The following is a 72,089-nucleotide window of genomic DNA, read 5'->3' as shown; positions in this document are numbered from 1 at the left end:
TGATTGTGGTGTGTCATGGTGTGTGTGGAATAATGTGTGGAGTGGTGAAGGGGGAAGTAGGGACAGATGCATTAGCCTGTGTGGTGGGTGTCAGTGAACCCGAGCAAGTGTTCTGCTTTTGACAGGCCTGATGGAGATACAATGGCCATATTGGGGTTTGGGATATACGAGTCAGAATAAAGAACGTTTGACAAGATAGATAGCAGTTAACAACACCCAGCCATCAACAACAACACGGTACACCAGATTTGCATTATGCCGTTGCCCTCGTCCGTGTTTGTTTTCTAGTGTTTACATATGTACAGTACAGCTGGGAGGAGTATTTCATCATATATATTTTTTCGCTTGTATTTGTCAATTATTGGTGGCTTATATGCCTAAGCTGAGAGTGGCTTGGTATTTTTCTCAGCTCATAGATCATTCTTTTTAGTGCCAGTGGTTGGAAGGAAATGATGGACATACCTTAAGTGTGAATCACGCACGGTGAAATAGTATGAAATATTTTGTGCTTGAATATACTTTAAAATACTGTCTCTTCTTTTTGGGAGCTAGGTTAAGTCACGTCCACAGACGTATCGTTAACCCATCACAGTCAATGCATACGTCAATAGAAAGTTCTTGGGTATATTTTACCCTGCTTTGCTTTTGTTGCAAATGGTGATAAACTTCCCTCTAACACAATGCTTTTTTAGTGAGTAATGCCATCAAGTACGTCCATTCCAATAACATACAAGCTGAAAAAGGAAAATAAAAGAATTGGAAATCCTTTCTAGAATAAGGGTGAAATTTAATGGTCACACTATCTAATCTGTAACGCATGTCTTCAAGTTGGTGGCAGCCCACCTAAACGAAGATGATCAGATCTGAGTAACTAGCCACTGAAATTGTCACACGAACCAGTTCTTTGATTCTAAGCCTGAGCAGACTTTTCTCTATTGTTAGGTGGAATTTATGAGGGGGAGTTGTATCGTCTGACTGGCTGATTTGATACCATCTGAATATACTTCAAACCTTAGCTCAGCGACTCGGCAGTGTGGACGCAGACAGCATTTGTAGAGGTAATTGGGATATGTCTCTGTTACCCAGGTCGAGGGTTAGTGTCGGTATTTCGCTATCCCCCCGGAGTGCTGCTCCAGTAGTCAAGACTGCTGGAATGTGTGTTTGGAAATATTTTGCCTCCTTGTAAACGAAGTGTTAAGACTGTCTCTAGTCGGTGGATCCTGGGCAATGGGATAAACTTGGGGTTGGTGACTGTCAGGGGGCGAAGCAGTGACCTCAACTTTCTGCAAGTATAGTTTGTCATTAAGTTGGCTATTTAAAAAGAATGTAATTATTCATGGTTAGGTTAGTTAGTCTTCACTTGTTAATGTTCAGACATTCCTTTGTGTACATCCGTAAACGTCAATTATTAAACTAAGGTATAGATTTCTGTTCTTACTTCCTACAGTTCATTTGGGTATAATGATAGTATTAATGGCTTTCGTATAAGGAGTTTTATTACCTCACCAGGAAAAGGTGCTAGAGAACCTCCGTGACTGACGGGAATAAGAACCTAAAGCTGTGACTTACTATAGGTAAAAACTACACACACACACACGCACACACACACACACACACACACACACACACACACACACACACACACACACACACACACACACACACACACACACACACATATATCCATATGCTCTCCTACCCTTCCCCCTTCTCATTTATCACAACTCCGATATTTTCTGTGTTATCTTGTGTGTGTGTGTGACATAAAATATAAATCATCAACCACAAAGACAGCACAGATGCTCAAAAGCACACGCATATCCTTCCACCTGTGTTTATATTCTAGGGTTAACGTACCAAACCTCTCCCTCATCCCGCCCTCTACACGCACCCACACACACACGCACACACACACACACACACACACACACACACACACACAATAAAATAAAGGAAAAATCCCAGTAATGAGATCAAATGCACAACTTTTTGCCAAGAGTGTGCAGTGCAAATTCAAGTATGCTGATGGTCTTAAGGATGCGAAACCCACCCTTTCTTCCTTCCCTTGTTACAGTCCTTGTTTTACCAATGATTCCTGCTCTTCAGAGGCATGCAGTGAGAGTACATTCGTTGCTGCTGTAGAAGTGGTTTGCCAAGTGCACAGCAGAGTCACGTGCAAAGTATTTTAATTGGTATTTACTATATCTCTTGCATCTGATGACGTATTTATATTTTTGCTCCCACTGGACAAGTCTGCTCTGCTTATGAGGTAAAAATATCTGGAACAAACTTAGACATTCTTGATGACTGATGAAAACGATTATATTATGATGATGATGATGATGATGATGATGATGATGATTACAGACGAAAATCGGTGTTTAATTTTCCATCCGCGTGATTATCAGGCCCAATTAACTTGCTTGATTAAGAATGCAGTCAGGTCTTTTGAGGCATGAGAAATTGACGACAGCTTTTCTCTGAAGTGAAAAAAACTGCATAATTAATAAACACGGAATATTTCGTCCTCCTGAGCGCTGTAAAGAAATATATGAAGGAGGGAAACTTTCCGGTCACAAGCAAGCACCAATTTATTTACCTAAGAAATACTGATTATATGAAGAGAAGTTTTTTTGGTTCTGACGCAGGCACCAGTTTACCTAAAAAATACTGAAGTCTTATTAATTTTGGTCAGCTATTACTTTTGCTGTATGGCGGCAGTGACCACCCCTTCTGATCGATGACTCCCTCTCAAGCTGAATGTAATCGTCTGGAGTTATATCTGGTTGTTCCACTCCTTGTCCATCTTACTCTTTCAAACTGTTCCAATCCTTGTTCAGCTTGTTTTTTTCCACTCCTTGTCCACCTTCCTTTTTCAATTGTTCCATTCCTTATCCACCTTGCTTTCTTTTTCTGTTCCACTTCATACCCACCTTGCTTTTTTCGGTTGTTCCACTCCTTGTTCATTTTTTTTTTTACTGTTCCACTCCTTGACCATTTGTTTCTTCGACTACCCCACTCCTTGTCCACCATTTTTTCAACTGTTCCACCGCCTTTTTTATTGTTCCACTGCCTTTTCCACCGTTCCATTGCTTTTTCAAATGTTCCACTGCTTTTTCGACTGTTCCACTCCTTTTTCGATTGTTCCACTGCTTTCTTGACTGTTCTTCCGCTTTATCGACTGTTCCACCGCCTTTTCGAGTGTTCCACCCCCTATTTGATTGTTCCACTGCTTTTTTTTTATTGCTCCACTGCTTTTTCAACTGCTCCACTCCCTGTCTTCTCTCTTTTTTAGGCACTGTGCCCAACTTGTCCAGAATCAACTCAGTCTCTTTGCCTTTCCTCCTGCCAGCCCGGCCTGTTTCTTATCTGTCCCTCCATATATATTCACCCGCCCCAGCTCCTGACAACCCATTCCTTATCCCACACTGCTCTTTGTGTGTGTGTGTGTGTGTGTGTGTGTGTGTAGAAACATGCAATGACTGAAGAGACTGATGCAGGAGATAAAGCTGAAAAGGCGATGAATTTCTATGTAAAATATTTTTTAATGTAAGAAATCGTAAAATCAAACAGAAAAGTATGACAGAGAGAGAGAGAGAGAGAGAGAGAGAGAGAGAGAGAGAAAGAGAGAGAGAGAAAGAGAGAGAGAGAGAATAGCTATAGAAAGATCTGAATAGGAAGAGATTGGCGAACGATGCAGGAGAAGAGAAGTGAAAATTAAAGTTGAACTAGTTTGGTTTCTCAGGAGTTTCTGTATGACTGAAAGAGGACGGAAGTGAAAGGGAAAATAAAGGAAGATTCTGGAAAGCAAAGAGAGGGAGGAATGTTGTTGAAGAAGGAAAGTTAAATAAAGTTGCAATAGTCGAGCAAAGAGAGTGAAATAGCGAAGAAGGTAAGTGAAAAAGTTGTATTAAAGAAAAGGTGGAATATTGTTGAAGAGGGAGATTAGAGGCAAAGTTGCAGTAAGTATGTTTTTTAAAGACTGCCAAAATTGAGCCATAAGGGATCTAAGGGAATGGAAGATATAAATGGAGAGAAGAACATGCAGATTATTGGGAGTGTCGAGAATATGTAAACTGATGCAGCAGAAAAGAATGATTCAGAGGGGAAGTGAGGCAGCAGCTGGCAAGGGTGGTGATAGCGACGGAGACAAACGATGAAATGTATCCAACCATTACTCGTGCGTTGGCCTCTGTTAACTCTGGCTGTTACGTTGGACGACAGCAGATTTACTCTTTGACTGTGAGAGGTCTTTCCTGGGCTAAGAAAAATCGCGTGGCTAAAACAGGAACGCATTAATAAATCATACTTGAAGATGCTAATGACTTCAACCGACCGACGTCTTTTTCCAACTTTATTCTTGCTGCATCGAAACAGTTTTATTCAAGTATGGAGAGATTTTTCTAATTAGGTGGATTAGAGAGAGCTTTTACTGACCCATTCACAGCTTGTGGAACTCCTGGTTGGGGTAAAATAATCTGACGTTGGCCAGAATAAAATGAAATATGCGTTCTCGGCCTGAAGGAATTTATAGGACTGCCGGGAATCTCCCAAAGAAATATAAATTTCAGATTATACCATGAACAGAAGGGAAGGCGCTGAATTAAATAGGATAAAAATCAATTTGTTCCACTTTCAGCTGGATAAAAGGAAGTTTGGTGTTAACATTAAACAGCTGCTCCTGGGTGTAGAGCGCAATAATTGTTGGTCCCTCTTTTGTACACGATGCTTATTTCTCTGAGGTTACAAGCTTTTTACTTATTTATGAGTTAAATAATTTGGATTCTCATATTAAAGTTTATAGTCAACTCTGTGACACATGCATCCTAAAGAAACTGATGCAAGTTGAAGGCATAGCGAAACAGTTTCTTTACTTAAGCACTTTATATTATATGGTTAATAGCAATATTATGATCTAAAATCTACAAGTAATTAGCTAAGCAAGTTTCCATTTGACGGAAGCTGTTAAACCAATATCTTCAGAGATGAGCGGCAAATATATTACAGCATTTCCTAGAAGGTGGAAGAGATGAAGCACAGGCATCTGCACCATCAAATGCAGTGGTGTCATTAACCAAACACAAGAGGGTTGGGAGTATTTTGCCATCGGTCACCGATTTTAGAAGGTTGTCCATATTTTCATAATACATAAGAGCAATACACCTCTTCTAAAAGGAAGAAAAAAAAAAAAAGCTTCTCACACTATTGTTTTAAATCTTTGGTGGTGGCTGTTCCGTAGTGCTTTGCAGTGGTTTGACTTGGATTGTTTCGTATTGCTTCAGCCTTGCTTTTTGTTCGAGTGTAGGAGTCGTTTTAGTATCATGAACGAGAGTAAAGCCCAGTTGCTGTCCCGCCAACCTACTGTTTACATATCCCCTCTCTCTCACCACATGCAATATATATATAATGTACTTATAATGTGACAGGCTCATTACTCCTTCTGCTGCTTACAAATCACTCTCTCACCGTGGGCAGTATATATATATAAGACCCAAATAATCTGACCGCTTCATTACTTATATTGCTTATTATAAGAGTATCTCTCTCACCAAATGCAGTATACGTGAAGCCATTAAAATGTGACCCCCTTTGTTATTCCTTCAGAAAGGAGCGCTCACACCTAACTTAAGCCATCCATCTCACGCCTGCCATGAAATATTGCTTGACATACTTCGTAACATCATCCATTTCTTCCCAGGGTGAATCACCACATCCATCCTCTTTTACTCTTCGGTAGTAACCTCATTCTGCCACGAGATGCAAATGACACATACTCTTAACCTAGATATTGATTTGATTAGTTATGTGAAGAACTATAGTTTACACTATTATAATTACAACATAATTTGTTGTGTATCACAGCTGGAGTTTAGGAGTGATGTATTTGGAAACTACAATACAAATATGATAAGGATGCGCAAGTTTCGTCCTTGTGAGGTCATGTTTTTAAGTGCTTTTGAAACTATATTTTACCTGTTGCTCGTACACTAAATTATCTCCAATTATATTTAAGGAATGTACAAGGAAAGTAGGGTTTGTCTTAGGTCATATTTCACACAATGAAAATAATCCTACCTAACTTTCCTTGAATTTTTGTGGTGGGGTATTTTAACAAAGCAGTTTGTTCTCGGTCACAAAGAAATTGCGGGTAAGAATTTTAAGGTTAAGGTACTGGAGTAAGGAAACATCTGCATGTCTAAGCATTTCTGTGAATGATTTTTTTTTTTTTTTTTTTTTTTACCAGCGAACGGTTTTTACATTTTCTTCTCCATTTTCCAGTTTAGTTCCATATCTTTGTTCAAATTATTTTTTCCTTCATACCCTTTAATAATGTTCGTCTACTCTTTAGTAAGTAGTAAAAAAAAAAAAGTTTTGTTCCAGTATACAAGTGTCACATCCCCGCTCTGCCATCGATCTCTTAAATCATAATGAAAAAAAATCCCAGATATATTAGACAGGGGTGTGCGTGGGAGGGAGGACAGCCAAAGGAGGACAGGGCGATATGGGGGCGATTTGTATGCAGCCACCTCTCTCGGGATTAAGGCGTCTGGATATAGACAGATAGGGCCGGATGCATCACATGTGAAAAGGGGGACATGATTCATAGTGGAATTATTACAAGTTTGAATTTATGTTGAATTATTACCGAATTTCTTAAGGTATTACCAAGTCCCTGTTTTCACTTACATGACTCTTTGATATATTTTTAAATGATATATAGTTCTTGTATATGCCACAGTAAATTACAGTTCTTTTATCGTAAGTAATCATTGGTATGCAGATTATAGGAGGAGGAAGGGCGAACGCTCCCTCCAACGCCCCCCCCCCCCATTCGTGAAATATGGACAAAACCACTTACATTAATTAAAACGAGTGTCGTACAGTATTCTTACATATCACCACTGGGTTCAGGTATGTTAACTTCTCCGTGGAATTGGACGTTAATCCTAAGAAAATAAAAAACGATATTTATGCCCAGCACTCCAGCAGTTCAATTAAAGTTTGCTCAACTAGTTATAAGAGAGAGTCCAGCGGGGGTGAAAGTTTCCACCAGCCTGACGATGACGATACACTCTCGACTGAATAATTAAAAACTTCTCAGGTATTCTCTATCAAGGTAAAGACAACACTTCCACGCTAAAATTCGTTCCTTAAGTAAGAGAGGCCCTTACAAAAGTAAGTGTATCGTTTAGTGTAGCCAAACAATGGCGGGTGTTAGGAAGGAGCCCTAATGATAGTAAAATTAGCTGAGTTGACCAGTTGCAAATTAACCCTGCTTTGGAAAACAAGGAAGTCTCTGGCCTGGCTAAATTTTATAGTTTCCCATACTTCTAGCTTCCTGGAATTACTGTTTTTCTCCATCCATTCCTGATTTTTTTTTTTTCTACCCCTGCAGGGTGTGGCGTGTTTTTTTCCCTGCTCTTGCTGTTTCTACATCATGGACACTAGGCAATACGATAAATGTACAAGCGATTTTATCTTACATTTATGAAGAATGGGTGTTGCTTTACTCCCTGATTATTAGTGCATACTCTTATATGTTCTGGTCAGGGTAATGTATCACCATATATTTAGCCTATCGTAGTAAGTGAATGGCACCGTTGATGTGGACCTGAACAGTAAAATATAGATATCTATATTAACAGATAGGTAGACAGACATGTATAGATTACAAGGTAAATAAAACAACAATACAAAACTAACTGTATAAACAAATAAATAAATAAATAAATAGATAAACAAAATAAAGGGAGCAAGACAACAGTTAACAGCACTACATCCAACTAAGTTTAATGAATGATCAGAACAGGGTATGGAACCTACTGAAAAAGTGAACTGACTGACTGAATTACGTTTTGGTCCACTGTAAAGGCCAGACATGTTTTGCTGTTTTATCATATGTTTTACCTTGGCTGTTTCATTTATGAAAGTTATTTTCCAAAATCTCTGGAAATAAAGACACCATGTTAAAAAAAAGTATAGTATTTTCTACTCAGTTAATAGGAAATCATTTCCGTAAATTATGACTGCAGTAGAAAGAGCGAATGAAAATATTTATGTTGTGTAACAAGAAATTTAAGTAATAAATATCACAGTAACCAAAGCGCTAGTGTATAAATCGCCAGGTTTCTTGGTGTCGATGTCAGTCCCTGAACCAATAAGATTAATCAGACACAGCCTGGCCACACCTGAACGCACCCAACATATCGGACTTGATATCTGCCATAGAAAAGGGAAAGTATATTCCTACCAAGCCAAAGGTGTACACACACACACACACACACACACACACACACACACACTAACATACATACAGGGTCACTTTTTTTAGATGTTTACGGCACACAAAGTTCCTGAGCACAGCGCTGCATAAAAACCCACATGATCACAAAACTTGCTTGGTCAAGTGAGTCTCCAGCCTTGCGGAGGTGTAATGTACAGCTGGGGACATTTGCACCAGGTACAGATGCTGATGTGCAGGGCTGTATATTCCGATGGCCTGGGGATTTCGCTGGCTAATTATAAAATACAGTACCTTGGATGTGGGTGTGGATAAGTTTTCTTTTATAAATTCCCACTACGTCTGAGAAGACATTTTCTTCTTGTTTTTATTGGAAACAGCCTTATAATTTTGATCTCATGAAAGACATCAGGCATGTTATGTGACTGTATTTGTAAGTGACGCAGAAGAGAAAGTGCCCTGACGAACGAGTGTAAGTTGAAATTAAAAATAGTGAAGGACTGTTATGCAAGATGTTCAGCTTCTGTATGAAACAGATGCTTGTCCTCACAGTCCTCTGACCAAAAAGGCTGTTGCAGAACTAAGCTTTGGCAAACACAAATAGGTGTTTAATTGGTTCATCAGTTGTTAGGTAGGAGGTGCAGCCATTACAGCGACACCACCTGGCTACGAACACCATCCTTTCGACAATCGGGAAGGAAGGGGACCATTACTGTTCTTTGAGTTGCATTGTTAGATGATTTTTGTAAGTACAAAATAATGTAATGTCATAAAACTCAGTCAAAACATTGTATTGGTAATTTATAAAGCAGCTAACAGTGAAGTATAACACAGCTTCACACTACGAATCAAAGGAGGATTATAACTATTATTGCATTAGTCACCCCGTTATTAATGTACTATGCTGACAATAGGATGCACTGGAGAGAAGTGAAGTTCATATTCTGTACACTGCTGTCTCTGTGATATGACACCAAGACAGACGGAGACATATGTAATCTTCCCCCAACCACTGTCCCCATTCCATCGCATGTCGAGGTAACAAAGCACGCTACATTCAGGCACACGTAACAGCAGACACGGGTAATACTGACCTCATCATTCCTGCTTTATATTCAGTCTTCTCCAGTGGGGTTTCTTAAAGCTAAAGTTTGGCTTCTGCCGTGAGTGACTTGAAACATATTTTATTTTGACTTTATTATCTTTGTAATAATAATCATCATTATTATTATTATTATAACTATTATGTTGTTGTTGTTGATGATGATGATGATGATGATGATGTTGCATTTGCAGATGTGATTGACATATAACTTTAGACTGGTTCAGGAACCAAAATCTACCTGAGAAAGTACGTTGCAGTAAAAAGGAATGAAACCAAATACTCGGGAATGTAAATTGCAAGGGCTGCGCTTTTTCTTTTTTTAACACGACATCGCTGGATTAAAAAAAAAAATCCTTCCTCCTCTCTCTCTGCTACATTGATAACTGCTCTTTTCATATCTCTGACAGTATTACGTCCCCATTACCCGGGCACGCGAACACCGGTTTAGCTGAAACTTTTTTTTGCTACATACTCTTTACCTCAGTCCTTTTCTTTAGTAGGTCAGTTAACCAGTGGTCTCATTTCTCCTTCACATATTTAATCAACAATGGAACCGTCTTTTTAACCCGTATTCTCTGGGCAGGATCATCTCTCTTCTGAATGCAATGTGTCCAAACATTTCGAAGAGAATAAATCTTGATTCTGGCTTTTTGTTGATATTTTGCTGGAAGGGGTAACGTTTTGCAAGCTCCTAGCCTCTCTCTTCCCCTTTTGTTCTTCCTTTCCCTTTGATAACACATTTCCTTTCATCCCCGCAGCCCTATGGGATTCCCCCTTCTCGTGCCGTGTCTCCTGCCCCACCATACCAACTCCCCATTCTTTTCTCTCGGTCATCCTTCCTTTTGTCTCAACCCACCTTGCCCCCTCTGTATCCCACACTGTCCGTCTCCCCCACTCCCTGTCTCTCTCACCACTGACTCCCGTACCACCTCCCTCCCTCACCCTCTGTCTCCCTCATCACCTGTCTCCCTCACCTCCTGCCTCCCCCACTATAATTCATTAACCTTAACTTGACCCGGATTCTCGTCCAGATCCAGCTCAGTTCACGTAGCTCAGTGGAAGAAAAGGACAATGTTAAGGTTTTACATCATGTTATAGCACTTCCTTGTGACTAGCATCATATTCTAGTGTTAGACTGTTGCTAAAATGATAGAGATGATAATTTTAAGCCAAGTTAATGTAAAAAGAGTATATCTGTCTCCCCTGCTACAGAGTCATATCACTACCTTCATATGCACTGTCATCGCTCATAGATTCTTATTTTTCATACTGGTCAGCAATTCTGATAATGCATTCCTGGTAGCTACGTTCTCTCTCTCTCTCTCTCTCTCTCTCTCTCTCTCTTGCTCGCTCGCTCGCTCGCTCTCTCCCCTAAAGGTTCGTAATAGAGTGTCCTTGCAGCGGCTTAGCGCCATTGAATACACCAGTCTCTAAGCCTGAATTAAACCCATGGCAGAAGGGAATTTACTCTCGTCACGCTTAATGAGGACAGGGGGAGCATGGCGGAAACCTGTCTTTACCTGTGCAACATTTCCACCTGTATTTTTAAGAGGTCAAACACAGGTTAATCAGCGTAGGGGAATCTGTTCAAATTGAGTGGATAGACTTGGCCTTCAACCTCCTCTGTGCTAAAGTTCTCTTCCAGTTCCGTAAAATCTCTTAGAAGTAGTAAAAATAAGCTTCAATTAGACGCCGTGGTCTTAGAGAGCTTAAGTAAAATTTGATGTCTGTTACGTATTGACATGTGGCGTAAAGAAAAAATATGTGAGAACTTATGGCAAGGATTTATTCGGTTTGCGACTCTCTCTCTTTCTCTCTCTCTCTCTCTCTCTCTGTCTCTGTCTCTCTGTCTCTGTCTGTCTCTCTCTCTCTCTCTCTCTCTCTCTCTCTCTCTCACACACACACACACACACACACACACACACACACACACACACAGCTCGCTGGTGCAGTGGTAACGCTCTCGCTTGCCAACTGGTGGACGGGAGTTCGCGCCTCGCTCAGGTTGCGAAAAGTTTCACTGACGAAGTGGGTGGTTACTGTCCCCCTTGAGCAAGGGGACGGGTGTGTGCGTGTGTGAAGGTCACAGCCTTGCCCTTAGATCGGACTATATGAGCTCTCAGCTCCCTTCCGGGAGGGTAAAAGCTGACGATCACAACCATCAAGTGATCCTGACCGACCCGGTGAATTACACACACACACACACACACACACACACACACACACACACACAAATATGCAGAAATATATGATCAACCAGGGACAAGCAATGAGACATTCACACCTATCTCATTTCTGTGCATGCACCGTTAAATGAGAATTAGATAGGCAAGGACACACACACACACACACTTCCCTTGCACGGTGGCAGGAGACCAACTCTGAGGTAGTGGAGACGAGTGAGATCAATAGAGTGTTAGTGAGAGAGAGCCGGGGCTTTACCTGGCTTAGCGTTCACACCAGCCACACATGTACAATCACCAGCAGAAGTTATCCTACAATCCCTGGCGAGTATTGTGTCCTGCCTTCCATGCTTCCCTCTCAGTAATAGTTCGGCCGACAACCTCCTGCCAGCATTGTGCTCTATCTTTCATATTTCCCCGCTGTATTATCACCAGAAAAAGTTGGCTGAGAATCCTTAGCAGAACTGAGTCCTAATTTTGTCATTCTTCCCCGCGCGTCAGGGAGTGTGATTCCTTTTCTTATTTTGTTGGCTTGCTTAAGGTCACCTGTGAATATTTCTTTGCTTTTACCTCCATGTGGAAAGTTTTGAGCGTCAGAGAGTAGCCCGTTTTCCCATTCCTTTTCTTATTTTGTGGCTTTCTTATGGTCACCAGTGAATATTTTGTGTCTTTACTATGATGTGGAAAAGTTTTGAGCATCAGAGAGAATCCCGTATTCCAATATTCTTTGGCTCTGTGCTCCATGTTACTGTCACCATAGATATTTCATGCTACAACTTACAGAACCACAGCCAGAAAGAAGTGTAGAAGAACTTTCGATCATGACAGTAAAGAACAGAACAGAAAAGTCGAGGGAAAGATGGCGGAAGGAAGTTGGGGATAGGTGAGGAAATAGTGGGAGTAAATTTTACCGAGAGAACAAAGTACCATGGCCTTACAAGACGGCGAGAGGGGTAGAATAGAGAATAGTTGTGTTTAAACGTGGGCGAGAGTGTTGTGGTGAAGAGATTGTATAGATAACGTATAATCACAGTTCATAATTTGTATTCAGGCATTCTTGAAGACAGGCACTCAAAAAGGGCCAGAGCACTGAACACCGTCCCTTCATTATAAGTGGTAGTGCTCCGTCTGACGATTCGAGGAGCAATTCATGTTCTTCATTTTGAGCAAGTTTTTCTCTCAGGGTTTGTCGTCATGTGAATTATATCGTGCATGTCTGAGAATGAGAGCAACTTGTCTCTCATGCTTGAATAAACGGCCTAACAAGTGAGCTTGCAAATGAAGGCAAATGCGGCTCTGGTTGTTCACTCAGCTGGTTCACACACACACACACACACACACACACACACACACACACACACACACACACACACGTGTTAGTCATGATTCATTCCACTACGATTAATATCAATGCATTACTAGCTGGTGAAATATCCAGCTTCGTGGAAAACTGTCAGTGTCTTGAACTAAAAGTAATAAAACGAAGTTAACTCGCTTAAATACTAAAACAAGTTAATTAATTCCGTTTAACAAAAATCTTTAAAGTATTAAAAACCAAGAAAGTGTTCTAATTTTTTTTCTTGATACGGCCAAACAACTTTATTCAACTTAAATGAGACTGCTTCCGACTGAAAGAACCAGAAACAACCCCAGCTAACCCTATCAACTCTGGGAAGGTTTTTATTTTTTATTTTTTTTTATCATATTTGTGGAGCCGCTACGGTTTCTTCCATCTTAAGGGAGATCATTTTAGGATGAAGGATTTAACTGCAAAAGAAATTAACCATAATTACAATAAATCCTTCTAGACACTTGCGTCACCATCCAGTCCTCAGCCCTTTAACATTCGTATTAAATATGACATACTTACCACATAAACTCTCATTTCAATACCTGTCAGTAACCTCGCCTCGCCTGGCTGAATCCTGAATCCTCCCCCTGCCTTGGGAGGGGGAGGACATGTTTCCTCACCTGGACCTTCTCAAATATGGCTTCACACTGTCCGATCTAACCTGTCATGGGAGGGCAAGGCACGCGTGGGGGGAGTGGGGGAATGGTATCAGGTGGGGGTTAGTGGCAGAGAGTTGTCACCATTTCCCCCACCCCGCACAGTAGCTCGTCAGCCAGAAGTGACCCAGTTCTTGTGCACTCGGGCTAAAGAAGTGCGTCTGTTCTTTTGTCCCCACTTGTACGTGTTTGCTTCCGTGAACCTTCCCTCTCATGGATCCACATCGTCTAACTTAGCCCAACCTAACAGTCTATTGGAGGGCGAAGGGAGGTGTTGGCGCACTGGACCTTCTCTCTCTCTCACGGCTCCACTGCTCCTAGTCTAACGTGACCTAACTAAATCTAAATTATCCTTGCCTCGCTTAGCCCAGCCCTGAACTACCACCAAAGCTACCAGCCAGTCTCTCTCCCGATTCCACTTTAGTTAACCTGATCTTACCTAACCTAACTGAACCAAATCTAATCTAATCTTACCCTGTATGGCCAGGCCCTAAATCGCTACCTCAGCTGGCATGGGAGAGAGGAGGCGCATGTTCACTTACTCTCCTTTTATTACTCCCACCTCCCCACACCCTTAGGTATAAATGTTTGATTGTGACTGCACCACTCCTGTCACTGCCTCCCTTGCTTTGTGTGAGAGAACAGAGAAGAGGATTCAGAAGATAATTAACTTTGTGTGTGTGTGTGTGTGTGTGTGTGTGTGTGTGTGTGTGTGTGTGTGTGTGTGTGTGTGTGTGTGTGTGTGTGTGTGAGATCATTGAAGAGAAAGGAGATAAAGTGAGGTGAAGGAGTAAATGACAGTAATTGATATTTCAGAGGTGTTTTTGTGTATATAGCCTATATGTGCATACGTAAGTCTGAAAGTGGGAGGAAGTATGGTAAGCCAAGAGGATGATGAGTATGGTAAATGGAAGTGTGAGAAAGGGAGGTGTGAAGCTGATGAGGCTAAGGCACTAACTGGGGATCAAGCTGACTGGATGAAGTATGTACAGACGAACATACGACACGCGTCAGGCTCCGTTTTAACTGAGTAGTCAACGGATTAACTCTGCTTAACATGCCCATGTGAAGCTTATCTACAGAACGAGAAATATGTGAAGCCTTTACTTTGTTCTTTACTTGACGCGTGATAAATTCCTAATGATGTTGGAAACTATTTTCTCATGTATTATTTCAGAACATCCTAGTTAACTGTAGCACACTGTAACAAAAATAACTAACGTAATAAATAATAATCCAAATCCTCCCTCCAGTGTTTGCCTGCAGAAACTTCCTTTTCCCAGAACCAAATCCCTGATGACTATTGCTATACGGCACCATCGGAAATTTCAGCCAATCAGCACGGAAGCTGCCTGGGAGGGCCAGCAAATAGAAAACGAATTTTTTCATAGACAGATTTAAAAAAAATCATATCAATTGGCACTCGTTCGGCTGACAGACTCGAAATTCTCACATTTTCACACAAACAATAAATTAGCGATGGACTGTTGCTGGAGAGGGATGTCTTCATGTGGCAGCATTGATGTGTGCGTTAATCAGCTCGCTCTACTCGTATTCGTCAAAAAGAGAAGATAGACTGCAGGACAAGGCAGTTTCAGTCTGCAGTTCACCGAGTTTGCTTTCAGGTGGGCCTATATCCACTAGCATAACAACAACAATGCATTAGCTTTTGACATGCCATACTCTAAACTACAGTATTTTTTTAATGTAATCCGTTCATTAATCAGTCGACCTTTTGTTCTTAATTTGTGAATAATATATATATATATATATATATATATATATATATATATATATATATATATATATATATATATATACTGATGACATAGAACATAGGGCTGGACAGTTGCTTTCATGACAATAATATTTGGATTTCATAATTCTTGGAAACTTAAATCTTCTAGATATTATCTGGAATTATCATGCATCACATGGATTACTGGATTTTACCGAATATAATTACCTTCACAGCCGTCTCTAGGAACCGGTTCACGTAGGTAACGCCCTCGACCTCATGATATCATTCTAAAACCCATTAATAATCAACCTTTTCGTAAGTGTGCAAATAAATTCATGCAACAATAAGCTCACTGCATGATACATACGCCTTCCCTGCATGCAACAAGAAATATATATGCAGGACCCAAATTTTAGTATGAAGCTTATTTTTGCCCAAATATTTTCATTTTTAGAACATATATGCAATGATGAAAGACAATATTAATGCGTATGTTTTCGGGAAAATTCTTACTCATGTGAGACAACAGGTAATATACAACTAATCATTCTTGCATAACAACAGTATTTTACGTTTCCACATAGAGGAACCCTACTGAATGAAATTAGCAATAACCATGGAGTCATTATAATTATATAATTATAAGCGCGAAATGAGAGGTTACTGTAAGATCAACAAAAAAGACAAACACCGGAACCCAACTTGTGATAGGAAAAAATATGAGAAAAACAACAAAGTGGAAATGACATTAAAAAACAAACGTGTGCGTGTTTATGTGCGTACGTGCGTATGTCACCTAATAACTTACTTATTTACATCCTTACTATCCTAGGTGTGATACACATACCACCTACTTGATCACACATTTGCGGTCATAATTACCAGCATTACCACCAGTCCGCGTCACCTGCTTTCACCGCCTTCATTACCACAACACCTACGTCACCTTCATCCAATACCAGTAATGCCACAGCTTTCATCCCGCCCCTGCAGTTATACCCACCAATCCTCGCCACAAATGCCACTTAACTACAATTGCACCTCCAGGCCAGAAAGCGAGCCAAGTTATGGTCCCTAGCCTCGCAAAGCATGACGTCAAGGCAGATCCACAGTAACTGCTGTTTGAGAGTGGTCCTGCGTTAAAACATACGTCATGGCATTAAAGTGGCTAACGTAACCAGTAAACATTTCTAGACTCATGTTCTCTACCAGACTCGACCTTCTGTGAGGGATGGCTATGACAATATGACCTGTCTGAATTTAGGGCTCGAATCAGTACACATCTCTCTTCCCACGACACACCCTCCCTCATACACCTCAATCCCTCCTTCTAGTTCACGTTCTGCTCCTTCTTATCAGCTAACTCTTGTACACTCGCATAATCAGTTTCTCACCCTCCATTCATTCAAACAGTCGAATAACCCATGAGTGTTTCTTTTTATCTTTCCACCATCAACAGCCACAACACTGCCTTTTTCACGAATCCCTCCGTTTTCCATCTGTCCCTCCATATCTCTTAACAGGTAGCGTATTTTAACAGCTTTCACTCTTGATTTATGTCCCTTAAGTATCGTCCATTACTTCTTCATACAACAATATTGGAAAGAAATTATTGTCATCCGTTGCTTTCTCTACTCCAGATCATGCATTCCAATTTATTGTCATCGTTCTAAGTGCATCTGCCAGTTTCTCAATAAATAATGACGGTAGTATCTGTCTGTGAGAAATTTGGGTTCCGCTGCTAACAAAAAAAAAAAAAAACAAAAAAAAAACACGTTTGAATCAGATGCTCCTTTTTGGCTTCTTTATACCACCAGTAATTTGTTTTATTTAACTTTTGATGACCGCTTATGATGATGAATTTAATCCTTTCAGTTAGATGACGTATTTTTGATGTTCTTGCTACCTTGAGAGAGCTTTATTAATATTTGGAGAGACTTTTAAAACTTCTCACCAACGGAGGTTTTCCGTAAGTTGAAAAAAATCGTTGCAAAAATAAATAAAAAACGAGATCACCGGATTAAAAAGGTTAATGAGGGCTTTCAAAAATTCTATCCCATGTGGAATAAAACTGCAGAAAGTAGCTGAGTATATGTAAGAAAGACTATCGTAATTCTGGCATGAAATACTCGTAAATTCCTAGGTAGACTAGTGTGTTTGAGGACTCGCGGGAGAGAGAGAGAGAGAGAGAGAGAGAGAGAGAGAGTCTTATAAAACTCAGGAAAGTTACAAATGCTGGACTGTACAGCAGCTAAATTATTCCACTTCATTAGAGCTAAAGCGATTCTCATTTGCATTCTGCGTTAAAAGACTACTGACACGCACGTTTTAAAAGATCATTTATTATGTTCACTCACACCTTCTGCCTGCATAACCACGTCAGTCTGATGGTGTAATTGATTCTTTTTACTGTCAGTCTTTTATTTTTTCTCTCTTTCTGTTTTTATTTTTTATATTTTTTTTTATCTTAGGTAGGGTCTCCATGTAGTGTACGTGTTACTGAAGGCTCTATCCAACCCCATATAGTGTAGTGTAGGGGTTAATGAAGACTGTATTTAACAACTTCATTTCGACCAGTTCTCTCTCTCTCTCTCTCTCTCTCTCTCTCTCTCTCTCTCTCTCTAACACACACACACCTGGCTCCCTACTTAAATACTCCCACGGGCGTACTCTGCTTTCGCTCCGCCTAAATGCATGAAGATTTGCTTGTTTCCTTGTCTGCTGTGCGATCAGTTTCTTAAGCCCTGTGTAAGCTACGAGGATGCAATTTTGACAACCTTGCCTGGTCCATGGTTCCGACCTTGGGGTTCATCCTTCTAGTTTTGGCCACTATTTTGCATCCGCCTGAATGTGGGTGCTTGGTTTGATGACGAATAATGTGTGTGTGTGTGTGTGTGTGTGTGTGTGTGTGTGTGTGTGCTTTGATTAAGCCATAATGCACTCAGTAACAGTGCATCCTCAAATGACGAATGTATTCTATATAAACTCTGAATATGTTCAGACGCATCTCTCTCTCTCTCTCTCTCTCTCTCTCTCTCTCTCTCTCTCTCTCTGATGATGTAATGCCAGCGTCCTAAAACCAGTAACTACATGCAGAGCGTAGACTTTTTTTTTTTTTTTTTTTTCGAATTGCCATGAATATCCAGTTACCTTATATCATACACCCCACACTCAAATTTTGTTTATACTGAGAGCAGAGCAATTTCTTTCACCCATTAAAGAGATATACGAGCTGAAATGCGACGTTACTGTGAAGGCCATTTCTTTACGATAACAAGAAGATTACGTTTTTTTATCTTACATGCAACCTTGTCTTATTAATGGACATGGGGGGAACATTAAGCCTTCGGCCCGAGGAGTATTTTGTATATATTTATTCTTACACACACACACACACACACACACACATATATATATATATATATATATATATATATATATATATATATATATATATATATATATATATATATATATATATATATATATATAGATATTTAGGGAGAGAGAGAGAGAGAGAGAGAGAGAGAGAGAGAGAGAGAGAGAGAGAGAGAGAGAGAGAGAGAGAGTATGAAAAAAAAAAAACCTGTGAAACTAACAACTTGTAACAAAATAAGTGTTATCCCAGCACCAGTGGTCATATTTCCCCTGTTTATGCATCGCCAACTTTGTCCCAACTTCTCTTATCGCGGGCTGGCAGGGCTGGATGGTAGTTCCCTTGCCTCCTAATTACATCCCGAGGCCAAATGTACTGTAGTCTGCATTCATTTTATTTGTGAGACAGACTATGATGTGTGGGTTATGCTCATTTCACTTTAACTTGGCCTAAAATTTGCCATCCCTCCATCTGGAAGGCTGAGTTATGGTAAAATTTTGACTTTTTTCTTTGTACCCTAACTTTGATAGGATTTTCCCGCTTTTTCAGCTTGTTCCATGTAGCCCAACGGCAGAAAAAAGACAGCTGTATAACTCTACATCTTTTCCATAGCATTCTTCATGACAATCAAAACATAATTTCCATTGCACTTCGTGATAAGCATTATATTTTGATGTTTATGTCTTTTTACAACTCAGCATTCGTGATAGAGAGATGGTATCGTTAGGCCAAGTTGGTGTAAAATGGGCATAGAATTCGGTGCTTGTCACGAGGAAATGCTGTGGAAAGGATGAGCAAGCAGAGGAAGCTGACAGGTAGAAGAGTAAATCACAGACATTATATATTCGACGTGAAAATATTGGATATCAGTCACCCAGACAAACACCTGCATGATTCACGGGTGGGGTAGTGTGTTGCTGCATATAACGTACAGCACCAATCTATGATCCCACATGGCACACACTTATCTTATACTACATCACGTGCTGAACTGTTGCTCTTGTGTCTGTCAAAATGATATACTTGTGTGTCTGTGTGTGTGTGTGTGTGTGTGTGTGTGTGTGTGTGTGTGTGTGTGTGTGTGAAAGAGAGAGAGAGAGAGACTACTAATAACATGTCTATTTTCCAGTCTACATATTATGTACACCTGTATCACCTGAAAGTTTATTTGTGCGTGCAGGGGTCAAGGTCTGTGAAACCAGTGACAGGTGTTCGCCCACTATTCTACCACAACGTATCACTTTCCTTTGCTGGCTATAGTTTTGGTGGGAGACGCCTTCTTGCGGTGGCACTGATATGACAGGCGGTGGAGCTGCCTGATTATACAAACGTCCCTCAATCCCTTCCCAAACCCCTCAAAGGAGGGAGGTGGGCTGCAGAAGAAGGGCAACTTCATGCTGCAGTCCACCGGGCTCACGTTTCCAATGAACCTGGAGCTACACAACTACTATGACTGCCACTGTTGCCATTTTTTCTTTAACTGAGAAAGCTTTTTTTTTTTTTTTTTTTTTTTTCACCCCATAGGCAATTCTCTCTGATATGATGCGTCAGGAAAGGAAGTGACGAACATGCCACAAGCGTGAAGTGGACGCAGTGGGACAGCAAGAGAACTTTTGTCCTAGACGGAACATACGGATGCTTTTGTGAGCATACTGGTAACATGTTTATGTGCTAAGCTATATTTGTACATTTGGATCAACATTTACATTGCAGTCATCTTTTTCGGCGTTTTGTCTGTTTACACCAGCTTTTTTTTGCTGTGTGAGTTGATTTGCTGCAAGTGGTTGGAAACGTATTTTTAAAAAGTAAAGTGTCTTCATCTAACCTAACTGTAATAGATTAGATCGTACGCAGATCGCACTACGTCGCCGTGGGCCCTGCATCCCTGGCTAAAAAACTCGTTATCCTCATAATGTATCTCATGTGGGGATAGATGGGGCCAGTTAAATTCCTAAAAACACGTTCCCGACCTACAGCATCATATCATACCATGTAGGACAAAATAAGAGCTGGTGAGAGAGAGAGAGAGAGAGAGAGAGAGAGAGAGAGAGAGAGAGAGAGAGAGAAAGCGCAAAAGAGGAACCCGTGAAATAAAGTGTGGTACATATACAGTACATCTGAAATCGCTACCATACGTACAGGTGCAGAGTAACAACGGTGCATCACGCTGCTATTGTTATCTCTGCAGCACACCACTTGCGTCACCTCTACTTACCTTCCTGCCGCCCCCATGTAAGTAGTAGGTTATTCCGGTGGCACAATCCCGGGCAGAATTTCGCCTATCACTTCCCTACGTCTATTTTGCATTTAGAGCATGATCCGCCACCCTACTCCCTGTCTCAGCATACTGAAGAAAATTATTTGAGCAGAGAAACGTAGGAAGCCTCTCTCAGCTCTAGAAGTACGTAGATCTAGCAAGCCTCTCTCAGCTTTAGAAGAACTTGCAAGCCGCTCTCATCTTTAATAATTGAAGACCTAGCAAGCGTCTCTCAGCTTTAGAAGTAGAAGACCTAGCAAACCTCTCTCAGCTTTGGAAGCAGAAAACCTAGCAAGCGTCTCTCAGCTTTGGAAGTAGAAGACCTAGGAAACCATACGAGGTGATATGTGCCGTGAGGGGACAGCCAACGTAAGGGCAAATGGGATGCTTGGGGGATATCGCTTACCGTCTCTAGTACAGGGTCATTACGAGGTTTATGGGGAAGGAGTGGCGAGGTATTGGCTGTCGATTAGCTACGTCAACAAACTAAATTAAACTATTAGGTAATAGTAACAGTGAAATGGAAGAAGCATCATGGAACTGAGGTGGTTAAGCCCCTCATTGGACGGCAAATAATTCGTTTTATCTACAATTATAAGTTTTTATTCAGCTTGAAAGATCATCCTGTTACTGAAAGGTAAAGGACATCCCGTGGAATAAGCATGATTACGCGCCTAATACACACAAATTTATATCATGCATAAACGCTTTTCTTGCTGCGCGCACACACACACACACACACACACACACACACACACACTCACACACACACACATCGGTGCGACCACAATTACTTTCGCTTGGGTATTTACTCGCTTCATGAACACCACCTGCTCCATTTCCGAAAAACACAACAATAACACGCACATAAATCCGTTCAGACAAAAACTGTGTGTGTGTGTGTGTGTGTGTGTGTGTGTGTGTGTGTGTGTGTGTGTGCGAACTCCACCATGATGAGATCCGCTGACCCAATTATTTCACGCTTCTGTGAATCTGTGCGCCGAAATTATAGTCAGTTTTCTCTTCATACATTTTCCTTTGCTTTTATTCTTCCCCTAATACTCTTTCTAATAATTTTCTTCAGTTTATGTATATGAAATTATTGTGGTCAATGAACGCTATACATCTAGTGGAATAATTTGTCATGGAGAGAGATGGTAAAGAATGTATCATCTGTTTTACGATGTTGCTTTTTCATACTTTATATTCTCGCGTGAAAAAATCGTTCTTGAAACCAGCTTACCTTTTATCCCTTGTTTTATAAATGCGATTCCTTGATTGATAGATTTCATTGTCGGTGCTCCCCTGAGATACTGGTATTGAAAAATCTTGGAAATTCTTTAGGGCCTCTTTATCGTATTTCTGCGGTGTTGTAGGAATGTACAGTCGAATGCAAAAGCCTGTTCACCGGCCTTGCCTCTTTCTCATTCCTGGATTCACTGATGCTTGAATGAGACGTAGTGGGCAAAGGTCAGATATATAAATGATACAATAAACCTCATTCGACTACGTCACATTTAAGTGTTTATGAATCCAGCGAAGAAACAAAGCCACGAGAGATGAACAGACTTCAGTGTTTGACTGTACAATCCATCGCCTTCCATGGTAGTGTGAAGGGCTGTAATAAATATGAAACCTTATCTGCAGTTTTTAAGAAAGGGTGCTTTGTCCTTTAGTTTGTCGTCGACGGGAAGATGTGTAGTTTAATGTATATATCAATAAGTAATTTATATCAATATCTTCTCCATAGCAATATCTTCATTCCCATATACGGACCAAAATGAGACCGTGATAAAAAAAAAAAAAAAAAAAAGGCAGCACCAGAATGTAACCAGTTTTTAAAAATACCTGGTCTGCAGGGGAACACATGACCTGGATGTCATACTTCATCTCGTCATTAGGCTATAATTACTCCAGTTCTGAGAATAATATTAATAATGTAATACAAAAAAAAAAAAGGCCAATATTGAAAGGGTAAACTGATTTGCTTCCTGTTTTGCAATTATATAGTTGCGTCCTAAACGTAATGCCTAAACACAAACACACTATTACATTCCCCTCGCCATTAACACTGTTCATGAGCTACCTGCACTATTTGCGAAATAAAACACCGACACAGTATTAACACGCACATAAATCCGCTCAGCCCCCCCAAAAAATGTGTGTGTGTGTGTGTGTGTGTGTGTGTGTGTGTGTGTGTGTGTGTGTGTGTGTGTGCGTGTGTGTTCTGGCTAAACAAATGAGATTTCCTCTGTCCCAGCAGTGAAGTAACGGCCCTGTTTATTTCCACGTTAAACTTGATCGTATTTCCATTTTACATAAATTTTTGCCAGGATTTTGCAGCGCTGTTTTGCGTACCCGGGCTCCCGATACAAGAACGGGCATTATGCTTTACTAGATGTGTGTGTGTGTGTGTGTGTGTGTGTGTGTGTGTGTGTGTGTGTAGGAAAGAACCCAAACATTCCGCAAGACTACAATTCGGAACCGTCACATCACTATCAAGGTTCCCACTCCATTCTGGGTGCGAACAGTTTGGAAAAAAATAGCCCCACTCTCAAAATTCTCGTGTAAATCTGCTAAGTATTTATTTTATTAATATTTCTCTAAGAAGCAGAACACCAAAATAGTAATATTAGGACTATAACAAATATCCAGTCTCTGTTATTACAAAAAAGTACAATTTTCTGACACGGTTGTCGTATTCCATGTATGTGGTCTGTTTCCTTTAATCACACGGGGTGCAAGTAATACAAATCAATAACACAAACATATTTATTGTTAGTACAATATAAATATATAAAACAGCTTGAAGTTCATTTTCATTTCTCAGGGAAAAAAAAAATCAAATATTATGAAAGATATTCAGTTTCATTCTTAAGATCATAGTGTTAGAATTCAACCCCTGCCTCCTAGAATTTAGCCCCCCTTAAAAAAAATAATAGTGTCAAGGGTGATGGGATTAATGAGATTACTTCAAATAACTTTCTGGAAAAAGTGCAGTCATCCACTAACCTGTAAGCAGAGGATAGTGTTTGTTTCAGTGAGAATATGCAAGTATTTTTCTGAGGGTATTTCATTCAAATGGTATTTTATGTGTTACTGAACTCTATTCTATCGCACAGCATCTGGTAATATATCACAATAGAATTTTTCAAGTATTTGGAGTTTGACAGAGTGTGCTTAATGACACATAGTATCACAAAGACCTCCACATTTAGTATTATTCTCCCAAACCCTTCCTGTCCTTCTGTTTACTCTCTCTCTCTCTCTCTCTCTCTCTCTCTCTCTCTCTCTCTCTCTCATATACAGTATATAGATAGATAGATAGATAGATTGATTGATAGATAGACAGATAGATAGATATACAGATACGTAGACTGATAGATAGACAGACAGATATAGACATATCGATAGGCTATATATAATGTAATTTTTTTTGTACTAAGGGCACCGTGTAATGACCGGCATTAAGGAGACAGCTAGTGGAACAATTATCTTAGTTCATAAAAAATGCTAATTTTTCCATGCCTTGCTGCTGATCATCTCTAGTTGACTTTTAACGTCTGATTTTGATCAAGCCCACCTGAATAACGAATTGCGATGGCGTGTGTGGCAGCAACATACTGAAGTTTGTTTTAAGTTTGTAATGGGTTTTGGACATTGTGGTGGGAGATGATAACGTGATGTGGTTGCCCTGTCATTTGCAGTCGTTTGCATTGTTAACGCTGTGGTAGAATAGAAAGGCAATGCACAGCGACTGACGCAATAATTCGGGGTCAAATATTTCTCTCCTCACTAGACTACAGGAGGTGTGTGTGTGTGTGTGTGTGTGTGTGTGTGTGTGTGTATTTTATTGTACTGTAGGTGAACTTTGTCTTTTCTTGTCCATTGAGGAAAGAGAGTCACTGAATTTGTCTAGACCAAACTTTTCGCCCCTCAGTGTGGGCTTTCATTTATTACATACATGACAACTCATTACTGTGATTCCCCAGACATGGAGATAGTATAGAGCTGAGGATCCTTATCAGGCGGCCGTGTGGTACTTGACGTAGACTTGAAGGAAGACCTGTGACCTTCTGGTAAGCTCTTCAGTAAATCGATCACCTCTAGGAAGCCAGGGACCAGGGTGACCTCAGCCTCCTCTCTCTCCACCTCTTTCCGGAGACCTTCGGCAAGAACAGGTGGAGAGTTAACCCCTTCTGCCCTAGAACATCTTAATCTTTGCTGCTACCAGACGATTTTACTCAACTTGGAACGGACCTACAGTATAGTGGTGCAGGAGTTAACGAAGGCGGTAACCCCTCAATTTCTAAAAGACTCTCCAAAGATAAAGTAAATTGTCTGTTGACAGCAAGACTAAAGTGATAAGGACGTCACCGTGTTGGCAGAGTTAAGACCAGAGGATGGTGAGAGGAATGTAAAAGAGAAAATAGGTACAGAGCTTGGACTGTACTGGGTTAGAACAAATGATAAAATGTAGCATTCTTTAATGTGCGATATTTTTTGCACTTTCGTTTTTGTAATGTAACTCCTTTATCTGGAGGACGTCTTTTTTGTATTTCATTTCTGTTATCTTTAGACGATTTTATTCAGCCTAGAAATGGCTTCTCTTACTGAAGGGATTAATGAAGGCTTCTGTAACCCATCCAGTTTCTCAATAGCTGAACAATATCTCGTGAAAGCAGCAGAACCCTAACAACTAAAGACATGATACTGAGGGGGTTAACTGTGTTTTTGAGGAGATTTTTTCACACTCACCTGGGCCCCTACCTGAGATGGTCGAGGTGAAGGAACCAGCTGAGGACCCGTCACCCTCGTACGCGTAAGCCCTCAGTTCCTCCCCGGGCGTGATCACTCTGGGGCCTATTTGTGGGTCTTTCTGTGAGGGCTGGACCTCCACCACTACCGCACTCACACCCCCGCCGCGCTCTTCATTGTTAATCTCGCTTCCGCAACACTCACGCTCACAATCCACCGAACCTGAGCAATATAGTATCCCCCAAACCACTGTCATTATAGAAGAGCCAGTATAATAAAAGTTAATGTATTTGTAATCTATTCGGTAATATTTAATACATGATATACTGACAGTAAGTTGAGCCAAACAGGGTTTATTTAGTAAGTGAAATACATTCCAAGGCAGCAAACAGACTTCTGAATCTGCTCAAACTTTCAGTAGGTGATTTTTCGGACTAACTCCAGATGAGAATATGAAACAGAGGTAACGCCTAGGAGGTAAAGAGATGATATACTCACCTTTCCTAACTTGTCTGTGTGATCGATTTACTATCCTCTTAAGTTTAAGAAGCTGCAAAAGAGAGTCACTTGTGATATCGTCTGGACCTGCACTGTCCTTCCTGCTCCCAGTCTTCATACGGCCACTTCTGGCTCCTTTCACACCCGTGGTGTTGCATTTATCCCCAGCCTCCCTCTGATCCAGGCCTGGCTGGGTTACTCGCACGCGGTGCAGACGGAGAGAGAACACCACACACACCAGAACTGGTTCAGGAGAGGAATCGATGTTGTTATGAACGAAACATCTTCTTCGTCATATTAATAGTGTTTTTAATAATAGATTACTGAGATCGCGACGTCTTCCTGTATCGCAGCAATTAGCTACATAGCTCACTGGGTCGTGAACTCTTCTGCTAAAGAGTGAAACAGAACTCAGATCAGAAGGTAGCAGTGCATGCAATATAGTATAAGGAAAGACGCACCCAGAACGAAGACAGAGATGGTGAATGCGATAATGATGGCAGTGTTGATCAGGGGCTGTGTGTCCGGGGTCATTTTGCGCCACTGGCAGTGATCGCCCAGGTGGTCGGGTCCGCACACACATTGATAGCCAGGGTGCTGGTTGAGGCACGTGGCGCCGTGCAAACAGGGACCTCCCACACATTCGTCTATATCCACACACCTTCGCCTCAGCAGTTGTCGACCCACCCCACAGCTGTCCCATGGTTACAACAGTCAGTGAACACTAGTGACATCAATAAGAATTAAGCTTAGTGCCGAAAGTACTTGCATAAATGTGACTATTAACTAACAACGTAACTATCACGTACTTACATCCATCATATTTTTTCACCCAACGGTCAAATAACCTGGACCTAAGAACGGTGGTGATCAAGTGGGGAAAGAGTGAACTGATGTCTAGAAACACGAGAGGTCGGCTGGGGCAAGCAACAATTTGAGGACCTTGTTGTTTTACAGCCTTAACTGATCTTCGACGAGACCCAGTGACATGCCATAACAACACACGGCAGATACTAATCAAACAGCTAGCCTCTATAATACATGCATACACCAGGTGGCTGTCGTATGTTTCTCTATTAACGGTGCTGGTAAGGTATTTGTAGTTAGACGTGTGTGGCACAACCTGATGCAGACAGAAGGATTCCTAGACCTCAAGGAACGACTATCAAATACACAAAAACAAGATACTATGGACTGTTTTGTGAAGCTCGCAATTTTTACCTGCATATAGGCATATCCCACTGAGGGTGGCAGGTCAGGGGTGGAGTGCAGGTGAAGTTATGGCAGGGGTGAGCAGTGATGGGGTGACAGCCGCTACTCAGCTGCTCCATGGCAGTCACCTGTCCCCAGCTTGTCCCGTTCGCAGCAGGAGACAATGGCAAGGCATAGCCAGACACTCGTAAGTCATCAAGGCAAGCTGTGACACGTATTAGACAAGGAGAAAAAACAGTGAATTGCCCTGCTATAATTAGTAATACCGTATCACATTATGTATTCAAGTCGATTATACAGCAGTTTCAACAGATCACCCCTCTCATCACTCACTGTTCTGGAGATCTTGGTGAACAGCAACCAGTCTGACGCCTACAAATTCTGGGATGCCGCCCACACTGGCTCCGTCATGTTTGTCCAGGTGTATGGGTGGTGGCTGCCCCGACTTCAGCGCCATGGATTCATTACGGTGCCAATCGTCACCGTGATCTACCTCCACCATTAGGCTGTGACCGCGTCTCGCCGCCCGCACTGTGTGCCATTCGCCATCACCCACCGTCTGCTCCTCCACACAAACAGTATTTGTCCCGTATCCTGGCCCAGACATTGTTGCACAAGCTAGACCGGCACGCAGCTGCACAGAGATCCCATGTGTTTGTTACTTTTAAGAAACTTTGCATTGTTTCACATAAAAGTATCTGTTGGTATCACAGGATCTTATATTGAAAGAGCAACAACATAAATGGTGGGCATATTTCAAAGAATGACTCACGTGTATGTAGAAGGCAGCAGCGCGGTGTTGGGCAGTCAGGTGCAGCAAGAGGCCATCCCGTGGTCCTCGTGTCCTCACCCGTACCTGCATCGTCACCTCCCATGGTGATGGTGTAAAGGACAGCGCCAGCTTCATGTAGGAGGACACACCCAGGGTTATGGGTACTGTGGGTGTGGCACACCTAGGACCGGTCCAACCAGGGTCACACTTACAGTGTGGGTGTCTCAGTCCGCCCACACACTGGCCCCGCACCCCACACATACCTGCCAGCCCCCCACACGCTCTCTCCTGCCGCCCGCACCCGCTGCTACTGTCCTGGGAGAAAGCTGGCTCACCCAGGTCCACCACCTAGGAGTAAACTGCGCCACAGTTATTGGGTCAAGCCGCATCACACTGTTTTGCCTCCATTATACATTTCTCAACTACAAAGCAGTAACTAGGCCTACTGATGCTATTATTTTGTCGGTACCTGTATTATTGAACATAAACTAATTTTTCTCTACATTCCCTTACTCTGTGACGTTTATATTGAATGCGTCCTTGAAGTAATGATTACCATCACCCCAATTTTTCAGGAAGAATTTACAAGTTGTCCCAGTTGCATCTGTACAATATTTTGCTTGTTTTTCCGAGCCCTGTTGTTTTCCTTGTAACTATATCAACTTTGATTTCTGACGCAAATCAATCGTCGTTTTGCCACCCCTCCCTCCAGCCCTAGACAAACTTGGGGGATCCGGGAGAAATCAGACCATTTTGTTCAACCCAGGATGCTCCTCCGTGGTGAAAGTGTTGATCAAGGCCGTATACGACCCTTCCAGTTCAAAGAATCTCTCTAAAGCCAAGTAAAAAAATCTGGAGGCACTTGTATCCGTATCAGTCCATATAAGGTCCACTTCAGGACCTCGACCGGTGACGGGTTCAGAAGACTGTGGCTCACCTGAGAGTTGATGGTGAGACGGGCAAGACATCCGTGGAGATTGTGAGCGGTGGGCGCCTCCTGCCACCCATGATCCTCAGCTCGCAGTGGTGAGTGGGCCACCCCGCCAACCTGCAGTGGCCCCGCCCCCAGCCACGTTCTCCTGCCCCCACCACCTCGCCACTGGTCTCTGGCCAGGCAGTGGTTGTCGTCCCCTGCACTGTCCTCCCACCCTCGCTCACACAGGTCCACCATCAGCGTCACCACCTTTGGTTAGATGGTTGCATCTCACACACTGTCGAACTTTTTTTTTTTTTTTTTTTTTAATCATGCCTCTTACTTCTTTACTATACATCCTTTCTGCATTAATATTTAAGTGCACTATTCATCCGTCCACCCTTCAACATCATCATCATCAAGACTGACTGACGAAGAGAACACCTCAAATCCGGTGGATATTGCTCCCATTTGGTGGGAAGAGTAGGAATCATGAGGAACATCTTTGAAATACAAAACTTTCCTACGTATTCGAACATGTATCTCTCTTGTTTACATCCAGTTGCGTTCTTTTGGTCGTCTTTTCATTCCCAGACACCCAGTACTCCATATAAGACTGACCTGAGCATCGAGTGTGACATGCAGTGAGTGCCAGCGAGCGTCATGGAGAGTAACGTTGACTCGCAGCTTTATAGACCCGCCCTCACTCTCCACCAGCAGTTCCGGGCACCCTTCGACCAACTGGAGTGCCAACATGGGTGTAGGGGTGGACAGTGTGGGCGTGGAGGAGAGTGGGCCGGAGTAGAGAATAAGGGCGTGAGGGCGACGCGTAAGGACACTGAGAGACAAGGTGGTGGGAAGGCAGGGAGGGACTGGTGATACCCACGCCCACCCCGTCCCACTGAAGCTCCGAGACAGCACCTTGCACAGCGGACCCCACGACCCGCCAGGACATACACATCTCCTCGTGCACACCAGTCCAGGAAAACAGTCATCAGTTATTAGTATATACTTATCCATCAGCCAGCTCAAGTTAATTACTTATTATATTACTGTAAATTAATTTAGGTTCCGTCTACATATGTAAAAGTCATCCACCCCTGACTCGATGGGCTCATGTGCTAATGGCCTTGTGTGTCCAGTTCTCAAATAATATATCCAGCACATGATTAAAAATAGTTTTAATTATCCAGCCCTTTTTGACTGCATTGTTAAATTTGTGCTATTTTAGGTTGTGATATGCATTTTGCTAGCCTTCAGCATCCCTATAAAGTCATTCTTTCACAAGGAAGCTCGGAGGGATGCTAAGGTTGTGTCTGAGAACTGTGGCTTTCACTGTTCTGAGGCTCACCATTTTGGGGGTCAAATCATTTCCTCTCGAGTGGATACTTCTCCAAGGAAAGTATTGTTAAATAAAAAGTAACACCATAATGTGTCAAAACAGTTTTAATAAAAATAAAAAGCTGGTTAGTTTAAATAAACTATTACTCAACAGCCTCTGATATGTTGTAGTACAGTACATGCAATGTCATAATTATACGTATCTGTGTGTTTAGTCTATCCTGATTTTATGTGGTTATTTTTGCTTCCTACACCAATGGAAACCACTGCCTTGTCTCCCTTCATCTATAACACAGATGGCGAAGCTAAAAGTGGATACAAGGAGCTACGGTAAATGATAGGATAATCTGGATTATTCAGAAATTTGCACACTCAAGTTTCATTCCTACTTGAAGGATGGGCGATGATAGATTGAAGAACACACAGACTTGTTAAATAAAAAAATAATAATGAAAAAAAGTCATCTACCTGTTGCCTTGGGAAGACTTGACACAGCGGCCACCATTGAGACAGGTGTTAGTGGTGCAGGTGTGCGAGGGACGGTGGGTGGAGTGATGGCAGGTGTGAGTGTGGGTGAGCTGTGGGGTCACCAGGGAAGTGGTGTTTGCATCCACAACCTCAAAATGGGAGAGCACAGTCAGGAAACCCAACAGGTACTTGAAGTAGTGAAGAGAATATTATATTACATTATTTTAAAATTTCTGGCATATTTCACACAAAGTTCGTCAAAATTACACCTGCCCGAAAACAAAGGAGACATTAGGCATTTGAAAATTGTACTATAGTCTGCTCTGTGTGTAAATTATAGTTGTTTCTGACATACTAGAAGTTATTTTTATTTGTTAATTTCAAATATATAATTTAATTCTAGCATCATTACTCTATATAGTGGTATTCCACAGGTTGCGAAGTACTACAATTTTTAGCAAACCTCTTGTTAGTACTTATTTACTCAAACCACATTTTCTAGTAAGTTCATGTAAGTCTCGTTATCACAAGTACATTAACTACCAACCTGTAGTGGCAGAGTAGTGGAAGCAAGAGAAGTGGCTGAGGAAGGCCCTTGATCATGCTGGTGGTGTAGAAATGTGGAGGTGAAATAAGGATGCTCCAGCCTCATTTTCAGCCCTGTTGCTGTTTCCAGCTGCAGTCAAGGCAAAGTGTTTAAATCACATAGAGGAGAATTTTAAATAATAAACAGTATGAACCATTTCGCAAAGGATTTTTTTTTTTTTCGGGCACTGTTCTCTGAACACTTAAAAATTCACGAGTGATGGACGCATATCTCTTTAGCTGTGTATGTTTTTCATATCTGTAAGTTGGCAACAGGGCTTTTAACCATACACGTGACCTACCTGACTGGTGTGTAAAGCAAGGAGGCCCTGAAGTTTGACAGGGCTCATGAAATTACCCTCCTTGTTTTTAACGCTCACCCACACACAGGCAGATGGCGCGGTGGGTGAAGTGAGGGTGGGCGTGGGGTGGCTCTGAGGTGTGGAATTGAAATGGCTATACGTTGTTGGCGCGGGGATGCTGTGTGTTGTCGATGAGACGTGGCGAGGAGGACGGGGATTGCAGGAACTAGATACACTCACCATCTCCACCAAGCTGTCTTTCTGTCCCACCGCCTCCAGCACACCCGACAGCAGTGTTCCCAATACGCCGCCACCTGTCTGCCAGAAAATAACATCTATGCTATGGGAAAGCGCATTTACCATTCGCTGAAGTTATGTTGTCTCCGACAGGTGTTCTGGGACCCACCTCGAGGTTCTGTTACAGGCGCAGTTCTACAGAGTTCAGCTAAATTTTGACTGATATTCAGACAGTAATTATAAATGATGTGCAAAAGAGGTAATAAACAGCAATGAGGTGAACTCATCCACTCAGCAAAGATATTCGAAGGGATAGGCCAAGTCTGCTGAGGAGTGGATGAGGACAAATGTTGCCCATAATGTCATTCCAAAGCAAATTAGGGGGTAAAAGTAGGCAAAGAAAGGGGAAAACTGTATCCTAGGGTTCACTGTGGTATTGAACATCGAGATTTTCTTCAAACTTCTGGAACAGTCTCACTTCATATCTTGCTGTGGGAATTATGCTAATATGGACACTGTGAAATAGTGTCAAGCCTTTAATAGCATTACCATTCCTTGAATAATTGTGTATGTGGTCCATTGCATGGGCCCTGTTGTAGGTTAGTTCTCGCACTATCGTGTTCTCTCCTTTTCCTGGCTTTATGTACCCAACCTAGCCCCAAATGCAGGTGGGGAAACGAGGTGGATGATGATTATGACCTGTTTTGCACACTATCATGCAATCCTTTATAGACAGTACAGTATATGAGTCAGAGTTTACAACATAAATCCTACAATGCCTCACTGTGGGCGACCATCCCCTGGTGAGGTGGGCTGCTGTGGTGGGCGTAAGGGCGAGGGCGAGGGCGTGGGTGAGGGCGTCATGTGGCAGCAGCTTCACTACCACCGTCACGTTGGCCTCCACGTTGCGCTGCTTCCACACACGGTCGCTCACCAGGAACTGCAGCTCGTATCTGTGGTGGGAAAACAGGGAAACTTGGAAGGAATAAGAAGAAAGATGTGTAAATATAGCATAGCATAAACAAAGCCAGATGTTAGCCGGTGGTTTGATTCTTGACTATAATGTTTTTATTCTAACTTAGCCCTGTTTTTTTTTTCCTTTTCCAGCTTACTTCACATAATTCAGTGGCAGAATAAGACAATACCACATCTCTACATCCTCTCCAGAGCACTTTATCCTGATTAGTATCATATTCTTGTAACATTCTTGTTACAACTCCAGCTCTGAAGGTGGAGAGATGGCGGTTTTAGGCTGAGTTAGATTATAAAGAGCACAGTACTACTTCGACACGAGTGAAATAAATTATACAGTAGATAATAGATTATGTCATAAAATAAAAGCTAAAGTATGATATACAAGAGCTAAACATAATGAAATGCATTATCAGCAGTTTACTATCAGATGTTTTACCTGTCTTGAACACCTGTCTAAAACACCTGCCTAATTTACATTCCTCACACACCTACCTCCTACACATTCTTTCCCTGTTCAGTATCATTATCCTTTTTACTGTATCAACTTATAATTCAGGATGGGGAGGTGGCAATGTTTAGTATAGTGAATGTGGTGTTAGAGTCAGTTCACTTTAACCTGGCCCAGATTTGCGTCCTTTGTAGCTACTTTCATTTAATTTAGTGTAAGATAGGGACAGTACTATAGCTATACTCGTACATCGTTTCCGTAGCACTACTGCATGACTAACATTATAATTCTAGTAACTAGCCGCTTATTCTTGCCAAACTGCCTCATATCTCTGCCTTACCTGTCCCCTATACCTGCTGGAACCCCTGCTTCACCTGCCTTACTCTTGCTAAACTGACTCATACACCTGCGTCACTCACCACATAAACCTGCTGGAACCCATCCCTCATCTGCCTTACTCTCGCCAAGCTGCCTCATACACCTGCCTTCCCTGTCCCACACACCTGGTTGAACCCTTGCCTTACCTGCCCTGTCTGAGCTGCGTGGCTGCGAAAATAGTTCCTTGAAGGGGGTGTAGTGAGAAAAGCGGGTGTGGTGGTGTGGCCCAGGTGAAGGTCTTGTCCCCCAGGTCCCAGTCATCAGGGTCCTGCACGAATACCCGACCCAGCGGTGCCTCTGACCCCCCACCCTGGCCAGCAATACGTATGGGGAAGAATGTTTAAGAGAAATTTAAATTAATGCCACAGCTACCTTGTAAAAATAAAATTACAGCTTTGATTGCCACATACAGAAATGAAGGTAACAAGCAACACAAGCAGTATAATTATGATATGAATTGAAGGGCTTATTCTCTCATATGAAAGAGTTGTTTGCTAAGAAAATGCGACATTTTCGATCCGACTTAGACCCACTTCAAAACTAATGGAAGTATAGTTTTTACCATTTGAAATATTGACGGCAATATAATGGTGGTAGTAGCTGTAGCCCCAAGCTTACCTAAAACATGATCCCGGTGGACCGCAAACTGAAGTTGCCCACCATCTCATTTTTGGGGAAAGGGATGGGATTGAGGAACATTTATATAACCAGGCAGCTCATATCAATGCCACCGCTAGAAGGCGTCCCTCACCCAGCACCTGACGGGATTGTGAACTGAAGACAGGTTTATAGTATAGTCTCACCTGCGTTTTCCACAGATAAACCATCTTTGTGGCCGGCTTCATCGGGTTGTCGTTGATGTCGTCAATGATGATGGTGAGGGTGTGAGTTGCCTCGATGCCCCCCACGTCAGCAGCCTTCACCCTGACGTCCAGCTGGCGGTGCGTCTCGCGGTCCACCGGTCCCGTCGTCCACAATTCACCACCGCCCCGTCCACTGTCTAAACCTGAAAGCCAATACAAACTCTTGAGCTTAAGGATTTGATAAGATTGCATGTTTGTACTTTTATCCTCACATCTATCAAATGCAGTCTAGAGTGAAAATTTAAGTGAAAATGTACAGCCAAGCAAAATGACTGAAAATTACTTCTGAGGAGACTTGTGTATCTTAAAACTGGCTGGGGTCCCTTATAATCACGGCTCTAGATATGTAATGCCCAGTAGATTATCTTTGTGTGTGTGTGTGTGTGTGTGTGTGTGTGTGTGTTCGTGCTCTAGGATTTTTTTCCTCACCACTCATTCAAATTATACTTACGTGGGTCGAACTTGAGGGAGACGAGGTCCAGTATATGCGGTGGGTTATCTGGGTGTAATGCAAGGGTGAAGGGCGGACCATGACCTAGAGCCCATACATCGGGGTCGGTGAGCTTCAGGACAGCCAGGCTAGTGGGCGGGGCTCCCTCAGTGACGTGTAGAAGTGTGGGCGGCAGGAGGGTGGGCGGGCAGTCATTCACATCCGTTACGGTGATGGTCAGTGTGGCGGTGGCTGAGAGGGGAGGCGTCCCCCGGTCCACTGCCACCACCCGCGCTTCCCCCTTCCCTCCACCTTCAGTTTCGCGGTCCAACCTTGTCCGCAGCCGCACCCCACCCGCACTGTCCACTGTGAGGGCTCCCCATCCTCCCTCCGCCCGGTACAACACGCCGCCTCGTCCACCCTGAGGGAAATACTGTCAGCACCAGCGGCACGCCCAGCCATTAGTTTGGTATTTAGGATTACTTTTGTTTCCATAGGCTGTCATTGCTTTCTGCCAGAATTATTCCTGAATTGCCTGGTTCTTAATCAATCTTTTTATTATTTTCTCTTGGCAAACTGGATAAAATCGTCTGTTGGATGCCTGATAAAATTTAATATGATGAGTCCTGGTAGGGGAAGGTACACACAGACTGTTCATGCCTTAGATATCTAAAACCATACCACCGACTTACATTATCTGGGTCGTGTGCCGGCAGAGAGGCGATGAGTGTGCCTGGGGTGGCGTCCTCGCTGACCGTAACGTGGGCGTGTTGCTGGGAGAACAAGGGAGGGTTGTCGTTCAGGTCCCGCACCTGCACAGTCACCCACGCTGAGTCCACGTGGCTCTCATCACCCCAGCCGTCATCACCCTATGGCGCGGGGTTATACACATTGGCTGATCACTTATGGAAAACTCGTCAATGAAGCAAGATACCGAAAAATACCCAAGAAACTGAAAGCCAATGAATCATCACTCTTGACAATCAGTTATTCAATACTACTGTAAAATAAATTATTTAACAAAGGTTTCAATGGCACTCAGCACATTTTTCTCCCTAGGAAATTGAAACTTTGCACCTCTGCTCTATATTCTTTTTTTTTTTTTATGTGCTTCTTTGCAGCTATTTCAGATCAAGTTAAAGTGAAAAGATTTTAGTCACGACAGATAATTGGTCGTCTGAGAACCAACCTTGTCCGTGACCTCGACCATGAACTTGAAGCCTCGTCTGTGGGTCTCGTCCTCGTAGTCCAGTGGGCGGATGGAGTATAGGTGGCCCGCTGCCCCCTCCCCCCTCACCCCAAACATCTCCCAACCCCACCCACTGCCCTTCACCGTCTGTCAGGGGATATAAAAAAAGCAGGATATATTAGAGGTGATTGTGAGAGACTGGAAGCTACTGTAGGACACATGGTAAGAGCTGGACACATTGAAGGTTAGAAATATTGTAGGCTTCTTGTAGTAAAGAGTTAAATGGAGGTTTGAATCACATCCCTACGACGGGTGTCTCTCTGAAGCAGTAAAACCCACTGATTTAAGCATACGACCATTGTTTACTGACCCTGAAGACGAAGGTGTTGGTGGTATCCTTGTCAGCGACGGCCAGCTCGAGCAGCGTGGTGCTGTCGGGTGGGGCGCCAGTGGGAGTCTCGTCCACCTCCACCTCCCAGTGTCGACGGGCCAGGCGTGGGGAGCTGTCGTTCTGGTCACTCACACGCACTAGCACTGTCCCTGTGCCTACCAAAGACAGCAACAGGAATTTTATAACTATTTTAAGTTTCTTTCCATCATTGTTTTAAAACTTAACACTCGCGAACTTTAGCCCATGGCTGTGCGTCTAGTTAAAGGGCTTGAAACATCTTTATAAGGGGTCAGGTTGTATTATAATGTTGCTTAAGCATTCCTTCAGTATCTAGAAACGCTGATGATACAAGTCACTTTACTAAGAATTTCTGAGATGCACCTTACCTTTGAGTCCACCACCGTCACTGGCCACCACCTGGATAGTGTACTCCGGTGTGGTCTCACGGTCGAGGCAGCACAACGCCGTCCGCACCAGTCCCGTCCCCGCCTCCATGCTGAAGATGGCCTCGCCGGAGCTCTCATCGATGACGTTCTTCTCTATGGAGTAGGTGAGGCGGGCGTTGGTGCCGTCTCTGTCGTCGTCCGCATCCCAGGCTGACACCACCACTATGGAAAGGCCTGTGGGAAGACGGCATAGAGTTTGGTTACTTTAATGTGGAGGGGGAGAGGAGAAGGGGAAGACCAAGGATGAGATGGCCCGCACCAGGGTAGCGTATTTCTGGTGAGAGATGTAGTGGTCTCTCCAAGGATCTCTCCTTGCCCTGCAGAGCTATATGGTCCATTGGTCCTAGTTCAGGGGATTTACCCAAGGATGCGATAGATGGATGGAGTGGAGAGATATACGAGGGAGGGGGGTGTGAGTTGGAGGAAGGACAGCATGACAGAGTAACAGTTCGGACCAACTTCAACTCTACCAAAATAGTAAAGTTTCGTTCTTTGTCAGACTACAATTATTTTATCCCCTAAATAAGTGCAGATATTGGCAGAGAGCAATCAGATTTACGCGAATTAGAATAAAGGGGAGAAGCAACCGGCAGAAGATGTTTTGTGTTTAGTAATCAAACTGGCGATACATTCGGTTATATACCTCATTTCGATCAGATAACTATTCCAGCGGTTGTGTTAATACAATTTGTAGTTATATATTTTCTTCACGGAGCAAAAACAGCATATAGTAAGGTATTTTGTCTTCCGTCTTTCAAGTATAAAAAAAAAAAAAAAAATCAATACTTGCCGTCTCAAGCAATCATGACATTATTCTTTCCTTTTCATGGCAGCCAATGTGCCGGAGAGAGGGAGGAGGCTTTGAGGTATGAAGGCTATGATTGGAAACTCCGGACTCCTATTTGCGGATGATAAAACGTTGCGGAGAAATGAGGAATGGAAGTGGAAATGTTTGGTCAAAGAGTTTGCACATGCGTAGGAAGAGCGTAATTTAGCTCTCTTTACAGTGACACACTTAAATTTTATTACTGTTATCATCGGGTAATTATACTTAGCTAGCGAAAGATTGTCTGCATTGGAAAAGTCATGAGCAATCTTCTTTGACCTTTCGCCGCAAGGGGTCGCTTCAAAACGGAATAAAATCATTTGGAATCACCCAAAATATATAGTTGCCTCAATGTCAGGGTTAAAGATAAATATAGGCAAGGCATTCCAGTGTGATGATATTTGAGAGGCCACACACTCGAAATCTGAAGCATAATTAAGAAAATAATAGATTCATAATAATCAATAGGGTTACAGATTGGCAAAAAATACACTGGTTGGAATTCTCGTGTATCAGCACCCGTTCTCTTTATTTTTTGAATTTGAATACTTCACGAAATACAAATACACCGAGAAGGCGTGTATACCTTTAATTATATATTCACTTATATGAAATTATACGCTATTAACGATTTCTTATCAACTTTAACTTCCTCTAAACTTTCCACCTAATCGTGTGGAATGTTGAAGTGCAGCGAGGCAGGAAAATGATGCTAGTCACGAAGAAACGCTTTGAAAAAATACAGAACTGCAGTATTATATTATTTTACCACTGAGCTGCTGGGATTAAGTTGCAAGACGACAAAAATCTCCGCCAAGGTAAGATGGAAGCAGGATTAATTGGCCCCAAATGATTAATCACTTTGCTTTGATCGCCATCCCTTTATTATTATTATTATTATTATTATTATTATTATTATTATTATTGTCATCATTATTATTATTTTGCTGTCTTTATACATTACTCAGCAAGAAGACTTAGAGGAGAAGTTAGATGTAACATTCAAGTAACTCCTTCACTGTGGCACGAATCCCCTGATCTAAATAAAATAATTGGGCTAGAAGAAGAATTGAAATGTTAAAGATGTTAGAGAGAGAGAGAGAGAGAGGGGGGGGAGGGAGGGAGAGAGAGAGAGAGAGAGAGAGAGAGAGAGAGAGTTTACCTTCCACCATTTCTCAGCGTCTCGTCCCATCTCTTCCCGACTCAAGATAATCCTTCTAAATTAGATGGTGTGATTTTCGTCCAACCTCATTTTTTTCCCTCACCGCACTGAGAAGGGGGGAGGGGGGAGGGGAGGAAAGAGAAGAGATTACGAAGGGAGAGGGAGAGAGGGAAGAGAAAGAGGAGGGGACTGGAGGAGTTGGATGGTGGATGCTTTGCAGAAGAGAGTTGTTAGGAAGGGAAAGCTAAATGCAGATTCAACGAGAGAGAGAGAGAGAGAGAGAGAGAGAGAGAGAGAGAGGGTAAGAACTACAGTATGTAAAGGGAAAAAGATGAATGTGAGTGAAGAAAGATAAAAGACAGAGGAAAGTGAGCTGAATGATGATGACTGAGATGTGAGTAGTAGTAGTAGTAGTAGTAGCAGTAGTAGTAGTGGTGGTGGTAGTAGTAGTAGTAGCAATAGTAGTAATAGCAGTAGTAATAACAATAATAATAACAAAGTAATAATAATTGCAGAACAGAAATATAAAAGAAAAAGATCCATGGGAATAATAATATGTGGCCAAGGAAAATATAAAAGTCAGTGACGAATGCTGATGCAGGTATCACGAAATGAGGCAAAAGAATTGGCAGGAGAAAGAAATTTTGGAAGATTCGTCGCTGGAGAGGAAGATGGAGGATGAGGAAGAGGAAGTGGATTTGGGAGAGAAAATGGAAAGGAAGTTGAAAAAAAGGGAACTCGGGAAGGGAATGGATAACATCGTAAAGGATATCAGAGTAGAGGAAATTTTTGAAATGAATCTGAGTCTAGAAAATCTGAAAATGGGCAAGGATAGGAAGACGGGGATTTAGAAACTAGTGGAAAAAAGTAAATGAAAAAAAGGGTTTTGAGATGAGAGAATAGATGAAAATGTATGTAAATCTCTGGAAGAAAAAAACGGAAGAATATAAGGTAGATATAGATATGGAGGAAAATGTGAAAAGTATGAGCGAGAAACCGAAGCAATACTGTTAAAAATGACTATAATCGGAGGTAAAAGGGAGAGGAAATGAGGGGAACAGGAAAGAGAAATGACACGAAATGACATGGGAGAAGAGCCAGAATGTAAGGAAAGGGGCGACAGACGATCCAACATAGCAGCATTAAAGAGAAATTGTAGCAAAAATAGAAAATGTTAAAAAGAATAGCAAATGGAAAACAGGCGATGAAGTGGGGACAAATGGGAAAGAGGAAGAGAGTCAGATCAATACTGATTTATCTGATGAACATCGAGAAAGATTAAAAATAAATGAGAAATAAAGAAGCGAACAGAAATCTACAGACAGCCAAGGAGAAGTGGATGAAGAAAGAACACATATAGAAGACAAACGAACGAATCAACATGAAATAAGTTAGAAAGTCGATAAACGAAACAGCATATAGATTGAAATATTGCTCAGTATTCATGGAAGTCAAATACATCTTGATAATTAAGCAATGAAACAGAATTAACAGTCTGATTAAAAAAATAAAAAGACGAAACATTTAACAGATGAAAAATCACCAGTTTTAAGCTCTTTGGTTCATGACATCTTGCTTAGCTCAAAGAAATCGGAATTATATCTTTATAATAGCACAAGTCGGAATTAAAGTTTATATTCTTACATACCATAAAAGTGAAAATATTCCCATAGAAAATATGAAAAGCACTACCCGGTCACTGATAGTTTTCAACACAAATAATCATTACACACCAAGGCAATGTAAAAGCAGGACCCCAGTTGCAATGAGAAAGTCTAAAATGTAGTACGTGAGCTACAAGGGACACTATTCTCTGAGTAAACTTCAGAGCGCCAAGAGTAAACACTTGTTAGTGTCGATTTTAACCAGCCTCACTTTCAATTTCACGTACAGGGAAGTGTGTGTGTGTGTGTGTGTGTGTGTGTGTGTGTGTGTGTGTGTGTGTGTGTGTGTGTGTGTGTGTGTGTGTGTGTGTGTGTGTGTGTGTGTGTGCGTGCGCGCGCGCGCGCGCGCAGCAAGAAAATCATTTATTTATGATTTAAATTTGTGAGTGTGTATTAGATGTTTAATCATGCTTACTCCACAGGGTTTCCTTTATATTTTAATTACAGGATGATCTCCTTTAAGCTGATTAAAAACGTCTAGCTGCTGATAAAGCGAAAGAGTAGTTGCCCTAATGAAGGGATTAACTTCCTCACACAGATTACGTGTAATTACATTTCACTGTTGCTATCACCAGACGAATTGATTTATCTTTGGGGATATATATTTTTTTTTAAGCAGGATGGATAAGATACAGCTTTTCATCAACCTTCTCACTGCCAGACGTCTCCCCTTAGCTGAATAAAATCATCTAGTAACAGTAAATGAAGAATGTCATAGGTGTGCAGGGATTAATGGGGATTTTTTTATGACCCTCAGGGAGTCTCGTAAGAGCTGAATAAAGTAGCTTAGTGTTATATTTTTTTCAAGTTAACTTAGCCCAAATTTTCGTCCTTTTGCTGCTTATTTCACGCAGCACTGTGGCAGATAATAACGATGCTAAGGCTCCACATCCTTTCCCAAACACTACATCGTAACTAACGCAGTGTTCTAGTGCTAATTATTGTTACAACTCACCAAAAAATATGCGGAGAAGTCAATTTTCAGCAAAGTTAGTATAAAAGTGGTATAATAAGAATAATTTCGTGTTGGAGGGTTTAGTCCCACACATAATACGAAGTCTGATTTCTGTTCAGTTTAACTAGGAGGAATTTTTTGGTCTATGCCAGCTTATTTTCTGTAGGTCAGTAGCAGAATGAGACAGTATTAAGGCTCCACATTTTTCCACAATACTTCTTCGTGACTAGCTTCTTATTCTAGTGTTAATCTATTGTTACAAGTCAGAAATCAAAATGGAATGATGGAAATTTTTCGTTTATACTCTTTTTAATGTAACGGCCTAAAATTGTCATCTCTCCATCTTGAATACCGAGTTGTAACAAGGAAGTAACACAAGACCATATAGTACCAGTCATAAGAAATGCTATGGAAATTATGTAAAGCAGAAGAACTGTCTTTTTTGTGCCACTGAGCTACATGAAAGGAGCTGCGAAAGGACAACAGTCTGGGCCAAGTTGAGGTGAAGGTTCTGTAGTTAAAAGTGAGCGAAGTGTAGTAATTTTTCTCATGTAATAATACTTGACGTGAGGTGTTACAAAGAGCGTCCTTGTATCCTAAAGCCCTCTGTATTTTCCCCTCTGTATTTTCCAAGAAGTTAATAAACCTTTGTACTGGAGTGTACCCAGTGAGGCAGCAGCTTCACTCACGCACCTCCTCATAACACCTCGTTACTGTGTCTCAAAAATATGATATGAAACTTTAATCGCTCCATCCGGGCGCCTGTCCCTTGGCTGGAGGAGGGCGAATAATAAATGGGTATGAAAAAGGATGGGATAGGCGAGAAGATGAAGAGAGAGGGGAACTGCAGGGTAGGATACGTGGAGCTTGATAACAGAGGAAACAAAGATGATGCTGAAACAAAGGTGATGATGATGATGATGATGATGATGATAATAATAATAATAATAATAATAATAATAATAATAATAATAATAATAATAATAATAATAATAATAATAATAATAATAATAATAATAATAATAATAATAATAATAAAACAATAAAGGGTAGTGTTGCTCGTAGACGTCAGAAGATTTTTTTTTTTTTCGTGCTGAACTTTTTTTTTTTTTTTCATAATTTCTACTTGTTTGACTTCGTAAACACTTTTAAAATGTGCAAAGTTCGTTTTAAAAATTTCGCACGAAAATTATGAGAACCATAGTAAGCTTTCTCGGTCATGTCATAATGTGTTATTATTTCTCTAGACTATTTGAAGTGCATCAGATTAATTACAAATATAATGAATAGCTGAAAAATAAATAAATAAACGACTTTGTGACTTACCTGCCCATGGAAGACGCACGTTGATATAAACAAGTGAAAATAATAGGTAAACATAGCCTATTTTTAGAACCAGTAAGATAAGAATCGAATTAAAAATAAATTACGCTCTTGCTACCGCCAGACGATTGTATTCATTTTAGGAGAACCGCCTATACTTCATTCACTTTAACTTGGACCAAATTTTAATCTTTTTGTAGCTTATTTCACTTAAAAAAGGACAATACTGTGGCTCTATACTCTTTCTTTATCACTTTTTCGGGACTAGCATCATATTCTGATGTTAATCTACTGTTATAACTTAGTATTCAAGAAGGAAGGATGGCAGTTTTAGGCCGAGACAAAGTGAACAGAGTATATTAATGAAGAGGTTAATGAAAGCAATATCTTACCCCTCCTGTTGGCACTCTCCTAAGTTTAATATACTACACAGCTTTTAGTTTAACCTTGCCTAAAGGTGCTGTCTCTCCATCCTGAATGCAGAGTTAGAACAATAGATTAACGCTAGAATTTCGTGCTAGTCACGAAGAGGTGCTGGGAAAGGAGATAGGACCCTAGAACTGTCTTTTTCTATCGCAGAGCTACGTGACATAAACTGCAAAAGGATGACTATCTGGGTCAGGTTAGAGTAAAAATATTATAGTTTGGAGAGAGTAAGAGATAAAAATAAAACATATCATGGCAGTGAGCTGACTAAAATCTGGGACTTGACAACAGCTTCCCTATCTTCATCTTAATCCCTTCAGCCCGGTGATTTTTTTTTTTTTTAATAGGTCGCTTAAGACGCTTTCTTTCAGCATGAGGGAGAGTTTTTGTATCTGAAGATGATAACTGTACAGGTAGACCACCCCTTGTTTTCGAAAAGATCCAAGCTGAATAAAATCGTCTGGAAATAGCAAGAATATAAATGGAAAATACTGTGTCGGATTTAAGGGCTAGCACCACTGAGTCTCTAACCTGGCGGGCCGTTTTCCTGGACGTGGCCGATCATGGTGGCGTTGGGGAAGACGGGTGAGTTGTCGTTGATGTCCTTCACCACCACCGTCACCACCGTCTCCACCACGTGAACCCGCCTCTCATCTCCATCACCGGGATCAAACGCACTCTTATCCTCACACAGTCTAGTCTCCTCAGTGGAATTCCAGGAGTAGTTGTTTGTAGCACTGTGGGTGGTTGTGGGATTGTGGGTGGGATTGTGGGATGGCTGTGGTCTCGATCGAGGGAGTCTGGATCTAGTTTGGCGTCTTTGAATGTAGGTAGTTTTCGTAGTCTCTTGTTGATCTGTATTTTTACCCCGTTTGTTGTGCTCGTCGTCCAGGTGAGGGAAGATATTGGGCTTGTGAGATGAGGGTGCGTCGGGATGAACGGTGGTGTCTGCATCATTCTTGGTATCCCCCTCTTCTTCATACCAGTTCGTGTGTGTCGGCGTATATGGCTGAAAATTATGGAAGGTGAAGCGTCAATTATCAGTTGAGAGATGTATGAAACTGCGAGATGAAAGAATTATATTATGCCAAAAAGATTAGATATTTGGCAGATGATGGCGAGAGGAGTAGGGAAGAGATTTGTGAAGAGCAAGTTGTGATCTGAAAGCTGTGAAGGGAAAAAATACTGTTAGACTAGGTTAAAATAAGTCTGATAAATGTGACTCGTCTGCTTCTCATGTCTCCCAGGTCTCCATAACAACTAGCACACCATGCTTTATTTTATTGTCGTCTGGAATATCTCATGGCTGCAAGCAAGGGCCAACTCACTGTTCTTCTCCCACACGAAAGTTTCAAGGGTCTATATGGCATGGGATCGAGTCCAGCATCGGCAAAGTATTTTTCAGGATTAGAAATAAGAAAGATTAATGCAGTGTACCCCTCGTCCACTCTCAGCAGCTTTAAAGGAACAATATCTAACATAAACAAGAGAAAGTAAGGAGAGGAAGACAAAGTTTCTCGACACAAATCTACTCTACCAGGTGGAATAGTAATAATAAATGAAAAAAAAAAAAAACGGTATTTAACTAAAATGGTCATGGAAACCGGATGAAGAATACTTTTATGTTTATGATATGATTGAAACATTGTTGGAAATTAGACACTAACGTTGTAAACCAAAAAGAACTACTAAAACTGTTGTTTACTCCGCCACTGTGTCCCGAGCATTCCAATGGCCTGGAATTTGTCACACACACACACACACACACACACACACACACACACACACACACACACACACACACACACACACACACACACACACACACACACACACACACAGACTGGTATTTGTGAGATGTGTCCTCCACTTTTCACTATATTATATATTCGAATTCCCTGATAACTCTGCAAAGACCAATGTTGCTGTGGGGAAAATATTTACTCAGGCTTGAAAACGCTGCTGAGCACAGAAGGACCCAGCAATCTCTTCAAAGCCCGCACGTAACTGAGCTGTCAAATTTTCTTGGAGGGGGCCCCCTGCATCCTCAGGGCCTCGGCGCAGAGCTCACCCAGATCAGTATTCAATCGGCCAACACCAGTGGGAGGTACTGAAATCCACGGGATATCTCTCGTTTCTCCCACCCCACTCCCTCCCTCTCCTAATGCACCGCTGGTTATTTCAACGAGAATAATTTTACTATTGCAAAATCGGCACATTTGCCATAACATATTCGTGATCACTGAGTGAAATTTTGTCAGTCTGTAATAAAACAAAATAACATTTAACGATCTTCGTTTTATCTGTATCTGTATGTATGTATGTATGTATCTAATTATCCACACACTCTCTCTCTCTCTCTCTCTCTCTCTCTCTCTCTGTATATATATAGATAGATGATATACAGTCGACTGGGTTTGATCTCCCTTACCTTGCTTTGAAGTAGCCTCCCATAAACACGGTGCAGCGCTTCTGGGTCTTGATCTGATACCTCCGTCTCGTGATTTTGCCGTCGTAGAAACTGTCGCTGCATTTTATAGTTTACTTCATGTTCTTCCTGCGGTTGCTGGCTTCTCAAGATGTGACTGTCCCTGTACTGAACATCGTGAGAGTCCATTTCTTGCCATTCCACACTTACAGGATCGTTAGTGTTCAGATTCTGGTCCCAACCCACGAACAAATTTTGTGATGGCTGCCCACCATGGAGGAGAGTCTGTGGGTCCCCAGGCACGGCATACAGTATTTCCTGCTCGTGCCAGGAAGGCCTGATTCTACCCACAGGAGGAGGTCGATGTCTGAGAGGATGTAAAGAGCTCTCCCTTTTTCTCCTGCCACCTCCTGATAGTGTCTTAGCAATGACTTTTGTGGCTGGTTCATCTAAAAGATAGGAGGTCTGGGAGGGATTTTGAAGATTTGCAGATCTTCTGATATTCTCTGTAACAAGATAGTCGGTTTCTGGTGTTGGGTGTTTTTGACTATATGTGATATTTTTCTTGTATCGCGCAGTTGAAGAATCGCTCACATTTCCTTTTCTTTTGTCTATGCCACTCTCTGCAAAAGAATCTTTGCAGTTCAGATCATAATGCTTTCTATCACTGGCCGTCACTATACTTACAGAATCAGTTATTTCACCATCATCACTAAATTCCTTGCTAGTCCGCTCGCTATTCCTTTCCGCTCGATATATCCTTTTTATTTTCCTGTCCGTACCAAGGGAAACACTTTGACTAGATCGAGCAGGGGAGAGGGTAGGAGGTTTTAGAACAGTTTGAAGAGGATATGCCTCACCCTGTCTCATCACAACAGTCTTCACTCTGTCACTTTGTCCCTTCCTGCTCTTTCTATTTTTTATTCTTACATTTCTCTTCTCGAGGCTTGAATGTGAAGAAGAAAATGGAGGGGAAGGTTCTGGGGAATTTTTATCAACAGGACTAGAAGGTGACAGACTGGAGACTCTGGTTATGGAGGATTTAGAAAACGAAGGAAATAAACGAGACGGAATTCTTCGGCCCTCTCCTGCATCCTCGTCCTCCTTGGTAATGTCGTCAGGATCCTTGTGTCCCCAAGACGCCTGGCGGTTATGTTGGTGTGGTGAGTGTGGTTGTGGCCAGACTGAGGCAGGGTGGAGGTGGGGGTCCTGGCCCTCCACTCTACCCCACCTCTGGCCGTCCCTCACCTCCACCCTCACCTTCCACTCCGCTCTTCCATGTGGCGGATCCCGATCCACAGCCTGGAGAGATGGAAATGGGAGGAATGTAATATTAAGTCAATATCATCAAGATTACGCCACCAAGAGCAAGTAATAGTGAGGGCCGCCATAACGCGGTGGTACTGATCTGACCAGCCGGTGGAGCTGTCTGGTTCTATAAGAGTCTCTACTTCCTCTCCCTATCCCCCAAAGGAGGCTGGTGGGCTGCAGAAGAAAGATACCGGTACTTGGTTCTGCAGTCCACCGGGTTCACGTTTCAGATGAACCTGGGGCAACAACAACAACAACAACAACAGCTACTACTACTACTACTACTACGACTAGCCTACTACTACTACTGCTAACAAGAATTACATTCATTAACTTCTCCCAGTAGTATGGAAAGTCTCAAATACTTTATTCAGGCTGGTAGTTGCATAGTGAAGGGTTAACACTTTGTAGATTCACTTACAGTTTCATCCAAACAACAGATAACTTCCTGTATAAAAGTCTCCCATTCGTTTATATATATTGTTTCAATCTTAATTTCTCCTCCATTAAAAAAAAAAAAATCGGGCCTTTATCTGTTAACTTCTCAGCAACAGACTTCCTGAATCAAATCTACAAATTTAGAAGAAAAAAAAAACGTTAAATTTCACGTCAGATTAATGTCTTGTGCAATTTAATTTTCATTTCGACGTTACTAAATTTTGATTTGTTATCCATTTAAGTTACTTGCACACAGAGTCATGCAGAGGTAAGACAGTATACACAGTTAATCCGGCTGGCATTGGTCAAGACTTCAAGCATTTATTTCTTCTACAAAATTGCGATATGTAACGACATTTGTTATGTACACTAAACACTTGTCGTTGTGTCTGACCTCAACTAATTAAACACTCACACACACACACACACACACACACACACACACACACACACACACAGGATTATGGGGGAGATTATATACGAGTAATACAGTATACCAGCCATAAGACTTACTCTGAGTTGGATGAGGTCCCCGGTCCTGGCGTTGATGGTGAAGTAGGCGTCACCGTGGGGCTGGTCGTCTACCCCCTCACCACCCACCCGGTACACCAAGCCATCACGGTCACTGGCGTCGGCGTCCACCACCATTACCTGTCAACACCACCAGTACCACCTGTCATCACCACCACCGTCACTATTCCCGTCACCACCACTATACCAGTTAACATTACCACCACCACAGCTGTTAATATCACCACCACATCAGTTACCATGCTTGTTACACCACCACCCCTGTCAACACCATCACCAGAACTGTCACTCCCCACACTTCTCAGCTCCACACCCGTCACACCACCACACCTGTGACCTGTCAGTTCCACATCTTTCACCAGCACCACACCATTCACCTATCCTGATGAAGTCCTTGGCCCTTCTTTGAACTCTTACTTCCGATTTCTTGCCCATATTCTTCAAGTATTTACATTTATATCACATTGTGTATTATTGCTCTATCGATATGTGTCGTGGACCTTGATAGCTAAAAAGTAGTTGCATCTTGTAGTTGCTTGGTTTTGGGAGCGGGGTACGCTGCATAACTTCTCTCTACATAACTGTGTTGCTACTTAGTTAAACCTACATAACTTTGCCACGTTTTTAGTTTAGTACGACCTATAAAGATACTAACAAATTTGATGGTAGGTGAGGCAGCCACTTATATGTATTTTGTGTATTAAGATACGTATTATTTGTAATCTTGATCCCGAAGAATAATAGCATCTGTTAGCCTGTTCTTAGTATTTTTCAGTTTGCATTTCCATTAACGTACAAAAAGCCAAACATTACAACAAAATCGGCAAAAATTTCAGGGAAGCCAATGTAACGAATCTTTGACAACACTTACCAAAATCATTCCTTCCCATTCACCACCGACAATTTTCACTTCATTATTGTTTACTAGGTTTATTATATGAGACATGGTGCTGAAGAAAAGGACAGTGATTTATGCACTATGGCGGACAGTAAGAGCAATCCGCTTTTTGGCCGAATAATGATGAAACTCTTATGCAAAAATCTGAGGAGTTTGGTGGACTCCGAAGACGGCATCACTTTTTTTTGAAGGTCATTGTTCTCTTCCTCGTTAATTATCGCGATGAAGTATTCGATAATAATAATCTCAACCGCACAGAGACACAAGTATTTTTCGAAAGTCTGACGAATACGTAGCGGAAAAATCGAACCATATGAAACACATACTAAAAGAGATAAGGTGTTCATTGCATATCGTCAGCTGTCAAATTTCTTCAAAAGGAACCAGGCAGAGAGTTGTTTCCTTGAATGTACTTTGCTTCCTTCGTGCTGACCTTGGCTATGGTGGCTGGAAGGTCCCTGTCGTCCTCCTCTATGACTGTGACCTTGGGGTGCGGGTCTGGAAAGTAGGGTGCGTTATCGTTGACGTCCCGAACCCGCACCTGCACCACGGCATGGGCACTGACGCCACCAACCTCCACTGATACCACGAGCTCATGCTGTAATAAAAAGGAGAGGTCTTGTTGTGAGGCTGCAGTCGTGTGTGTGTGTGTGTGTGTGTGTGTGTGTGTGTGTGTGTGTGTGTGTGTGTGTGTGTGTGTGTGTGTGAGAGAGAGAGAGAGAGAGAGAGAGAGAGAGAGACCAATAACACTTTAGCCTTTACAAGTGTTATTCATATTGTACATAACACAGCACCTTTATCAATCACACTTACCATTTGCTGGCGCTCATAGTCTAGTGAGGCTGCGAGTGTGATGGTGCCCGAATGGTGATGGATGGTGAACAAACTGTCACTATTTCCGTCCGTGATATTATACTGCACCGCCCCCGCCACCGCCGCCGCCGTAGCCACCTCTCCTGCTGTCACAACCACCACCACGGGGAGAAACAAAGGTTTACCGTGTGTATAAGAGGGCTTGATGTAGGGCAGGGGTGATGTTGATATGGGTGTGGAGGAGGAAGAGAGTTATACCTTTGATGATAAATTCAAATATAATATTCTCGCCGAGTGCATGGGTTTAGTTCCTCCAAATATTTCATACTCTTTTTGAACATTGTATTTTCGTATATATATTTTTTTTATTATCTTTATTACTGATGCAGTCATTCTATCTTAGTTATACCTCGGCTTCTTTATCCTAATGTCTAGTTCCTTCCTCTGTACTAGATGCATGTTTATACTTACTGTAGGCGGCAGATTTGGGGACATCCATTGTACCATAATTATACAGTATGTCTTAGTAATTCCTTTATTGTTACTTTATTTCTTTTTTTTAATTGGAATCGAGGACTCAAAGCCAGGTATGGGGTTACTGTTTACTAATAAGCTACGCGGGAAACAATCATCTATCAGTACAGTAAAGGAACATCATTGTGAATGGGTTATCTCCTTCACACTGTGGATCTCATTATTCTTGTTACCTTAAACATACTGTACATGAATTTCTAGCTGTAATACTAACCTGGTGTGTTCGTGGCTGCGACGGTGATAACTGGTGAGGCGAGGGGTGCATCCTCTGGGAGCAGGGCGCAGTACCTCGGCTGAGTGAACTCCAGAGAGGCGGTCCCACTTCCAGACAGAAGGCGCGTCGCTGGATGGAGAGACAGATGGCTGAGAGACGGGAGATAGATGTGGAAGGACGGGGGAACGAGAAGAAGCAGGGGATGGACGGGTGAGAGACGGGTGATATATGAGGGAGGAAAAGGAGGGAGTGAGATGGAAAGACGAGATGTGGGAAGGGAGATGGAAGGTTGAGAGACAGGAAATACGTGAGGGAGGAGGCGTAGGGAAGGAGATGGAAGTGTGAGATTAGAGATATGTGTGGGAGGACGAGAAGTAAGAGATATGTAAAAGGACGAGGAGTAGGGAGGGAGATATTCTTTACTGTTTTATCTTTTTTCTTTTTCCATTTAGTTTTCTGATTTCTGCTCACCTCTCTCTCTCTCTCTCTCTCTCTCTCTCTCTCTCTCTCTCTCTCGTTTTCCTCCCTTTCCTGTTCCGCCAGTTAACACTTTCCCTCCACACACCATTAATTTTGTGCCTCGCTATCCTTCCCTTTTCACCCCTCTCGCCTTCCTCCCTCTCTCTTTCCTCGCAAACTTTTTCACGTCCTATCCTTCCCTCTCACCTTCCCCTCCCACTCTCTCTGTCTCTGTCCCCTCTTCCCTTTCACCCGCTTGCCTGAAAAAAAAAAAAATAAATTATCGTGTCGTCATTTGATTCATGCCAGGTAACTGATTATCACTGTGCAGTAACCATAACAGAATGGGTTTATAATGCTGGACAAATTTTCTCCCACGTACTCAGGGAAAAGGATGAGCAAAATTGACATCTGGAGGAAGCTACGTTTACGACCTCAGAGTACATTTTAACAGAGAAAAAAAATACACCCTGAAAATAAGAATGAATCACAAACAGACGCGAGTGATGCAAGTGAGCAGCACACTACTCTGGGGAACATTATTTTGTATACAGTATTTCGGCCTGAATTTGGCACGACTCCGCGCCATGTCCAGCAGAGACGATTATGTGCAACGTAATAGGTTTAGTAAGGATAGCGTCCATGGATGGCTTGTTCGCGTTCAGTGAGCACTCAAGCACGACCCAGAACGTGGCATATCTATTTTTGGTGTTCAAATGGTGCTGGAGAGGAAAAAAGGACGCTGGGGTGGGACACCTTCACGTGGTGGCATTGATATAATTGACTGGTTCAACTGCCTGGTTATACAGACGTCCCTCAACTACTTCCCTGTCCCCGGAAAGGAGGGTGGTGGATTGCAGGAGAGCCAGTCCACTGGGTTCACATTCTGATGAACCTGGGGCTATAACTTCTACTATAAAGACTACTACTGCTACCACCACCACCACCACCACACCCACCACAACTACTACTGCTACCGTGCTGCTACTACTACTACTGCTGCTGCTGCTGCTACTACTACTACTGTGTCCGAATCCAATTAGTGGAAGCAGAATAAGCATATTTTTAAATTCCGGTGAGTTTCTGAGTGCAGGAAAATGGTGAAGTAAGGTAGAGGCGAAACATTTTTGAAAGAGAAATTAAAGGAATAAGGTAAACAGAGGGATGGCGGTGAGCAGAATAGTTTCCTGCAAGAACAAATGGAACTCATAAAACAAAGGAAAAAAATGGCTTCAGCACACCAGAAGACAAAAACAATATCGCGTTATTAAGTTCGAGCATAAAGGATTTGGAGATGGATGAAAAAATTAGGGCATGTATGGAAAGTAAAATGTGATGAAAAGTAATGGAGTCGTCATTCATCTCCTTCAGCACGAGGATTTTCATAATTTTCCTATCTCCAGACGATCATTATTCTACTTTCAATGGATTTCATGATTTATAAAGCCATATCTAAATGTAAAGACACAGAAAGCAGGACAGAGGGAGAAAATACTAACACGACATGGTGGTGGGAACAGGGAGAAATGGGGGAATTGGAAAGTTGAAAAGTTTAAGTAATTGCCAGTACGAAGTAAAAATGCTGTTGTAACTTAATAAAACCTAACTGCATTTTGAAGCTCTTAAAAATATATTCCCATCCACACCTCCCTTCATGAAAAAAAAAAAAAAAAAAAAAAAGCGAACGAACGCAACAAGTAGATTTCTGTTTGGGAGTTACTTTGTCGCTGTTATTATTATTATTATTATTATTATTATTATTATTATCATCATTATTATTATTATTATTATTATTATTATCATCATTATTATTATTATTTATATTGTTGAGGATGTTATTGTTGTTGTAGTTGCTGGTGGTGGTGGTGTCGTTGTTATTGTTATTATTATTATTATTATTATTAGTAGTAGTAGTAGTAGTAGTAGTATTTTCGTCACCTGAAGATGATTTAATGACGTTGATGGGAAACCTCTTGAAGCAAAAGGGTAACTGAAAGCTACATAAACCCATTCATGGCGAAAATTCTCTCTTAGGCGGAATGAAATAATCTGGGACGCTGAAAATGTAAAATCCAACACAGAACAAAACTCACAGCCCCATTTAGCATGATTGGAGATTTTTTTTTTTTTTGACATATATATTCCTACCCACAATTTCAGCCTACTAAAAGCTGAACTGTGAAATCCATACGCAAAGACCAAAGATTCTGGCATCCTGTTAACTGTTGTAATTCAGTGGTGTCATTTTTGTAAAATCTTGATATAACGGAACTTTCTTCTGTACCTTAAGATAATTCTAATAGCGTGCAAGGGTTAGTGAAAGCTAAGTAATTCTCTCCATTTAGAAAAGTCTCTCCTAAGCAGAATGATCTGGTAGTAATGTGAGTTAAATAATAAATGCGTAATAATACTGAACGAGCTGAGATATTAACTAGCAGGGCAGATAAAAAGTTACCTCTTACCTATAGAACGTGGCTGCACTATGATTTCTTCACGACAATATTTCAGCCCACAATCCGCTGATGCCTAAAACTGTAACAGTGAGTGCAATGCCCAATCACGGTGACAGAAATCTAACTACTGTATAACTATTTTTCTCAGCTTTTGCAGTGAAAGGGTTCATGAAAACTATTCTTGTGCACATAAACACAATATGTTGCGATTCACATGCTGCCTAAACCCCCTCCCCTCACATATTCTTAAACCCCCACACGTTCTTAAGCCCCCCACACATATTCTTAAGCCCCCCCTCACCCACTCTTACATACCCAGTTCTCATGTAGCATCTCAAGGGCGCAGCAGCCATTTATGTCGAGGCCAGAGACATTAAAAGTGAAATGTGACCGAACACCAACAAGCCTCGGTTAGTTCACACATTTGTTTCCGTTAGTTAATGAAAATCTCTCTCTCTCTCTCTCTCTCTCTCTCTCTCTCTCTCTCTCTCTCTCTAATACTGAATATGTGGAGGCTCTTTGCAACGTGAACTACGCCACAAAAAATTAAGATAAAAGTGTAAAGTTTCCCGTTAAAGCAAGGTATTTTTATGAGTATTGCAAAACTTAATATTCCTAAAAGCTTTTAAGGGAATTGTGGCTGTGTTTTATGTTTGGCGTGTTTAAGTTTTTCGAGAGTTTCTGCCTCCCGGGATCAGACACTCTAATATCGTGAGCAGTTAAAATCACACACAATTCTAGCCTTGTAATGAAGGTGTATTGAGAACTCAGTGTCTTCACAGTAGTTTGCTCGTCTTTCATAATTACACTTCTTTCTCCTTAACTTGGCCCAGATTTAAGTCTTCTTGTGGTCTGTTATACGCAGCTCCTTGGTAGAAAAAGACAGTACTTAGGCTCTACAATTATCCTCCCCACAGCACTTCTTGGTGACTAGCATCGTAGTCTAGTGTTCATCTGTTGATACAACCAAGATTTCAAGATGGAGAGGCGGTAATTTTAGGCCAGGTTAGAGTAAAATGAGTATAGTGTTTGTAAAGACGAGGGGAAGACATAAGAAGTCAATAGATTAGGAGAAATTACGTTAAAAAGGAAGAACAATAGTGAAAAGTTCAATAGTGGTGCCATTTCTTATCATTCTCGGCTAGGGTCTCCTAACATGCCTTGTTCTTCAGTCAAGTAAAGGAAGAAGCTAATAATGGAGAAAAATAACGTTAGTGTAAATTCAGCTGCTTCCAGCTACTTCTTAATAATCTTGATAATTGTCTCTTTATATACCATTTCCTGCAGTCAGTTAAAGGAAGGAGGCCTGATTGTCTCGACTTAGAGCAGATTGTGGCAAAATAAGATATATGTTTATGTATACAGACAAACTACACTCCTGCCAAAATAGTATATATTTTACATATGGAAGAGGGAGAGGGAGGGAGACACCAAGGATGAGATGGAGAGATGGAGTGGAGAGGTATATGAAAGAGGGGAGTGTAAGCTGGGGGAAGGGAAGCGTAATGGCAGGGGACAGGGCGAAATGGAGGCGATTTGTTTGTGGCCATCCCTTGCGGGATTAAGGCGTCTGGCTATAGACAGATAGACAGGAAACTATACTTCTCTTTTTACTGTAATGCAGTGGGAAATAACACAACCACCCCTTGTGCTATCGAGGCAAAATTGTCTCTGATGTCATATGCTCTAAACCTCAGTAAAAGCTTGTATATTCAATAACTTGATTAAAACGTAAAAGGCTTAAGAGCTTAACTGGTGGCGCGATTGAGAGTCTGGATATAACCCTGTATCAAAGTACGAGTAAAAGAATATTGCGCGTGTGAAGCCTTTATTCTATACTGTTAACACTCAGACCCATCTGGCTTACTCTCACTTGATTAATATTGCATGACGTTAGTTGCACTTCGATACTAGATTTATTCCGACCATGAGAGGGTTAATGGTGGTAGTATTAACACCCTCAGACTCCTGCGACTAACTCTCGGCTGAATAAAATCGTCTGGCATTAGTAAGAACAATAATTAGAGTTGACCCGACCACGAGAGGGTTAAAAGATGACAATATCAACACCATGTCTCCTATGACCCACTCTCAGCTGAATAAACTCGTTTGGCATCAGCTGAAAGAGTATTAGAATCGTCCCTACCATGAAACTGTAAATACTAAAGTTCTCCCCACCATGAAGGGGTATAAACGATCTAATATTGCTGCAATATGATGTACATCCCACATCACAATCACACAGAACATTTACCGCCTCACAGCACACCGTAGCTGACTGTTTTATTACTATTGGATAACATTGCCAGTGCAGGCATACATTTCCTCGCCTGTTTGAACGCAGTCGCTATACCGTTAATAATAGTGCAATTCACTGGAAGTGGTGGGCATGTGTGTGTGTGTGTGTGTGTGTGTGTGTGTGTGTGTGTGTGTGTGTGTGTGAGATATTCGGAGTCACTGATTATTTGTCCGACGTCTAAATTTACGTGGTTATTTGCATGTGTGTGTGTGTGAGTTTTGTTTTCTATATCCCAAAATTCCATAAATATCTTGCAGTTCTTCTCTTACATCTTCATTTCTATCCACTTTGCTCCAAAACTCATTGTCACTGTAATCTATAACGTGCAAACGGCAACCTTACCATGCACAACAATAAAGCACACAAACCCAACAATCCCCAGCGTGTCGAGTTTGTGTATAAATTTTCTTGCTCACACGAAGGTTGCAAACTTAGCAACATGAGCTACTGTTCTATGGCGTGACATCATCCAAACTAAGCAGACGATTCACTGCTCACCTCCAGACAGGCCCAACAAAGGATCACACGCAACAGCAACATGGCACTCCCTTCACTCAGCAACACTACAATCTTTTCACCTTAACTTGGCCTAAGACTGACATCCCTCCATCTTGAATGCTGAGCTATAACAGTATATTAATATAGCAATAGGGTGCTAGTCACGAAGAAGTGCTATGGAAAGGAGGTAGAACCGCATCATTGGCTTTTTCTGACAATAAGTTACGTGAAGTAGGCTGCAAAATTTCTACATCTGGGCCAAGTTAAGGTAAAAAGTGTATGGTATTGCAAGTTCCTGCCAAGATACCTGTAACTTATGGCTACGAATAACAGAGGCCTTAATTATTAGAGTAAAAACATCTCTGTCTTGGCAAGTTACAGGCCTATAGGGAGTGCTAATACTATTCAGTCACTCTAATGCAATCACCCGCCGATCAAACTAACCAATAAGCAACAGCGATCAACAAGTTAGTAACCACAGTAAACGGACTATACTAGTATCTTACCATCCATACAACCTACGTAGTGAGTCACAGTCTGCCTAACTTAGGAGAAGGTAATTCAGCGTCTATTTCTCGACTCTGATGAACGTTGTTCTTGTAAAACTTTGTTATCTCATCAATCATGTTAAGTTTATAATGAAATATGACTCTCATGTATTTATACTTGACAAGTACAAACCTGTGTAGCAGTTTGTCCTAATGCAAATACAGTTTTGATTTTAAAAGATTGACTATACGTAGTATTGGCGAAGATGTGCAAGGAATGCAAAAGTCTAAATGTTAAAGAACAGTAGTGAACACTGGGAATAAAATTTACTGTGAGTCGAGATACCCGACAGTGAGAGCAAAATGAACGTAGACAAGGGAAGGGCGATTCAGCAGCAATACATCCATCAGGCCCACATGTCCATGTTCGAGGAGTGTAGGGGTGGAAGATGGGCAGATGGCAGAGTGGATGGGTGATGTGTGGTGTGGAGTGTAAACAATGACCACCTGAGGCTATGCTTTATTCCCACCTGAATATCTACTCTTGAAAGGTGAAGTTATTGGGCTGATGGTTATTTCTTCTTGTTGTGGAGGACTGACGCTTGCTGTTATACTCAGTATCACTAGGGTAAGAAAGAACTCTGGAAACACATCCCCAGCGTGTCGTGAAGGCGTGGGCCGAGAATACCACTGCTCTCTTAAACATACACACACCACCACCACCACCACCACCACCACCACCACCACCAAGAAAAGGTTGCAGAAGCTTTGGTCCTAGATCTCGTGTTTCCTCGGGATTCAGTAAAGCCAACATGCCAGGGTGATTGTGTGGAATGTTTGAGGTAAGAACGAAGAATGTGAGTAGAGGCAGTGAAGGCGCTCAGGGAATGCAGGTATGATGTGACAGTATTGTGCGAGGCGAAGATGAGAGGGAGTGAACCAAATAAAAGGGAAGGTGTGATATGACTGAACGGCATGTGGCTAGAAAGATAACTGTCCGTGGATAATTCATATTTCAGATGACCAACTGCAGCACATTCATAAAATACACATTACATGGAGATACTGCAGTTAACACAGCCTAACAATTTATGTGCATGCAGATGGAAATATGCTTGCGTGTGTTAATGAAATAAAGAGGAGAGCATGGACTGTATGATGGTATGACAGCAGTATGAAATGTGAAGCTGAGAGGAACATGGAAGAAAAAGGTTGAAAGCGGTACTGTGAGTAAAAGAACAGCAGCGAAAAAATTTAAAGCAAAGCAAAGGAGGAGGATTATAGGTCACTGAACTGGGGACGGATTTTTTTTTTTTTTACACAGTGTTTAATTTGAAATGCTAAACGTGCATGTGATGTTGTAAGAATGTAAAATTATTTGAATGGGACAGCTTGGTGGGATGTGGAAGTAAGAAAGAGATGTGGAAGAGAAAATGAATGAGTGGATGGGATTGGTTTTAGGATGGATTTGGGAGGGATTTAAGTCAGAAGAGGGAAGGTGTGAGAGTTGCCTAAGCTTCCAAATCTGGCATTGTTATTTGACTTGATATCCAGTGCGGAAATGACTGTTCTACATGAGAGGAAAACAGAGTAGAAAGCCATTATCGTGACACATCGCTAGCAGTGTCTCCTTTCCTCCGACAGAGCACGAACCATTTCAGTTACCACAAACAACCTTTTTTTTCGACTTCACCTTTTACGCCTTCTACACAGTCGAGGTGTGTCGTTCTTGTCCATCGCCTTCACCGTCTACGTTAGCCATGTCCTCCTCCCACACAGCTTAACAGACTAGAAATCGCCCCTTGTACTCCAGGTATCATTTTTTTTCGTTACAGTACAGTAATATGATATTTAATACTCCGTGATACAGTTATAAACCTAGCTTTTGACAGATAGCACGTAGGGAGTTTACCTGAATATTGGGAATGCATTTGTATGTACAAATTAATGTATTCTGTAAAGGATGTAGGCACAGGCAAGGAAATTAAATACTCGTATTACTTCAGTCTTCCTAAATATACGAAGCCTCGTATGTGTAGGTAAATACGTTGTGTACATACATTCTGATAACGATTAACAATTTAATGATGGTTAAATGAATAATTACAATCAAATGTTACCGTAAACAGCTCTCCAGACACCGATTAAAGGTATTAATGGATTTCTGTAACCTGTGTCAAGTCGGATAATTAGAGCAGTGGTTCATAAACTACAGGTCGCAACCAGAGCTGGTTCGCTGACCGGCTTCGAATCAGTTGTAAGATCATCTTCAGTTATCGTTGAATGAGGTAGGCGTTGCCAACGGTGCCATCGGCCGTGGAGCTCTAAGAGACTTGAGACGTTCCTTGTGATATACCGCCGGGTCTCTCCCTCGGAAAGAAATCAATAAATCTTCTGTGACAAGGTCAGTGGGCCAGACTGAATGTACGGATATGCAAAACACTCCTTGGTGCCTGGAAAACTGCTGCTCATCTCAGTCGTCTGAACGAGAAAGTCTTGGCACGACTGTGAATGAACTGTACCATACACACATGTTGCCATACAGTACACTGAGAAACGATTTCCACCACACTGCAACATACGTGATGCGATATTCTCTGTTAACGTTTGCATATGAACGGTATAACAGTGAAGGGATTTAATTATTATGACAATATGCAGGAAAATATCAAGGCATAATATGAAAAATAAATTACCTAAGCAGAAGTGCTACGAAGCCTCCAATGCCAACGAGGAGACGGCTCATAGAGAAAAATATAACATGACCCGGGCCAAAACTAGCTCAGTACAGTAAGTGTGAATGAATGAATAAATAACTAGGTTTGTGCTTTTAGGAACTTCTCGAATAACATTTGCAATTTTCACGAGTTTGTTAAATTACGGCGGGTATTCAACGAGTTATTTTGGAAGTTAGATTCAGGCAGCATCGGTGAAGTGGAGGAGGAGGAAGAGGAGGAAGAGGAGAGAATGGAGGAAGAAGAAGATGAAGAGGAGGAAAGGGAAAAGGAAGAGGAACAGGAAGGGGAAGGGGAAGCGGAAGAGGAAAAAGTAGAAGAAAAGAAGGAGGAGGTAATGCTGGTGGGGAGGGGGGCGTCTTGGCACTCACTAGTTCTCCTTAATCTGCTGCATTTCTCTCTCGCATTTCTTGTCACATTGTTGCATTTCTTGGTACGGATTGTCTGCTTTACTGCATATATCTTCCTCTCTCTGCTTTCCTACATTCCTGGCTACTGAATGTCTCTTTAACTTTACTGTATTTCTAGCTAAGGAAAGTCATCTGCTTTACTACATTCTCGCTACTGAACATCTCTGCTTTACTGCATGTATCGCTACTGAATATCTTTGTTTTATTCCATGTCTCGCTATTGAATATCTCTTTACTGTACAGGAACTGCACTACTTACTGTTGAATGTCTCTCTGCTTTACTGAATATCTCGCTGTGCAGAAAACAATTAATGGTTCAACATGACAATAGCTCTTTCATCTTAACTTGGCCCAGATTTTCGTTCTTTTTGCAGTTCATTTGGCTTAGTTCACTGGCAGCTTAAGACGAAACGACGGCTTTGTATCGTTTGCATAAAACTTCTTTGTGACTAGCATGCAATATGGAGAGATGGCAAAAACAGGCCAAGTTAAAGTGAATAGAGTAGAGCACTGTGTAAAAGGGAAGCAGGAGGTGGAATGCAGTGATGTAGAGCGTACAGACACATTATACAAGATTTTCATTAGACTTAGAATCATGGTGGAATAATAATTTTTTTTTCTTTTTTTTTTAGGCTCAAATTGCTGGTATCTCCCCTGGATTATCGTATCAGGAACAAAGATGAACGCCCTGAGCACGTTTTGTGAGTACAAGCTGTTGTATTGCCGTTTACTACAACTACTACTACTACTACTATTGCTGCTGCTGCTCCTGTTGCTGCTGCTGCTCCTGTTGCTGCTGCTGCTGTTACTACTTTTACTATTATCCCTATTAATTTTTTCTGGCTCTCCAACCTCTACCTTTCCCCATCCTTGAGTGTGAAAGCAGGTCTGAATGATGGTGATGATGGTGATGATGATGATGATGATGATGATGATGATGATGATATTCCCTACGATCATGTAATATCGGAACATGTTTAATAAATTATCGTTAAAACTGGAGATAATCTTTTCTTTTCGCTATGAAAGTTCAATCATATGGCTGTTAGTTTTCCCTTCGATTTGCGCTCAAAACTGTTGCAAGAGTGATGTTATGGGAGTGGCTAAAATACACACGAAGGAAAAGTCTTGTCTTGCAACGAGGTCATTTGCAATTCTAAAACTGGACTGGGGAGGAAGGGAAAAAGTAGGACAGAAAGACTTATGTAAGAAAGATAGATGTCCAGTGAAGTGAGAGAGAGAGAGAGAGAGAGAGAGAGAGAGAGAGAGAGGGAGGGAGAGAGAGCGCAGGCATGAAGGACTTAATAGATTTCCACCCTTAACTGACCACTCCACCATTAGGATGATTGCTGCTTCACATTATTAGAGTATTACCATATCAAATTACCTTGATTATAGCTATTCCCACGCTTGGCGTAGTATTTACCCGATCGGCAAAGACAGAATATTAGTTTGCTCAAAATCACGGTGCTGGTTAGGGACGCCTTCATGTGGTGGCACTGATATTACCGGTCGAATCCACTACCTGGTTGTGTAAAAGTCCCGCAACTCCTTCCTTATCTCCCGAAAGGATGATTGTCGACTACAGAAAAATAATTTAAGCCAGCAGTCCACTAGTTTCAAGCCGTCGCATATTACACCCCCTTTAGGAGTAGGGACCCGTGGCTAGGCTCTCATAGTTCTGGAAATTTTACCCCCTCAGCCCTTTTATGTATAGTACTTATCTCCTTCATTCCTACTATTAAGAGACGATTTTATCCAGGTCAGGGGACACTTTTTAAATTGGAGGGCTTATATTTTGTTTTATTTAACTCCCCTCACTATTGATGATCTTTCCTGACTTGAATAATATCGTTTAGTGGCAATTTAAGATGAAAAATGCGTCATAATAGTGAAAGAGTTGACGTGTTTGTGTATTCTTGCTGCCATCACACGACTTAACTTAGGACAGACCTTTAGTAGTGAAGGGCTTAGTGAAGGTTTAAAATAGCTCCTCCAGTTAGAATAATCTCTCCAAAACTAAATACATCCTTTGGTGATCTGTCAGGCTACCTACCTACCTACCTACCTACTTACCTACCTACCTACCTATCTGTCTATCTATACATCCATTTTCCCATCCATCTATCCATCCATCCAAAATATTTATCTCCATCTAGATCAGTCGACCCATCTATACCGGTCTCTCTTTAACACCTGTATACATATCCACCAGCCAGTCTATGTGTCTGTGCCTCGCTATCCTCTTAGTGCAAGGTGTTGGGTCCAATCTGCCTATGGTATACAATAAGCAGATTATGTCCATATACATTTATACACGTCCACTTCATGCGCCCACCCCCCTTCTCTCTCTCTCTCTCTCTCTCTCTCCCTAGTTCAATAATATTATCTGGTAAGAGCAGGAATAACTAAAAAAATAATAATTCATGAGTGCAACGATTAACCCAACCTTACCTGAACTGAGCCTGTCTAATTTTAACTTCTTGAGGAGTATCACAATAACGCTAAATTTGTTCCACGAAAATAATAATACAGTATAAAAGGAAAGGACATCTAGGTCGCCATGAATATACGTATGGAATATATTAAGCATCATTTATGTCGCGGTCTTGGGGGAAAATATTCCTCGAAAAAACATATTGCAACACTCAAGTAATTACAAAACTCATTAATAAAGTTGTGGAGCGCTTATTACAGGTGGAATTATACGTGGAAGGCCATAATGTGACTAGTTATTGCAAGTGCCGTGTAATTATGAGAGAAACAGAGGATTGGAGGTATGGTTGCGTTAGAAGGAGTGGTCTGACTAATGAAGCACTTACCCAGGGACTTGTAAATGATGAAGGCAGTTTATTTTACTTCCACGGTACGGCAGATATGGCAATTTTAGGCCAAGCTGAAGTGAAAAGAGTAACGTAGTGGAAGACATTATAGTGGCAAGTATAAAAATAGAGGAACCCCCTTTTAGTGAAGGGGTTGAGCAGAGTGTTGCTATTGGTATCGTTGCTGCTTAAACTCGGCCTGTGTCTGGTCGAGCAGATCCGTCGCCCACGGGTAAGCAACTTTTTCTGTGGGGTCGTCCTACAGATACAATTCAGTACATACACCGTGTACTAGACAGCGCCTCACCAGGGTAGGATCAGGGTCCTTCCCACGGCGAGGTGCAGGGTAATATGGCGAGGTTTGGTTAGCCGGTAGACTCCAGAGCTGCTCCAGGTTGTACAACACCACCATGTATAGCCTCCTCGTGAGCGTCGGCTGGATATTATAAAGGAGCGTAGCAATTTATTATGGTGTTATAAATGAATGTGGCAATTTATTAAGGTGTTATAAATTAACGTGGCAATATATTAAGGTCCTGTAAACGATGTGTGTAATTATGGTGTCCCCAGCTCTGCCTCCCTGGGGACCCATCACCGGGGACCTAGACCAAGGCTTAACAAGGAGGAGGGGGGCTATGATAAATGGGTCTGAGGTGGCTACTCAACTCTCTCTCTCTCTCTCTCTCTCTCTCTCTCTCTCTCTCAAAATAAAGTCATTAGTGCAAATAAAAGTATGAAAAACAGAGTCGTCAAAGTTAATCTCATCTGTCACTATCACAAAACAGAAGTCATAAGAATACCTCACTGTTTATTATTATTATTATTATTATTATTATTATTGTTATTATTATTGTTATTATTATTATTATTACTATTATTATTATTATTATTATTATTATTATTAGGCATTATGTACTGGATTCAGCTATTCATTATGGTGGAACTACAAAATTTGACAAAAGCAGTGACAAAAGCGAAACAAAACGAAAGCAATGAAAGAAAAAGGGCGATATATATATCTGTGGCAGGAATATTAATTACAGTTCAGGTATTATTAGTAACTTTTTAATTAATTAGAGATGATTAATGAGAGGTTAAAAGTCGTGTGGACAAAAACTGGTGTTGTGTTTATTGCCCATTGTAATGCCCCAGGGATAAGCTCTATTTAAATGCTAATGCTGTTAATTGCTCTACGCCTGGAAGCATGAAATTGCAGTTAATGCAGAACAACACAGTAGGAGCTGGATCGTAAATCAGATAATTATTTGAAAGCACAACTATCACACTCTTGAAATGAGGTTAGCTTATTAATGCAGAAAATGAACAACAGAGAGTCGGATACAGGAAAATTATTAACAACTGATAAATAATTATAACTTTAGGGTAACAATATTCAAACCTGCATAATCAGAAAGGAATGCAGTACAGCAGAAAAAATAAAAGTATACGGTGATATTAATTGTAGAGATCTAGAGAGTGAATTTAGCTTGCTGTGTTTTTAATATTCTGTTGAGATCGTATCCATAACAACAGAAATATTGCTTTATAATTGGTGATAACATTCCTGGGCAGACTGACACAGCATATCAAGATAGAGCTAAAAGTTCCCAGTGGTTACATACGCTGGATATTTTGTGTTATAATTTATGACATAGAGCTGAATTTTGTATTAGTATCCTCGGTGCATGGAGAGAAAATGCAAAATATTGGCAGCGTTCAGATACAGACACCTGCTGGATCCTGTCACATCCCACAGGCTTTGGGCACCGTATTTCATTAACTGGGAAACTATTACCAATGCGACTTTACACACACACACACACACACACACACACACACACGCACAAACTATAAAAATAGCTGGATTTTGTGTGTGTGTTTGGGGGGTAAAACTGTAGAGGGCAATTATTTCCATTATTTCTAGTGATATGTTCCTATGAATATATCGGGAAGGAAAGAGCGTTTTCAATAAAGGTGGAATGGATGATATAACGGGTAGTCAATCCACCTGGCGAGGAAATTATACTAACAAATAAAGGAGCTACCATGGACATCTGGGGAAATATTTTATTTCACGGATACATTAACCATAAAATGAGCACCTTATTCTACAAAGTTCCAAATCTCCTTTTATAAATGGCGGTTTCTTTGCGTATACACAGAGTGGCCCATATATTGCACTCCCCTCCCATACTTTTTACTGTTGGGGGGACAGTTCAATTAGCATAGTGTCTACCCTACGTCTCTTATTCATTTCCCACACCCACAGCCACACTCACGCCAATATCAACACTTAGCCGTCCCCACAACACACAATACACTGCCAGCCGAGTTTCTAGAGGCGCACTATTTACGGTCCTTTCTGTAGAGGCAAGAGTTCAAGAGAGTGTGTAATACGGAATCGCCACTTTTCTTACCTGTGTGCTGGAGGGAGGCAGGAGTTAGCTACGTTTTCTTATGATATGTGTATGCATGGAGCTGTCCAGGAGCTCATAAAATTAAATAATAGAGTCAGGAAGAACTTTAGTAGAAAATATTCAAACTTCGGCTCACAAGGACCAAAAATTAAGCAAGATATCCCGTAAGATTCCAGATTCCCTTTAACTTTCATCTCCTCCGGGTATATATATGCAAGACTTCAACAACATGAGTATATTTCTGAACCATCATTTTTCGTTCCCTATCTGCTGGGGGTAGATGGAAGTTAGCTGAAGTTTCTGTGGTGTTGTGTATGCATGAGAGTGAACGTGGGTGTGGAGGTGGCCAGGAGAGCACGGGTGTGTAAGATGGCAGGGCAGTAGGACAAGCCTTGTAGGTTAATAATATGGAGAGAGAGAGAGAGAGAGAGAGAGAGAGAGAGAGAGAGAGAGAGAGAGAGAGAGAGAGAGAGAGAGAGAGAGAGAGAGAGAGAGTGTGTGTGTGTGTGCGTGTGTGAGTGTGTGTGTCTGTGCCTGTCTGTCTGTGTGTGTGGATAGGCTTGAGATGTGGACCCCGGGAATTTCCAAGCCTCTCTGGATAAAGGAACGGAAGCATGGTCCATTTTACTGAGCATCCTGTTGGTCGTTCTCAGACTCTTATGCTTTCCTGTTCCTGTGTTTGGATCCCTACGGCTCCATGTATTAGCGGGAAGTAGGGCTGGGAAATTATCATAGGTACTGTACTTTAAATATCTTACCTAAATAAGAAATGTGCTGAATATTCAAAAGTAGTCAATGGCCTGTGTTGAATGCATAAAACACACACACACACACACACACACACACACACACACACACACACACACACACACACACACACACACACACACACACACACACACACAATACGTAATAGGACTGAAGGGGTTAATTTACTCCCCATTCACAATTTTCCCCACGCAAATAGTCTTCCCCCTCATTTTCCTCCCTCCCCTCATCCCTGTTCCCTATTCTCCTCCAACTCACTCCAGTCTTCACAACTCTCACCAAACACCTTTGATTTTTCCTCAAAGTTTGTTGTTCCGTTTTCTCTCTCTCTCTCTCTCTCTCTCTCTCTCTCTCTCTCTCTCTCGTCTTTCTCAAAAATCTCCAGAGCAGAAGACAGTGCGACTTCCTGCCTTTCGAAGACACAGCGATCCAGCAGGAGGAGAAGTAGGAGCCTGGAAGGAGAGAGAGAGAGAGAGAGAGAGAGAGAGAGACTGTAAGACACTGTTCCCTTAGGTCAACTTAAAAACAATCCAACTTGAAAAACTATCGACTGAATAGAGGACGGTGAGCGAGCAAAAGAGCAGGGATTTGGGAGGCCTTGAAAAGTTCGCCAGAGAGGTTCCTGAAGAAAACTCAGTGGCAACAGGTTAATTACTCATGTAATTTTTTGGTCAGAACTTTAAAGCGTGAGCATCACCTACTTAAGTACTGTGCTATTTATTTTAATTTTGTTCTGGATGTCGTGATTATTATTTAAGACAATTTGACAGTCGACCCAAACACACACACACACACACACACACACACACACACACACACACACACACACACACACACACACACACACACACACACACACACACACACACACCTCAAGCATCTTAGTCTTAGAAAACAGAATACACTTGACAAATACACACCAAAAGATGTCTGGGATTCCTCGGTTGAAGTAGTTTTATCTATGTATCTATCTATTTGTCCGTCTATCTATCTATATGTACGTATGCATGTATGTATGTATATACGAGAATGTATGTATTCATCATCATCATCATCATCATCATCATCATCATCATCACCACCATCATTCCGCTTCTCTTTCCCTCTCTCTCTCTCTCTCTCTCTCTCTCTCTCTCTCTCTTTTGACAGGTAGGGTGAAGTCGTGTCCTGTAAGCAAGACAAAGATAATCAGCGGCAGTGAGAAAAATAATTTTTTTTGGCACTAAATTCACCACATAAACCAAAAGCCAAAGCAACAGCAAAATAATCTATGCTACTGGGTTGAGCTGGGGAAACTGCTGGTTGGAGGGGAATCTTTGTTTTTTGTCTGTGGCCATTGAATATGTGAGTGTTGTTTGTGTTATTCTGTTCGTATATTTGCTCTGTCCAGCTTTTTGTTCTCTCACAACAGAATCCACAACTAGATCAGATCCTAGGATATTGTGGTAGTTGTTCTTGTTGTTCTAACTTTATTTCTCTCACAGCAAATATTTTAAGTTCTGCGTTCTACCGTGTAACTTATAGTCTTGCTTTTACCTTTCCACCTGTTCTGTTCCTTGTTCATAACACATTGAATACGATCACGTGTGTGTGTGTGTGTGTGTGTGTGTGTGTGTGTGTGTGTGTTTATATTAGTGCTACATCCACTCAATTTTGGTATTACGGAAATCATTTGTAGTGATGGGGTGACAATAGGACCAGTCTTCATTAACCCCTTCACTTCATGGTTTCTCTCCCTTAGCACAATATAATGATATGAAACTTTCAAGAACAAATTATATGGCCGTTGTGGGACTAAAGGAATGAAATAATCTAGCCTTTATTCTTTGCTGATAGAATCTAATTACCTTTTTACTTGCTAGACATTATCAGACTGAAGGAATGAATTTCTCTAACCTTCATTCTCTCTTAAATGGAGTTCTGTCTCTTAGCCTGTGACAAATATCCTCGTTTTAGGCATGGAGTCAGTCCGTATTTGCCACATAGAATGGAGATAAAGTGAGGTGAGTGGTGACTTTAATGTGACTGCGGGATGACACGGGACCACATACAGTTATACAATTTCCTGGTCATAACTCTGCGGGATGTAAAAGTTGGCCCTACCACCAGTAAAAACCATGATGGAGGTGTGTGTGTGTGTGTGTGTGTGTGTGTGTGTGTGTGTGTGTGTGTGTGTGTGTGTGTGTGTGTGTGTGTGTGTGTGTGTGTTTAGAGGACAACTGGACCACAGAGAAAGTTGCATTAAATCATAACTGATATAATTAGTTATGAAAAGAATGTGACTTTTAACAGTTTCAGCCTCCACATCTGTCAACTGCAGGAGTACTAGATAAAACTATACAAATACTATGCAATCTAGATAGCATTTAATTTTTTATGGTAACTTAACAAGTGACGAATACACAGGTAGACGTGTAACATTTCATATATGTCATGTTCTGTGTGAAGGACAAAAACAGCTTCCCTTCTTATTTTCTTTGCTTGTAGTTACTTCCAAATTTGATGTAGTGTCTCTTTCCAACTTCCTTAAGTCCCCCACTCCCCTTTCTGCATCTTCAGCTTGAATTATTATTGCTCTCCCTCAGCAACAGTTTCCCATTCCTCCAAACATCAAACTCCCTCTCTCGGTGGCTCTTGGCTGAAATCACTTTGTTTATCTCCAGCCATCATCCTCCCTGCCACACACACACACACACACACACACACACACACACACACACACACACACACACACACACTCACACACACATACACACACACTCACTTACACACCTGTTATCGGCTTCCGCTCCTCACACCCAACTACGACAGGAAGTATACTATGACTGGTTCGATATCCACCACTGCCAGTAGCACAAGAAAATTAAATGAATTACATATAGATCCCAAAAGTGTATTTGTTGTGAGAGTACGTTACTTCCGGGCGAAATCAATAACATTTCACAAATATCAAAATTATAGTTTGTGGAATTCGTCAGTTTCAACAATTATATAAATTTAAAATGAAGATATAAACGGAGATAATATTGTTGGTATAACTAAAGCAGTTTCAGTGTGACTCAGTGCTAATTTTACTGCTGAAAGAATTATAACCACATACGGAAAAATGGCTGAATGAGGATAATAGAGCAATTCCAGTCCAACTTTTTCAGATGTGGGTATACTGTAATTTGTCCATTTGAATAATTCACGGTATTGTGATAGAAATACAACTCCAGTTTCCATCGAGAACCAGTATCGTTACAACAGCCAATCACAGCTATCACCACAGCCGACATTTGTTCGACATCACGACATCAAACTTCGTCGAGACAGCCACTTTAACTGAACTCTATTTTTACCCTCAAGACTGATTGTCCCGTTATGCTTGCTTTACACTAACTTGGCCTAAAATTGCCCTCATCTCACCCTTGGTGATGAGTTTTAGCAATATATTCACACTGGAAAATTACACTAGTCATGAAGAAGTACTAGGGAAGAATACAGTGCCCTAGTGGTGTCCTGTTCTGCCATTGAGCTTCGTGATATAGGCTCCAACAGGACGAAAAATTGGGCCAAGTTAAGGTGAAAAGAGTGTACCACTACTAATGCCACAACTGCCTGGGACTAACATTACAGCACTAACAAATCTCTTGAACTCCCTGCCACCAAAATTACCGACATTAAGAGCACAGGGGACTAAGGAAGGAGACTGGGGGGAGCTCCTCAAGACAACATAGCACGCAACAGCTCCTTGATGATCACAGCACTGGATTGTCGGGCCATTATAGTAAGTGGCAGCCTCTCAGGACTTGACACACACACACACACACACACACAGTAAGTGGCAGCCTCTCAGGACTTCACACACACACACACACACACACACACACACACACACACACACACACACACACACTTCATTCTGTGAGCGATGGCTTTACAAGAGAGCCTCCAAGCGTTGTTGTTACTCATTAACGAACCATCCAACCCACGACACGGTCCTCTCTCTCTGTCTCTGTCTGTCTGTCTGTCTGTCTGTCTCTCTCTCTCTCTCTCTCTCTCTCTCTCTCTCTCTCTCTCTCCTCATAATTGTTGTTGTTAACTTTCCTCTTTTTTTTTTTTTCTCACCCCATAGTTTCCACGAGGAGTGGAGAATAAACAATATTTCTCTACTGGAAGGAGGAGGAAGAGGAGGAGGAGGAGGAGGAGGAGGAAGAGGAGGAGGAGGAGAAGGAGGAGGAAGAAGAGGTGGAGGAGAAGGAGGAGGAGGTTCTAAGAGAAACCTTTGCTATATCAACCGAAAACGTTAGAGAAAATGTTTAGATTAACTGTGATGTATATTTTTCCTCACTCAGGTTTTACAGCCTCGTGATTTTGAGTGGCGCTGAGCAGTTTTCTTTTATTTATTTTTCATTTTTCTGGCTAGCCATTCATGAACACTCCAGCTTAATTTATCATTCTGTCTTCGTTTCGTATGGGCAACCAACTCAAAGTATTTCGACAAATTGACCAATGTATTTTCAGCACTAGATGTGGTAACTATGAAGCTAACATCCAATCCTAAGATTTTTTTTTTTTCGGAACATTGTGGACCCAAGGTATCATAGTCCACAAGAGCAAGAGATCGACCTGTTTCCCTGGCAATATTTAACATGACACGAATACTTAAGAATACTTTAGTCTTCTGCAGAGGACTTGATCTTTTATAGGGCACGGCATCACTCCCAACTAGAGTACTCTACACCAGGCCACTCCAGTCTCTCTGGCTCTTTTATCAGTACTCCGAGCCACTCCATCCTTCAACCTCCTCCCCCTCTTACGTAACCACTGCTTCCTCAGATATCAAACCATTATCTAGTTCCGTTTTCCTCTTCCTACCTCCTCTTTACATCTTCCTTTCTCCTATTAATGTTTTCCCCTTCTTTCTACTTATGTAATTTCTTCCTCCTCTTTCTCCCTTTTATGTCATTTCTTCCTCTTTCGTTTATGTAATTTCTTCCTCCTCTTCCCTCCCTTCTCCCGACCAGGCGCCACTCTCAACTCTTAATCTTGTTGTCTTCCCCCTCCCTTCTAAATACACTGTCAGCTGTTTCCTTTTCCCCTTTGCTCTCCTTCCTTTCTCCTTCCATTACTCTACCGTCTTAGTCATCCATTGCACCGTGTTCTTAGCTCTCTTCCCACTAATACCTCTCTCTCTCTTTCTCTCTCTCTCTCTCTCTCTCTCTCTCTCTCTCTCATTTCCGGTCACTTTTCTCTATTCCGGTCATTTTCCCGTCTCTTCTGTCTCTCTTACACTCACTCCCATTCTTTTTCTTTCCTCCATTACCCATTCAGTTCCCCACACCTCTTCCAGTCACTCATTCCTCTCTCGTCCCTTCTATTCTCTTTTTGCCATTCCCTCTCTCCTCTTCTCTCACTGCCTTTTCTACTTTTTTCTCTCACACTCATCCTTTTATCTCCCCTTCTCCTCCTTCCTCCCACTCAGTTCCCCTTCACGCGTCCACGCACTATCTCCCCTTATCTTCCCTCTCACCATCCCCTCTTCCTGCCATCAGACCTCCTCATCCCCACACTTCCTCCCCTCCCCTCCCCTGCCCTCCCCAGTCTAATGGCTTCCTGCTTTAGAGAAGTGAACGCTAAAACGAACATTACCTTTTGTCACCCTGTTTAAGAGAGCGGCTGGTTCGGATGGAGGCATACTTAGTGAATAGCTTGCACACACACACACACACACACACACACACACACACACACACACACACACACACACACACACACAAGGCAGGACAGTGAATGATGTGGTGTATACGTGAACCGTGTATTCCCTATGCTTGATAATGTCTGTCTCCTTCCCCCCCTTTCTCTCTCTCTTTCTCTCTCTCTCTCACTCTCTCCTGGTAGAAGTCTCCTGAGTTAGATAAAAGCCTTTAAAACTAGCGAGAATAAATATGAAATTTGTCATCGTGAGGATATGGTTGAGAGAGAGAGAGAGAGAGAGAGAGAGAGAGAGAGAGAGAGAGAGAGAGAGAGAGAGAGAGAGAGAGAGAGAGAGAGAGAGAGAGAGAGAGAGAGAGAGAGAGAGAGAGAGGGAGAGATCGCAGTAATTGAACGTCACGCA

General features: G+C 41.8%; 1 protein-coding gene across 1 annotated transcript; it reads right to left on the bottom strand.

The window, feature by feature from the left end:
- Positions 1-24,886: 24,886 nt before the first annotated feature.
- On the bottom strand, positions 24,887-50,391 carry LOC145394122 (putative neural-cadherin 2). Its single transcript, XM_080268102.1, has 28 exons — positions 50,364-50,391; positions 49,893-50,038; positions 49,513-49,677; positions 48,164-48,301; positions 46,966-47,203; positions 45,905-46,524; positions 44,005-44,482; positions 37,058-37,291; positions 36,651-36,826; positions 36,281-36,427; positions 35,784-35,960; positions 35,113-35,512; positions 34,602-34,804; positions 33,945-34,108; positions 32,782-32,950; positions 31,991-32,078; positions 31,761-31,906; positions 31,421-31,549; positions 30,874-31,022; positions 29,686-30,025; positions 29,089-29,334; positions 28,152-28,499; positions 27,713-28,013; positions 27,389-27,584; positions 26,629-26,861; positions 26,168-26,410; positions 25,670-25,891; positions 24,887-25,077 (listed from the first exon to the last, which is right to left on the bottom strand). The coding sequence occupies exons 1-28, from the start codon at positions 50,389-50,391 to the stop codon at positions 24,887-24,889; spliced, it is 6,315 nt and encodes a 2,104-aa protein (XP_080124228.1).
- Positions 50,392-72,089: the final 21,698 nt, after the last annotated feature.

The sequence above is a fragment of the Coenobita brevimanus genome, chromosome 26, assembly GCF_032717465.1.
Source record: "Coenobita brevimanus isolate Jiangsu-jjx chromosome 26, ASM3271746v2, whole genome shotgun sequence".
NCBI classification, from domain to species: domain Eukaryota; kingdom Metazoa; phylum Arthropoda; class Malacostraca; order Decapoda; family Coenobitidae; genus Coenobita; species Coenobita brevimanus.
Note: the sequence above shows the minus strand (reverse complement) of the source record. Positions and strands in the feature narration are given on the sequence as shown.

Excerpts from the sequence above, each read along its gene's own strand:
- LOC145394122 (XM_080268102.1), bottom strand. The coding sequence starts at position 50,391 with ATGGATGTCCCCAAATCTGCCGCCTACA. Across the intron at positions 31,907-31,990 it reads GGTGGAGATGGTGAGTGTAT|ATTCCACACCTCAGAGCCAC; the intron begins CTAGTTCCTGCA and ends ATAGCCATTTCA. Across the intron at positions 27,585-27,712 it reads TCACCAAGATCTCCAGAACA|CTTGCCTTGATGACTTACGA; the intron begins GTGAGTGATGAG and ends TACGTGTCACAG.